This window comes from Emys orbicularis, chromosome 11, assembly GCF_028017835.1.
Source record: "Emys orbicularis isolate rEmyOrb1 chromosome 11, rEmyOrb1.hap1, whole genome shotgun sequence".
In the NCBI taxonomy this organism is placed as follows: Eukaryota; Metazoa; Chordata; order Testudines; family Emydidae; genus Emys; species Emys orbicularis.
The window spans coordinates 80,838,358-80,908,452 of record NC_088693.1 but is presented as its reverse complement, the minus strand read 5'-3'; the positions used below and the strand labels follow the sequence as shown (position 1 = coordinate 80,908,452).

Below are 70,095 nucleotides of genomic sequence, written 5' to 3'. Positions count from 1 at the left end.
TTGCTTGACTAATAACCCCTATTCCATGATGAAAGGGCTGCCAGGTGTCACTGCAGATACTTGCAGAGGGGCATTGGTCCCTGTAGAGTGCGCAAGCCTCTGTCGAGGAGCCTGTCTCAGTTGGACTCACTGGGCAGAGCTCCTGGTATGAAATGGGAGTGCTGGAGCCAGAAATGGAGTCTCAGAGGCAGTGAAGCCGTGTGATCGACCCTCCAGGAAGAGTGAGACCCCCTGGGGGTCTGCCACACAGAAGGGGCTCCTGTGGGGGCACAGCACAGATCCTCTAGATCCATGACCAGGACACAGAAGGATGAGGTGACGCTGTTGTAATAGTTGGGGCCTATTAGGCTCAGAGCTGAGGTAGGCCTAACTATGGGAAAGTGGATGGAAGGTTCTGAAATGGTTTAATCACCTGCAATAATAAACACCGAAGGGAAAAGGTAACGAAAGTCCGACTCAGCCTCTAACATGAGACTGTTTATAAAAAAAACAGTAAAAGTGAAAAACAGAAAAACTAAATGAGTCTAAACAAGCAGGGCTTTTCTGATGCACCTGAAGGATGGTGTTGAGACCATCTCTGGTAAACAAAAAGAGTTGGGAACCAGAAGTTAATGGGCCAAAAATTGGAAGTGAGGCCTAATTGGTGAACAGAAGAACGAGAGGATGGACGATTCTGTCCATCACCCTCTTTCAGGGCCCTTCAAAAGATACTTTGTGGGGCAGGAACATGTGGAGGGACTGTGGGATTCCCAGAGGGGGGCAACTGTCACCGCCACCCCAGGGACTTTGTCCTTCACCCGGGGATCTCAAAAGTCATCACATCATCATGAAGCCCAGACCTCTGCACATCAGTGGGGACACCCAGCCAGCACTGCCACACCAGCAGACACACCAGCTGGAGACACGTGAGATCCTGCTCTGTCTCCCCTTCCCTTGTGTGGTCCTTCTACCCCCACTATTTGTCATCCTGTCTCTCTCCCGCGCTCTTTCCTGGCTTTCCATTTGATCCTAAGACCAGCCACCCACACGGCACCAGCACAGGAAGAGAAGACGGCCCATCCGGCTCTGCCCTGCCTAAGGGACACTGGAGAGGAGAGGGACCAGACCTGCCAGATGATGTCCCAGACCACAGACCGGAAGAGGAGTCTGAGGCCCAGGGTAATGGCTTTCATGGCTGAGCTGCCAACTCGGAGCATCCGTCTGTGACTGACCTGCCGTCGGAATCCTGAGAACATCAACAAAAGCCGTATCCCCCCCCCCCCCCCCGCTCTATTTCTCTACCAAATTACATTTGTTGTGTCCTGGATGATAACCAAGAACACAAAGAGCCCATTAAAATCAACAGTGGACACTGACAGCACATTGGCTAAGAAAAACAAACACAAAAGGATTTGGTAGAAGAGATTTTATATATAGGAAAATAGCATTTGAGGTTGGGGACCAGGTTTGTTAATTGATGTGAGAAGAAGAACAAGGAAGGGGGGGGTCATATCCTAATTACCGATTATATGTAGCTAGAAAGTTACAAATCACATGAATTAATTCTAGCAGAAGTTCTAGGAATATTATTATATAATCTTTTGTGAGTTCACTGAAATGTTTGGTTAATTAACTCTAGTCTGTGTCATCATTTTTTTCATCTACAGTAACTCCTAACTTAATGTTCCTGAAAAATGCGACTTTAAGCGAAACTATGTTAAGCTAATCCAATTTCCCCAGAAGAATTAATGTAAATGGGGGGGTTAGGTTCCAGGGAATTTTTTATTTTTTTGCCCGACAAAAGGCATTATATACATTTTAAACAATTTTAAACAAGCAATTTAATACAGGTATTAAACAGGCTGGCAGCCCCCCATCAGCTCCCTTTCGCCCCCCCCCCCAGTGCCTCCCACCCGCTGGCAGACCCCCGCAGATCAGCGCCTTCCCCCTGCCTCCTGCCCGCAGCAATCAGCTGTCTTGCAGCATTCAGGAGGCTGGGGGGAGGAGTGAGGACAAGACAGGCAGCCTCCCCCTTCCCTCCCTCCCCTGCCTCCTGAACGCTACAAGACAGCTGATTGCTGCGGGCAGGAGGTCGGGGGAGCAGGGGGAAGGCGCTGATCCGCGGGGTGTGCCAGCGGGCGGGAGGCGCTGCGGGGTGGGGGGGCATAGGTGGGCTGCCAGCCGTGGACAAAGCAGGCGGCCAAACGACGTTATAGCGAAGCATTGCACAAATTTAAACGAGCATGTTTGTAATGGAGCAGGGATGTAAGATCGAAACAACGTTAAGTGAGAGGACGTTAAGTGGGGAGTTACTGTATTACTTTTCAGAGGTGCAGTGTGAGCCCTGCAGGAGGCGGCTGCATGTGCCCTGCCTCCCAGAGGGAATCAGTCAAGACAAAAAGAAGTGAGAGAGAGAGACAGAGAGAGAGAGAGAGAGAGGAGCTGCACGTGTGTGTAGTTGTGATGTTTCTGACACGTGTACATTGTAACTGAACAACCCAGTCTGACAGTTTAATAATTACATTGTTAGGATAAATATTTTCAATTTCTTGAAATGATGCAGTTGAAATACAAATGATGCTATGTTGAGAAGATAAACTTTAATGTAGATTTGAGTGATCAAAAATAAATGTAAATAATTCCATTTCTAAAAATATGGTTAGATGCTTGTTTTTGAAATACTGTTGAAATGGAAATTAAAATATTCTTGTATTTAAATCTTGCATAATTACATTTTCTAAATTAGAACAATTTCTCATTTTTGTTTCTCTCCATATTTTCCATTGAGGTTTCACAGGGGTAGAAATTCTGACAGGAGTGACTGATCCCCGTCCGTCACCATCTGCTACCCCGGGACAGGGGATGGGGTAGTCTGAGGGGCAGCAACAACCACTAGCAGCCGGTCAGTATTTCTTACCAGTCTCGCCCTGCGCTGGGAGCCGTCTCACACTGCACAAGGGAGGAGCAAGGGAATACGGGGAGAAGCTGCCTGGGCTCCTTCCAGCAAGTGGGTTCCATACATCCAGCCTGGGCCCATCGCTCACACAGCCCTGGGGCTGGGCTCTCACTCCCCTTCCCCTGGCCCAGCCACCGAATCCCCTTCCCCAGCTCTTCCCCCCCCCGCCACGCACACACATGCACGCAGAGCGGCCCGTACAACAGAGCCCCGGCGCTCTCACTCCTGCCCCTGGGGCCGTTTCACTCCCCTCCATGGGCAGAGACTCCCCGAGGGCAGGAAATGCCGGGACCTTCCTGTCGCTCACTGGCCCCGTCGCACTCACTGGACTCCTCTTCCCCCCTCTGTCATTTCTGCCAGGGGCTCTTCCTCCTTGGGGCCTCTCTCCCCTCTCTCTTCTTGCATCCCCCCCCCCCCCCCCCCGCATCTTCCTCCGGTGATCTGGGCTCTTCCCTTCCTGACCCTCAGCATCCACCCAACATTGCACCCACCCATCCACCCCGCTGCCCCCACAGCCCAGCAGGCGGCTTCCCCCTTCTCTTCCCCTTTTGCCTCCCCCAGCTCACAGGCCTGGGGCTGGGAACTGAGAGGGGACGGGGCGGGGGGGTCAGGCAGGTGATGCCCTTTAGACCATCCCCCGGGAACAGGCCTGGGGGCTGGTCAGCGCTGGGAGGGGCCAGTCTCTGCCGCGGGGTCACTGTCAGGGACACAGATTCCCTCCAGGGTTGCCAACTTTCTGATCAAACGAAACTGAACCCCCTTCTCTGAGGTCCCGCCCCGCTCACTCCACCCCCCTCCCTCCGTCACTTGCTCTTCCCCACCCTCACTCACTCGCTCATTTTCACCGGGCTGGGGAGGGTCCCTTTTCAACCGGGTGTATGGTTCCAAACCGGACACCTGGCCACCCTAATTCCCTCTGGCCTGAGCTGAGACCGGGCAGATTATCAGGGGAGCCGCGTTTGTATCCCCAGCACTGAGCCCAGGATAGAAACAAGGGCGGAGCGTCCCGGAAAAGGAGCCAGTGAAAGTGAAGAGAAGGGACCTGTCAGTCACATTGTAAAATGAGACCTCGCCCCCCTCATAGTCAAGGAAAATCCCCACCCGCCTGGGCCTGACGCTCACGGGGAGGAGGGTTGGGGGGGCGGTACAGGCCTTGTATTCCCCACCCCTCAGCCGCACGGTCCAGTATCCATTCCCAGGTGTGAGTGGGACCTGCCCCTTCCTGCTCACAGATTCCCTACAAACCCCCAGAGTCCAGCCAGGCTTGTCTCCCACCTCCACCTCCCAGTAACGCCGCTCGCCCGGGAGCCCCTGAGCGCCCAGGACACAGGCACTATAATCAAATCTCTCAGGGTTGTGGGGCAGACCCTGGCGTGTGTCTCCAAGTCTCACACATTTTCAATCCTCAGACAGGACAAAGTGGGGATTCGCCGTGTTGGGATCCAGAGTCACGTTCACTGGGGAGAGAGTCACAGAGTCAGTGCTGGGGGCAGGGGCCGGTCACTGGGATCAAAGGGAAATGAACCTGCGTCCCCGTTAATCGCTGTGCGGGGGGGGGAGGGGGGAAAGGTGTCAGTGGGGTGGGGGAAGGGGAGGGCAGCAGAGGGGGGGAGGGGACAAAGGGATGTTAGAGAGGAAAGAGGTGGGGCAAAGGGGAGGCAGGGGGAGGGGCAGGCACAAGGGCAAGGGGGGACAAGGGAAGGGGGGGCACCAGGAGGATGGGATGGGGGAAGGGAAGAGCAGGTTGCAGGGGGTAGGGGGAGGGGTGGGTGCCAGGGCAGAAGAAGGGGGCAGACCCCAGGGGCACAGGGAAGCCAGGGAAGGGGGGACACCAGGGGCACTGTAGGGGTGTGAGGGAATGGGGGGAGCTCCAATGGGGCAGGCATTGGGAAGGCAGGGGGTACTAGGAGGGGCTGGCACCAGGGAAAAGGAGGGGCAGGGGAAGGCTCAGGTGACAAGGGGAGGGAGAGGGGTGAGGGGCAGGGCGGGTGCCAGAGGGCCATAGGGGGCGAGGGGTGGGGCAGACCCGAGGGGGCAGCAGGGGAGCGAGAGAAGGGGCAGTCATCAAGGGGGAGAGGGGCATGAGGGGTGGGTGCCAGGAGTATGGGGGGGCGGGACTGTCACCAGAAGGGATGTGGGGGCTGAGCAGTGGGGCAGATGCAAGGAAGGGAGAGTGGAGAGGGGCAGGCACCAGGGGCAGAGTGGGGGCAAGGGATCAGGTGCACACAGGGGGGTAGAAAGTAGGGTGTGGAGAAGGGCAGGCCCTAGGGGGCACCAGGGGGACAGATGGAGGAAGAGGGGAGGGGCAGGACCCAGAGGTTAGGAGAGGGGGAGAGGAGGGGTGGGCACCTGTGGGGCAGAGATGGGGTATGGGGAAGGGCTTACACCAGGATGCCCAAAATGAGGCAAGGGAAGAGACGGCACCAGGGAGGCAGAGGGGGCAATGGTAGAGATGGGCCTCAGGGGGGCAGAGGAGGAGTGAAGGGAGGGGCTGGCACCAGGACACTGGAGGGGGGTGCAGGTATCAGGGAGGCAGAGGGGGCGACAGGACGGATGGGGGGAGAAATAAGGGGAAGGTGGCGGGCGGGTGTACAAAGGAAGGGACAGGCATCAAGGGGGGGGGGAAGGGAAGGGGCTTGTGCCAGAGGGTGAGGGGGGAATGGGGCCGGGGCAGGCATTGGCAGGACAGAGTGGGGGAGAGGTGGGCTCTGGGAGGCAGGGGTGTGGCATGGGATGGGTCGGGCACCAGGGCAAATGAAGGGCGAGGGAAGGGTGGTCATCAGTGGGTGGGAGGGCAAGGGAAGGGGTGTGTGACATGGGGCTAGAGGGGCACGAGGGGAGGGGTGAAATCCAGGGGGCAGAGGGGGGCGAGCAGATGGACGGACAGCCATGGGGCAGGCGCCGGGGGACAGTGGTGCAGCGTGGAGTGGGGTTGGCGCTGTGGCCAACAAGGGGCAAGAAGAGGTATTGGGTGTAGGGGAGGGGGCAAGAGAAGAGGTGGGTGCCAGAGGGGCAGGGGGAGGGGCAGGTGCTGGGGGCAGAAGGGGAAAGGACGGGGCAGGCAAAGGGAGGGAAGGGGGTGGGGTGGGTGCTAGGAGCAGGATGGTGTGAGGGCAGGGTAGGCACCAGGAAGGCAGGGAATGGGGGAAGTCATGGGTGATGGGGGCAGAGGATGGTGGGGGCGGGGACCAGTGTGGAAGGGGGGGAGGGGAGCGGCAGGTGCCGGGGGCAGTGGCAGTGAGGGAAGGGGCAGGCACCAGGAGGGTGCAGAGGGAAAGGGCAGGTGACAGGGGGATTGAGGGGGGTGAGCAGAGGGGCAGACACAAGGAGGGCTGGGGGGAGGGGTGGGCACCAGGGGGCAGAGAGGGGCAAGGAGACACTGGGGGGGGCTTCAGCAGGAGAGATTGAGGGACCCCACGTCAGACACCTGGAGCCCAGCAGTTCCAGCCCTCACCTGGGGGGGGGAGAGACCCACCTTCCTATTCCTGCCCCACATCACACAGGGGGATTGGACCAGGGGCTCCCAGCTGAGGGCCCAGCCACTGGGATAAAGGCGAGAAGGGAAGTGGCGGCACCTTCTGTTCATTGAAACCATTCAGGAAACTCAACATGGATTCGGGAATAGTTTCTGTCGACCCAAAATACAATTTTTCTGCAAAAAAACTATTTGCACCCAAATTTCCCCCAGCTCCACTGCAAACCTGTCTGAGCAACTTAGGAGCCAAAAATCCCAGGGACTTGCAGTGATGATTGTCAACATCCCCAGCAACGCACAGTGACAGGCAGGCCGGGCTCAGGACATCAGCTATGAAACACTCCAGAAATCTGCCCTTGGTAGGAAAATTCCCCCCCCCCCCCACCCCCGATCTCACCCCACAAATCAGGCTGCAAATGGAGACTCAGCTCCAGCCTGAACTCTCTGCCCAGAGTGATTTGTCCCGTGGACTCTGCGAGCGGCACAGACCCTCTGCAGCTGCACCTGGGCATCTCCCAGCGCGGATAATGGTCACAGAGAACGTCTCAGAGCCCCAGGGGCTCAGGTGTCTCCATCTAACGACTGCACCAGCCCCCCCCTCGCTCTCATTAACCAGCCCTGGGTCAGACACTGGGAACTTTCACCCCCAGACTCTGGAGTCACTTTGGGTTCGTTTACACAGCCCGCGGCAGCGAGTCCCAGAGCCGGGGGGACGGGGCTTGCGGGCTCCCTCTCTGGCACTGACAATAGCCGTGTAGACGTTCGGGCTCAGGCTGGAGCTCGGGCTCTGAAGCCCAGGGTGGAGCCGGGTCTGCCCCTCCCAGCGCACGCGGGGACATTGTCTGTGTCCACGTCCCCTTCTCCACATTCCTGGGACGGGGAGCAGCAGCCCCAGGGCCCCTCCCTTCACCCCAGGGCAGGGGAGCGAGAGCCCTCGGCCTCCTGGGCAGTGGGGCCTCCAGCACCGATTCCTGGGTCAGCGTGAAAGTGTCTCCGCCCGGAGAGCTCTGCGCACCTGGCAAATACCCAGATGTGCCCCTGGGACCAGCGGCTGGGACTGGTACTCACCCCCTCCCACCCGAGAGGAACAGGGGTCGTGGGGCAGTGTCGGTGAGATCAGAGCTGGGGGTACGAATGGGGGTTACACCCAGCTGCTGGAGCTCTGTGTATCGAGGTACGAGGACGTCACAGCGGCCGTGTGAGCCCCGCACCGTCCTGCCGACGTGGCTCAGCCCTGAACCCTGCTGGAACCTCTCCCTGGGGAGGAACCGTCCCTGCGGCCCAGTCAGGCCTGGGCCTCCCTGCGGAGATGGCCGGGGAAGCTGCCGTTAATGTGAGTGATGATGTGACCTCCTGTGAGCCTGGGCTGGGATCAGTGACTGGGGAGTGAACGGCCCCAGCTCCCCTCACTGCCCCCCTGAGCCAGCTGGTCCCCTGCCCCCGCAGTGACCATGGCCCTCAGCCTCCCCACTGTTACTGAGCTTGTGGACAGGACCCCCTAACAGTTCCCATGTAACGGGCCCAGGCGCCCCCTCCCTGCCCGCTCTGTGCGGTAGGATACCACAGCGCTCATTGACCCCCGGGCTACTGGTGCCGCAAAGTGTGTGCAGGTCCCCTGGGCTCACTGACCCCTGCTGGAGCTGCCCCGTCTCCCCGCCTGCACCAGGGCACACAGGGCCAGGCAGCAGCCTGGGTGCGAATGACGAGCAGAGCGCAGCCACCGCTGAGAGGCAGAAACGCTGCCGCGGAGGCAGTTTTACTTGTCCGTGAGCGTCACAATCTGGTTCTAAAAACACCTACCCCTGCAGTGGGGCCAGGGCCTGCCTCACCCCAGAGCCATGGAGACACCAAACAGCTGTTAGCTCTTCCTGTTATTACAGATGGGAATTGCAGCTTTCAGACCTGTATGACATGCAACCCCTGCTGTTGGGAGGGGAGATCTGAGCAGTTTAAGGCCTATTAAGGTTAGATGAGATAATGTCTGTGAGGCACGACCCAGGTACCACCCTGGGAAGGTGAAGCCCAGGGGAAATAGTCTCTCGTTATTCAGCACTTCTCCAAAGAAAAGGAGCAGGGGGCTCCCGGGGGCGGTGGGGTTGTGACAGATCACATTTCACAGCACAGTTAGCCCGACAATATGCAGGTTTCTCCCAACCTGAAATCAAGCCAATAGAGAGAGATGAGAACGCCCCTGAACACAGACTTGCTGAATAGAAAACAATCTCTAACCACGTTTATGATAAGAGAAAAATATATTATCTACACGGTAACTGTCGATTAGGGAAATGCGCATTTATTTACCTGCGTTTAGTAGGGCGATTCTCCACTCTGCAACCAAACACAGACAGAGAGATGAGACCTCCCCTGCACACAGACACTCCGAACAGGAGACAATTTTGCAGCAAGGTTTATATTAGGAATAGAAGCCAACTTACTGAGTTCACCCTGCAGTGTCGCTAAAAGTAAAGCAAAGAGAAACACGTAAACACATATTAAAAGAAAAAGGAGGCTATTCAGTAAGATCCCACACCACACAAACCAAACTGACTCTTAAGGAACATCTGCCCTGGGGGTCTATGAACCTTGTTGTAAAGTCTGAGATTCCCCCTCCCCTCCCAATGCAATGAACAGAGGGAGCTTACCTTTCTCTGCACGATGTGCTGCTGGAAGTGAACAACAAGAGAGGGGTGTTACAAGGCAGAAGATTTAACTTCAATTGTTGCAAACTCATAGGAGTCAATTTTCTACTGGTAGGAAGTAGAAAAAACACAGGGGCGCTCTGCCGAGCTATTCCCACTGCTAGCGTTATACTGGGGACACTAGGGTTACCATACGTCCAGATATCCCCGGACATGTCCGGCTTTTTGGTCCTCAAATCCCCGTCCAGGGGGAATTCACAAAAAGCCGAACATGTCCGGGAAAATAGGGAGGCAGCATAAGCCAGGGTCCGCCCGGCCTCAGCACGACCCGCCGGGTCCGCAGCGCAGCCCGGCTACATTGTAGCGAGCTCGGGCGGGGGGGGGGGGGGGCGCAGCTGCAGAAGGCGGTGGAGGGGCCGCTGCTGCCCCCGCAGGCCGGGAGGACTGCGCGCCCCAGCCGAGCCCGCAGGACCACGGGGAGGCCGGGCCTAGCCAGCAGCTTGGGCTTCCCTCGCGGGCGGGGACCCCCCGGCCACTGGGGGACCCTTCCTGCGGCCCCGTCACCTTGCACGGCTTGGAACCCGGCGCCGCGGGAGCTGTTTCCAGCGGGTACAGACAGGCTGGGGAACGTGCTCGGCGGCGGCAGGAAGGAGGCTGTGGCCGGGGCTGCAGGGACCCGTGCCGCCCCGGTCGCTGCTGAGCGTTCGATGCCCCCGCCAGGCACAGGCTGCTGGGTGAGCGAGGGAGCAGGGCAGGCAGGGGCACAGAGGCTGCAGGGGCGGGGGGGTGCAGGGGCAGAGCAGGCGGGGGGCGCAGAGGCTGCAGTGCGAGTGGGGAGGAGGGGTCGCAGGGGCTGCAGGGGCGGGGGGTGCAGGGGCTGCAGGGCGAGTGGGGGTCACAGAGGCTGCAGGGCAGTGGGGGGGTGCAGAGGCTGCAGGGCGAGTGGGGAGCAGGGGTCACAGAGGCTGCAGGGGCGGGGGGTGCAGGGGCTGCAGGGCGAGTGGGGGTCACAGAGGCTGCAGGGGCGGGGGGTGCAGGGGCTGCAGGGCGAGTGGGGGTCACAGAGGCTGCAGGGGCAGGGGGTGCAGAGGCTGCCGGGCGAATGGGGAGCAGGGGTCACAGAGGCTGCAGGGCAATGGGGGGGTGCAGGGGCTGCAGGGCGAATGGGGAGCGGGGGTCTCAGAGGCTGCAGGGGCGGGGGGTGCAGAGGCTGCAGGGTGAGTGGGGGTCACAGAGGCTGCAGGGGCGGGGGGTGCAGGGGCTGCAGGGCGAGTGGGGGTCACAGAGGCTGCAGGGGCGGGGGGTGCAGGGGCTGCAGGGCGAGTGGGGGTCACAGAGGCTGCAGGGGCAGGGGGTGCAGAGGCTGCCGGGCGAATGGGGAGCAGGGGTCACAGAGGCTTCAGGGCAATGGGGGGGTGCAGGGGCTGCAGGGCGAATGGGGAGCGGGGGTCTCAGAGGCTGCAGGGGCGGGGGGTGCAGAGGCTGCAGGGTGAGTGGGGGTCACAGAGGCTGCAGGGCAATGGGGGGTTGCAAAGGCTGCAGGGGCGGGGGGGTGCAGAGGCTGCAGGGCGAGTGGGGAGCAGGGGTCACAGAGGCTGCAGGGGCGGGGGGGTGCAGAGGCTGCAGGGTGAGGAGGAGCAGGGCAGGCAGGGGCATAGGGGCTGCGGGGCGAGTGGGGAGCGGGGAAGCACTTAGCAACCCCCAACCAAGATCAGAGCGGGAGGGAGGAGGGGGAATGCGGGGTGCTCAGAGGAGGGGGCAGAGTTGGGGCAGGGACTTTGGGGAAGGGGTTGGAATGGGGGCGGAGTTGGGGCAGGGCCAGGGCCCCCGTGGAGTGTCCTTTTTTTCAGTGTTGAAATATGGTAACCCTAGGGGACACACAAATGCTGAATAAGTGGCTGTCTCCTTTCCCTTTTGGCTGAGTGAAGCGAGGCCTCAAATCAGCAAAGTGCTACCCTCTCATTAATGATTTGCCACATAATTGTTGTGCTCCATGATCTAAACTCTCAGGGTGAGATTCTGTGCTCAGAACCTGCAGCCCAGGGGCACATGGGGCTCAGGCAGCTTTAAGGGCCCCCCCCCCCATATCCTCCTGATCCTGGGTGCTCTGGATGCCAAATCAGCCCCCGCTGTAACACAGGGCTCGTCTGTATGAGAAGGTTACACCAGGAAAAGGTAAGGTGGGAATTTAAATTGCTCTTGTTACATCTGTATAAGGCTCCATGTCAACACACACATTCCGTACTAAGAGTGAGTTTTTCTGGCCTAGTTTATGCAGTGTCAGAAACTGCTCCTGATTGCCAGGGGAGCACTGAAAACTCAGGGGCGATGTCTGTGGGGGGGCGGGGGGAGGGGGCAGATTTCTCCCTGCTTCCTCCTGGCAGAGGAATCTGTGTATGTGTGTGGGGGGGGGGGGGAGCAGTGACCTGGATGCAGGAAGCCCTGATGTCACTTCTCGCTCCCCCCTCACAGCCCCTAGGGGTGCACAGAGGAGCAGTATTCGAGGGGGGGAGCGAGCAGCAATGCCAGATGCTCCATGCATTCAGGTCAGTTTCCCCACGTGGACACAGGAGGGGGGTGCAGGGGTAGAGACAAAGGGGGCACAGTGCAGGGGTTAGGGACACAGGAGGTAGGGAGTGAGGGGATTAGGGACATGGGGGCAGGGATTGGGGCGAAGGGGGCACAGTGCAGGGGTTGGGGTGAAGGGGGGATGAGGAGCCCGGGGAGCCCATGGGGGCCAGGAGCAATGGGGGGCACCCACAGGGACCAAGGCGTATGGGGGGAGCACTGTGCCCATGGGGGTCAGGGGCACTAAAATACAAGTTCATCCAGGGCGCCATTTTCCTTGCGCTGTGGTCTGGCCCTGACACACCCCTCGTGTTCCCAGTCCCATCTCCCAGACACCCCTACAATAGGGCTTGTGAGGGGGCCCTCAAAGGGCAGCCTGCAGCTGTTCTCTGCCCAGCCTGCAGTGGAGGAATCTGCCCCAGCTGGATCCAGACTCCTGGTGCCCTGTTACTCTGCTCTGGGCCTTTTAATGACATAACGGGGTTGAAGTGGAAGTGAAAAATCTCATGTATTAAATGTATTAAATGTGTCCAGCCTTTCTGGGTGTGGAGGTGTTGGTGTCATTAGGCATAACCCTAGGTAACTCGGGAGAGTGGAAGACCACGAGTGTCGATGAAGCCTTCCTGCACTAGGCCTAAATGAACCAAACTCCTTCCATGTTTAAACTCTAATCGACCTCAAAAGCCAGATGCAGAAATTGGAATGTGTAACAGTTTATCAGGTGCAGCACCGCTCATACCGGTACCAAGCGGTAAGAATGAGGCCTGCATACTTCTGGCTGAAAGGCAAGATAACAAATCAAAGGAAAGGGACAAGATAATAATTCAAGGAGAAGTTACTAACAAGCTGGACTTATAGCCGCCAAGATGACTTAACTGCTTAAATGTAATTGCTTGCTACTTGCTTAATGTAAACTATTATAGGAGGAAGGGAGGGGGAAGGGAAAAGCCTAGCTGCAAAAAGAATAAAAAGGGAAAACTGCTTGTCTCAGGGTGCTTGATCTGAGATGTGCCAGTCTCCTTGCACCGCTTTGAGATCTCAAATAAACTTTGATTGCTTCTCCACCCTGGTGTGTTCACTGGCGTGAAGCACACCGGGCAATGAACCCCGCTGTTGCTTTCCATGGGCACTCTGTGCCGGCAACAGAGGGGACATTGAGCAAGTGACCTGGCTGTGACCAGTGCACCAGCCCAGGGAGATCTGCCTGAGTCTGCAGGCAGCGCTGTTGGCTGCTCACACTCAGCACAGTGGGGCTGGGATGCTGACACTAAAGCCTGGTTGACCATTAAATGGTCACCATTTGCAGTTACCTCTCTGCTGATCATTTCAGCAGAAACACCCAACTCGTGAGCTTCTCCCTCACAGCTGGATAAGGACAGGTACTGGTGAGGGGGGCAGTGGGGCAAGGGCAGATATTGGTGGGGAAGGGGGCGGGGGCAGTGGGGCAGCTACTTGTCATCAAAGATTGCTGGGGTGAGGAACAGTGAATTCAGCCCCTCCTTCTTCCATCCAAATACAGTGTGATCTCTGGTCATGCTAAAACAGGGAGGGGAGAGAGAGGGAGATACATTCTCCCTCCTTTCCCCAAGTACCAAATGCCTCCTGGTCCTGGATACCACACGTGTACACACATGTACACACACACACCCGCACTGGTCACCGAGGGTGAAATCCTGCCGCTTCCCTCTTTACATGGCTGTGGAAGGGGGGATCCCATGTGAGGGATCCTGTGAGACAGTGTTTAACAATCCCCAGGAATGACCCTGGCCCGGCCGGGCTAGGGCTACTCAGGCCTGGGCTCAGGGTTCTAGGTCTGTAATTTCCATGGGGTTTCTTAGGACAAATGGCCCCTCCCCCTTCAGAGCCCGTCTGGGTCAGTGCGAGCAGCCCTGAGCTCACTGCTGGGGCTCTGGTGCTGTTACGGAGACATTCCCCCTCACCCGTTCAAACACTAGCACCTTCTTTGTAATAGTTCCACCGCACGGGTGTTTTACACTTTCTCCAGCATACACATTTACTCTCCCTCTCCCCTCTCTCCCCATCGGAATCATTTCTGTGCAAATCCCTTCCCACCACAATGCCAGCTGAAATGGGGGGGGGGGCTCTGCTCATTTCCCACCCATCACCGCCCCCATTACTCTGCAGTGTCCCTGCTGCAGCCCACGCAGCTCCCATAGCCGAAGCCGGAGCCATCTCTTCCCACTGGCCCTCCAGGCACAGCCATGTCCCCAGGGTGAGGGAGGGAATCCTTGTCCTGTGACGATCTTTGCACTGAGTCCCAGCCTCCCTTTGGCTTCATTCCAAATGTCCCCCCGCCTGGCAATCTCTAGTTTACTGATCCACCACATTTTGGGGAAACATTCTCATATAAACATTATCCCACCCCATTGGCCCCACACACTGACCTTGCTCATTTTCCAGTGCAGATCGCAGCGTCTCTGGGGGAGAAAAGGGGGAAAGATGAGATTTCACACTGTTGTGTTTATGGGAACAACCCTAATGTCAGTTAGTGTAACTGGCCCAGTCACTGACCTTTCTCGCTCTCCAGTTCAGATCGCAGCGTCTCTGGGGGGAGAAAAGGGGGAGAACACACGTTAATGGTAAAGTTCCTATTGTTTAAGGCAGCTCTGCTGTAGGAGGTCCCTGCACTCCCATCCCAGGCCAGCTTCTAATCTTGTGGGACAGTGACACATGGGAACAGCTCCCCCTGGGGCCTGGGTAGATGGGGGTTCCCCAGCTAAGAATGGGGTGGAGCTGGGTGCTCAGGTCAGCAGGAGCCAGGGAGGGGGATGTGGATAGGCCTCTCCAGGCATCACCTCTAAGATCAGCTCTGTCCCGCTGGGAGCTCGTCCCCTTGGTGTGTCAGCCCTGGGGTACCAGCACTGCTGGAAATGGAGGTAGCGTCATGTCTGCCAGTCACTGCTGAGCACAGCCTGAGCGAGACCATCTTGTGCCCGGTGTGAGCAGCGTCTCAGACCAGCCGTGCAAGTCCTGAGTGCGTTTGTGTTATTACAGCAGCCTAGCCACACAGCTCACCAGTGCACTCTCTGCAAGGCCCAGGGAACAAGACACTGACAGTTCACTGTTCTGATTGTTTAGTGTTTGGAAACGAGCCCAACCTAGCTCTCTCTGGGCACACAGACAAATTTTATACACGACTCAAAATGAGTGAATCCCTGTCACCTAAACATGGGCTCAGTTTTGCCAACTCATGATTTGGACATGAGTCTCATGGTAATGATCGTTTTCCTTAAAGCCAGGGCCGGCTCCAGGCACCAGCCCACCAAGCTTGTGCTTGGGGCGGCACCTGGAGGGGGCCGGCCGGGCTCGCCGCCCTCCCCCCAGCGCTCTGGCCGCTGGGGAGAGCGGGGCCCCGGCTGGGCTCGCCGCTCTCCCCCCGGCGCTCTGGCCGCCGGGGAGAGCGGGGCCCCGGCCGGGCTCGCCGCCCTTCCCCCCAGTGCTCTGGCCGCTGGGGAGAGCGGAGCCCCGGCCGGCTCGCCGCCCTCCTCCCGGGGCTCTGGCTGCCAGCGGAGCTGCGGCAGGCTTGCCGCCCTCCCCCCGGCACTCCGGCTGGTCGGGGAGAGCGGCCCGCAGCCGGGCTCAGCGCCCTCCCCTGCCGCGCTCCGGCGGGAGGCTTTTTTGCCTGGGGTGGCAAAAAAGCCAGAGCTGGCCCTGCTTAAAGCCCCAGCTCCTGGAGTCAGGTGGAGATGTGAGGATTTCAGGCTTCCTTCTTAAAGAAAAAGTACATTTCTAGCCCTTGTGGCTGTGGAGAAAGCTTCAAAATGTGACCCCAGTGCACCCTAAAGGCTCAAAAAGCAGAAGGCAAATAAAACGAACCCCAAAGCTGTTATTCTTACACAATCTCATGATTTCAAAAATCCGGAGATTGGCTTTAGTGAGCCTGACTCATGATTTTTGAACATTTGGGGTTGGCAATCCTATGGACTCAAGCCACATAGAGCCATGGACTGACCCAGTTCACACCTGGTGCTGACAGTGTGTGTAGGTGACAGTTCTAAAGGTGCAGCACCCAGTTCCAGCGTTCACAAGTACACAGCACAGCTCCTCTCTGCCTCTCTGAATTACCTGCTTCCATCCCCACTGGGAAATCATTGTACCAGACATTTCCCCTTCCCAGTCCTTCCGACACTGGGACATTTCTCCATACACTTCACAGCCCTTCAGGCGAGAAACCCTCCGGGTGGGACTTTCACAGCTGCCTTGGGGATTTTAAACAAACCTGAGTATTTAGACCCTTAAGGCAGCTTTGAAAACCCCAGCTTCCCTATGAAAGTACAGATCAGTGAAGGGCAGTTCTGCCTGTTGTGACTAGAGAAAAACCTACAGCTGAGCACTTATACTACACTAGAGAGTTCACTGCCCTGTTCCTGTAGCAGGATCTCAGGCTGAGCAAAGCTTAGGCCATGTCTACACGGCCACTTCCCAGCGCTGAAACTTTCTCGCTCAGGAGTGTGAAAAAACACCTCCCCCCGAGCGCTGCAAGTTTCAGCGCTGTAGAGTGGCCGTGTAGACAGTGCCCCAGCGCTGGAAGCAGCTACTCCCCTCGTGGGGGCAGGTTTGTTACAGCGCTGGGAGAGCTCTCTCCTAGCGCTGGAGCCGCAACTACTCGGCCACGTTGAAGTGCTGTTGCAGCAGCGCTTTAATGTCGGCAGTGAAGACATACATTAGCTATGCTCAGGGTAACCGCTAACATTTCCATTTGCACAACCTCTATTTCACCCATCCACAGTTCCTGCTCACCTAGGTGGAGGGATGGGAGGTGGGAGCAGTTCATGCACAGACTGAAGGGCAGAATTGGGCCATAAGTACCCCCAGCCTCGGCTGTGTGTTCTGGTTTTCCTGCAAGCAGCCAAGTTACGTATGTCGGAGCTCTCAGCCCTGCTCACTGAGCCCCACATGGGTGTTTCCATCTGAGCCAGGCTGATCCCCATGGAACAGTTCAGAGTCACATTCACCTGGGATCCCTGAGTGAGAGCTGAAGGGGGGGGACCACTTGACACTTCTCAGTTCACATGTGAAGTCATAATTTATCCAGCTCTCCCTTCACCCTCAGCCTGGCTCCCACTGCCTGAAACGCCTCCGAACATTTATCCCTGTATCTCTCTCGCTCTCTCATCAAGTTCCCCCTACCCCTCTCCTTACTTTACCTTTCGCTCTGTGTTGCCTCCAGAAGCAGTAACCGGCCAGGGCAACGAGAACAGCCAGGAGAGGCAGGATCACCCCCAGAGCCACCCTCCAGCGACTGACCCTCGGGCAAAACAGCTCTGCAAGAGAAAGTGCCATTGAGTTGGGAGCAAACATGCGTAGAACGAAGGCAGGACACTGTGACAATGGTGACACCATGACTAGTTAAAAGACTCTCACAGGGAAATACACAGGGAGATGTGGCTCCTGGGCGCTTTATTATTAAGCCAATGAAACTCCAACCTTTAGCCTGGTTACTGAACATGGTTAATTAATGGGAGGGGGAAAGGGAGAGGACTCTGCTATGCTACACCTACCTCCCACTGGCATAATTTCAAGCATTCCCTAGGCCGGGGTAGTCAGTAGATGGACTGCGGGACAAATCTAGACTGCTGGAGGCTTTTAAATGGACCCCAAAATCTTTTTATTTACTTATTATTGTCAATGTTGTTGTTTTTTATTTTATTTTCTCTGGAGTCTGGACCTTGACCAAAAAATTTGGACCTTGGCAAAAAATAATCGATTACCTCTGCCCTAGGCTGCTCTAAGTGATCCCAGGGCTGCAGGCAGCGCAGCCTGGCCCTCAGAATCAGAGAGCTGTGACCAGCTGCCTGACCCCCCCAACTCCCCTGTGCTCACTGGGGCTCAGGTTCATCGGAGAGTCTGGCCCAAAATACATTCATGCAGGATTTTAATACAAACAGAAGTTGAGACTGGAGATTCAGAGTAAAAATTCCTCCAGAGTCCTCTTCCCTGGCCCTGGGGCAATGGCTGACTAGAGGGTCCTTTGCTAAGTGATTAGTGGGGTGTATTGAAAACTGTAAAAATTACATGCTGACACTTGAAATCCTGAGGGATTTCTTGGTGCTGTTTGCAGGCTAAAGGGCTGTGTAGGAAGCGTGCATCTGGGTCCTCTGCAGTCAGTCTGCAAAGAGCCAGCCTAGAGCAGGCTGGGGTGAGTTCTGGTTCTCTGCCTTAGGGAGCAGCCTGCTTTGTCTCTCTCTGTATTTGGCTGTGGTGTGTTACAGTTCTGGATTCTTAGAAATAAAGCAGGGTGACAGTGCAACCTTTCAGGAAGAGTGTTTATGTTTTGTCGTCAACTCTCGGTGTGTGTGCCATGGACACAACAATCAGGTAATACTGCGCATAGCGTAGACTAACCAGCAGTGCAGCACTTTGAGACCTCAGATGAATAGTGCTTTACAAATGCAACGTTCTTATTATTATAGAGTGATGAAATATCCATTGTGTATTAACCAAGTTATGTGGTAGGTAATAGTACATAAAATCTGAACCTTTTTCCCCCCCTAACAATTAAGAAGTTCTTGGGTAAGATTTTGTTTTTCCATACTTTGGGCCTGAACTTCCATTGCTGGTATTTTCAGGTGTAATCTAAATAGCGATGCTCAGGCCATATCCAGGGCTCTCTTGTTCTAGTCAGGAAAAATGACTTCATTAGCCAGATGTCCATAAATACTCAGCACCCAGCACCTCTCACTGAGAGCAGAGAATTCCCTTCCCCACCCCATTGAGAACCGCGATGGTCACAGCACACAGAGAGCAGTGAGACACAAACATAAATGCTCTGTCTGGAAGGCTGCAGCGTAACTCGACTTTATGTCTTAGAATCCAGAACCTTAACCCACAAGAACCCACAACAGAGAGGGGCAGCTCCCTAAGGCAGCAGGCACAACTCACCTCACCTTGCTTTACGTTGGCTTGTCTATGGGAACAGTTAGTGCGCGTCAGGCTGGGGTGTCAATCTACCTTGCATGCACTAGTCTGCTACACACTAACTGGCTGGGTGCACCCTGCTGCTGTACATGGAAAGTTCCCTGGTGCACGTTGCTTTGTTCCTGTTTCAAAGCAGGGGAGATCAAAGCGCACTATGGAATTGTTAGTGTGTGTAGCAGGGTCCACACAGACAGTTAGTGTGCGGCAAGCTAGTGAGAGGCAGACTGACACCCCAGCCTGCTGTGAACTAACAAGCCCTGATTCTGCTCACACACTTTGCTACGGAGACCTCTACCCTGCAAACAGGACCTGGAACACCCCCCCACCCCCCCACATCTTAAAGTGACAGCCTGCAATTCCAACATAGTCCTCACTACAGCACAGCAAAGGAGAATTCCCTCCCCCAGGCCCACTGAGAAGAGTGGTGATTGCTGGGTACTGAGCTGTTACGAAAATCTGGCCAATGGCGGCCCCCGCCTGCAAGGTGCTAAACACCTCAGTTCCTACTGGAGTTGAAGGTACGTCTGCACTGTAATTAGTACCAGCAGCTGGCCCGTGCCAATTGACTCAGCCTCACTGGGCTCGGGCGAAGGGGCTGTTTAATTGCAATGGAGACGTTCGGGCTCAGGATGAAGCTCGGACTCTGGGACTCTCCCACCTCACAGGGTCGTAGAGCCTGGTCTCCAGCCCAAGCGCAAATATCTACATCGCAATTCAACAGCCCCTCAGCCTGAGTCAGCTGGCACAGGCCACCAGTGGGTTTTCAATCGCAGTGTAGACATAACCAAAGACAACTGAGGTTGCTCAGGACTTTTCAAGACGTGCTCAGCACCATGAAGGCCCAGGCCCATACATAGGAGACACAATGATAAATACTCTCCGCCCACGTCTGCAGCATCTCAGCCCATCCATGTGCGGCACGGACGGGCACTGACCTGCTATGGAAATCGCTGACTCTCTCTCCTGGTCGAGTCGGGGGCTCCTGACACAGCAGGACACTTTCTGGTTGGACTCTTCTGTTAGAACAATAGCAATCTCTGCTTGAAACAGGCCATCGGCCTCTCGGGATATGTTTTCAGAGGCTGATGGTAAGAGCTGCCCCTGGAGATCTCTCCACTGAGCCTTGGGCTGTGGGTACCATCCGGATGATTGACACACCACCCGGACCCCTCTGTCCTGATGTCCCTCCACAGAGATGGCAGGAGCAGAGCCCAAACCTACAGAAAAAATAAATGTACTTGTGATAATCCTACAGTGCCCAGTAATGACCCAAAAGCTTTATTGCAGCGTTATCAAAAGCCATTTCCTATTAAACTAATAATCAAATGTGAGTCCATGAGTGTGACTGGTCAGTTAATCTGGTCAGATTCCTATTTAATATACAGCAGGTAAAGTTAATGTCAGGACTTTTCTATGCACCAACTTGCTCCAATTTAGCTAAACTGATTTAGTTAATCAAGGGCAAATTCCTGGTGTGGACACTCTGAAATCAGGAAGGAATTGACTCAAGCTAAATCAGTATAAGCCATTTCCAAACCCATGTAAGTGTCCACACAGAAGTTTGCACTAGTTCATTGAAACCAGTGCACATGTACGTGTAGACAAGCCCTAAATTAATTCGCTAATAAAAAACCTTGTTACAGGGGAGTTCGGGTTGCCTTGACAGGGCCTTGTACCCTTGCAGAATGCAGACGTGAGTAGCAGAAAACTGGTACCTCCATAAGAGCTGGGACTGGTGGTGCTGCTGCATCCCTGGCTGGAAGTGGGTCCATCACCTCCAGGTTTTACAGTTTAGTTCAATGGCTCTCAGCACCCCCCACTATACACATTGTTCCAGCTCCCTTGAGTACCTCTGAAAGCCGGGAAACACGCTCAGCAAAACAGAAACCCAAACACTCAACAAGGAACTGCAGGGTTAAGGTCACACACCTCCCCCACCAGATCACACGTGGGGGGTTATTACTGACAAGCTAAACTGAAACCAAATTATCTTAACTGACACAAGAGTCTTGTACCTTAGCCAAAGGTGCGAATTCAAACGGATTTTATATTGCGGGGTCAGTCTGTGGGCAGAGAGGCCCTTAGGCTGTTTGGAAATTTCACAGATCAGCCTAGAGAGGGGAAAGAACCAAGGAGAGACAGAGACGGGACGAGTGTCTGGAGCCTTCCCCGAGTGGGATTCTTGACCAGAAGAGCACAGGCTACGAGTCCTCTCCCAGCAGGGGTGTGACTCACAGGGCTTTGGTCCGACAGACTCACGGGAAATGCCCAAGAGCCACGGACAGGAACTGAGGTTAAAGGTCTAAGGTGAAAATTATATGTAATTCCCCACCCCACCCCCCGTGCTTCTCTTGCTGTTCCTTTTAAACGGAGAATAACAGAGTTCTCACTTTTTGTTTGGGTACAGCAAATCAGATACTTTATTTTCTTTCTCTCTATCAATTGCATAGAGGGAGAGAGCTAAGCAGGTCTCTCAACAGGTAAACAATTACAGCAAGCATTTATACCTTTTGTTACAGACAATAATGAGCAACAGCTGCATTTTGTTTATACCTAGGTCATTCTGATATCTTGTTTTGCTCACTAATGTAGACTCTTAGTCTACATTCCATATTATCTACACAAGGTCACAACAACTTCTCACACAGTTCTTTCCCACTCGCCTCACACATTCCTCGCTTCTACAAATCTCGCGTTATTAGGGTTACAGTTAGCCTAACTCTTGCTAACGAACTGTCATGCATTGCATCCCCTTCCTGTCAGTTCTTTCTCTGCTTCCACACAGTACTAGCCAGTTTTGGTTTGGTTCCTGCCAGAAGGGTGGAGCAGCTGTCCACTGACTCCAGCTAGTTGGGGACTAGCCGGTAAACAAAGGAAAAAGTCCATGAGCCCTTGCAGCATGTTCAGTGGGGCATCTCCAAGGGTGGGGCCAATTCCACGGCCAAGTACAAAGAAAACAGGTGCCAAACTCTTCAGTTCGGGCTAGTCTACACTAGAAGCACGACAACGGCATGGCTGGGCTGATGCAGCTGCACCACTGTAGGGTGTCAGGTGAAGACGCCCTATGCCGGTGGGAGAGAGCTCTGCCGCCAGCATAATAACGCCACCTCCATGAGAGGCAGGAGCAGCTCTCCCGCTGACACAGTGCTGTCTTACATCACTCAGGGGTGTGGGTTATTTACCCCTGAGTGACATAAGTTATAGTTTTCAGAGTGGTAGCCGTGTTAGTCTGTATCAGCAAAAACAAGGAGGAGCCCTTGTGGCACCTTAGAGACTAACAAATTTATTTGGGCATAAGCTTTCGTGGGCTAGAATCCACTTGGTCAGATGCATGGAGTGGAAAATACAGTAGGAAGATCTATAGAGCAGTACATGAAAAGATGGGAGTTGCCTTACCAAGTGGGGAGGTCTAGACAAATCAATTAAAGTGGGTTATCATCAACAGGATGAAAAATCACTTTTGTAGTGGTAATCAGGGTGGCTCATGTCAAACAGTTGACAAGAAGGTGTGAGTAACAGTAGGGGCAAATTAGGATGGGGAAATTCGTTTTTTTTTTAGTTCTTGTAGTGACTCATCCACTCCCAGTCTTCATTCAGGCCTAATGTGATGGTGTCCAGTTTGCAAATGAATTCCAGTTCTGCCGTTTCTCGCTGGAGTCTGTTTTTGAAGTTTTTTTGTTGAAGAATTGCCACTTTAAATCTTTTATTGAGTGTCCAGGGAGGTTGAAGTGCTCTCTGACTGTTTTTTGAATGTTATGATTCCTGATGTCAGATTTGTGTCCATTTATTCTTTTGCAGAGAGACTGTCCGGTTTGGCCGATGTACATGGCAGAGGGGCATTGCTGGCACATAATGGCATATATCACATTTATAAAAACTATTCACAGTGCTCCTCAGTTTCCCCATCACTCCACCCCCCCTCACAGCTTGGACAATGAGGGCTGGAGCTCCACACAGTTGTGAGGTTTTACCCTTTTTAACAATAAATAAATAAATAAAGGCAAAGGTTTCTAATGGGACAATGTTTTTATTCTGTGTAACTTTGCGAGTAACTGTACTGCCATGTGCAATGTCCTCACGACAGCTAACAGCGCATAGGAGAGAAGTGCGGGATCCATCCTCTCTCACTGCAGATGCTGTCGCGCGCTTGCAAAGACTGACAGTTGGAAAAACGGCGCAAAAGGAAGCCGGAAACCATTGGAGGGCTGGGACACAAAGAGGTGCATGACGGGACATTTTGCATGTCCCAGGATGCACTTCGCTCTGTTTCCGCCTTCCCACAACACCTAGCGACAGATGGTGTCACCAGGCACTGTGGGATACACACTCACCGTGCATTGCTCATCTTGTCGACAATGGTGCCCCGAATGTGGACACGATCTGTCGACACAGGGAGCAAATGTAAACTCACATTGGGGACATTACTTTTTGTCAATTTTTTTGTGTTGACGTTAGTTTCATCGACAAAACTTGCCAATGGAGGCAGCAGCAGCATGTAACAGGCTTGTCACTAACTCAGATCCAGGAGCCTCAGGGTTTCTAATTCCTGGTCTTTATTCTCCCCACTTCTCCCAGCACCAGCCACAACAGCTCTCAGCTGCTTCATCCCCTTCCCCTCCATCCCAACCTCAGCTGCCGCCCTCATTGGGACAGGGACTTTCTGAGGCTGGAAGGAACCAGCCCCCAGCCAGCCCCCAACTCTGCACAGACTGGCTGGGGGAGGAGCTGGTGTTAGCCCTTTGCTAGCCCTGGCTGTCTCCCCTGCCCTCCCGGGCTGTGACCAGGGCCGGCTCCAGCATTTTTGCCGCCCCAAGCAGCAAAAAAAAAAAGAAAAGAAAAGAAAAGCCGCGATCGGCGGCAGCGCTACCGCCGCCGCTTCCTTCTTCACTTCTTCGGCAGCAGGTCCTTCCCTCCGAGAGGGAGTGAGGGACCCGCCGCCGAATTGCCGCCGAAGAGCTGGACATGTCGCCCCTTTCCGTTGGCCACCCCAAGCACCTGCTTCCTGTGCTGGTGCCTGGAGCCGGCCCTGGCTGTGACATGGGGGTGACTCACCGCAGGCCCTGCTGAGAGCAGCAGGAAGGAAACACCCCAGCCCAGCCAAACAGGCTCCTCTGAGCGCAGGAAAGTGAAACTAACCCACAGCAGCTGGGTCCTGGGTGCCGAGGGGCCATGGCTGCCGGGGACCTGGCCGGGAGCTTCCAGCATGAAGTGACTTGCTCCGTCTGCCTGGAGTATTTCACAGACCCGGTGTCTATTGAGTGTGGGCACAACTTCTGCCGGGCCTGCATCAGCCAGTGCTGGGGGGAGCCGGAGCCAGACTTCTCCTGCCCCCAGTGCAGAGAAACGGCCTCACAGAGAGACCTGCGGCCCAACAGGCAGCTGGGGAACCTGGTGGAGTTAGTGAAACGCCTGAGGCTGCAGGCGGGGCCAGAACCCGAGGGGCAGAGAGTGTGTAAGAGGCACCAGGAGGCTCTGAAACTCTTCTGCGAGGAGGATCAAACCCCCATCTGCGTGGTGTGTGACAGATCCCGGGCACACCATGCTCACACGGTGGTTCCCATCGAGGAGGCTGCCCAGGAGTACAGGGTAAGGAACAGTTATCTGCATGGCTGGGACAGCTTCTCTGTAGCTACAGGTTTCAGAGTAGCAGCCGTGTTAGTCTGTATCCGCAAAAAGAACAGGAGTACTTGTGGCACCTTAGAGACTAACAAATTTATTAGAGCATAAGCTTTCGTGGGCTACAACCCACTTCTTCGGATGCATATAGAGTGAAACATATATTGAGGAGATATATATACACACATACAGAGAGCATGAACAGGTGGGAGTTGTCTTACCAAGTCTGAGAGGCCAATTAAGTAAGAGAAAAAAAACTTTTGAAGTGATAATCAAGATAGCCCAGTACAGACAGTTTGATAAGAAGCAAGTGTGAGAATACTTACAAGGGGAGATAGATTCAATGTTTGTAATGGCTCAGTCATTCCCAATCCCTATTTAGCCCTGAGTTGATTGTGTCTAGTTTGCATATCAATTCCAGCTCAGCAGTCTCTCGTTGGAGTCTGTTTTGAAGTTTTTCTGTTTTAAGATAGCCACCCGCAGGTCTGTCAAAGAATGGCCAGACAGGTTAAAGTGTTCTCCCACTGGTTTTTGAGTATTATGATTCCTGATGTCAGATTTGTGTCCATTAATTCTTTTGCGTAGAGACTGTCCGGTTTGGCCAATGTACATGGCAGAGGGGCATTGCTGGCACATGATGGCATATATCACATTGGTAGATGTGCAGGTGAACGAGCCCCTGATGGTATGGCTGATGTGATTAGGCCCTAAGATGGTGTCACTTGAATAGATATGTGGACAGAGTTGGCATCGGGCTTTGTTACAAGGATTGGTTCCTGGGTCAGTGTTTTTGTTCAGTGATGTGTGGTTGCTGGTGAGTATTTGCTTTAGGTTGGGGGGTTGTCTGTAAGCGAGGACAGGTCTGTCTCCCAAGATCTGTGAGAGTAAAGGATCATCTTTCAGGACGTGTGTCTGACCAGCCCTGGGTTAGAGACAGGGAACTGCCTGATAATGGGATTGTTGTGCTGTGGGAATTTTTCATAATATTTTGGATGAATAGTATGTGCACCTCAGTGTCCCCTATGTGGTGCATGTTTAATACCAACAGACCCCAGTTGTCATCAGCGGGGATCAAAGCTGGGGACCTGTGGAGCTTAATGCACGAGCTAATGCACTGTTTCTCTTCTCCACGGCTGTAGGAGGCTAATACATCTTTAGCTGGTCTAGGTGCCACTAAAGGGGGACAGAGCGCCACACCAAGCAGGCATGGGTTACACATGATTAAGGCTATGAGTTTTTCACAGAGGTTGCAGAAGCCACGGAATCCGTGACTTCCAGAGACCTCCATGACTTCAGCTCGCAGCGGCTGGGAGCTGCAAACAGCTGGGGAGCTCCTGGCTGCCATGGGCGGTGTGGGCCCTCGGAGCAACCAGCGAGCCCCCACAGCTGCCCAGCCGCTGCGAGCGGTGTGGGGACCCCGCAGCTGAGCTCCCCATTTTGTCAGGGATATTTTTAGTAAAAGTCATGGACAGATCATGGGCTTCCGTGAATTTTTCTTTATTCCCCGTGACCTGCCATGACTTTTACTAAAAATATCCCTGACAAAATCTTAGCCTTACCCATGGTTAACTAGGTGAGGGGAGGGGGGAAGGGTGTTTCCTGGTAGAGACCCAGAGATTCAGGCATGCGGGACAGCTGGCTGCCTGGGGCCCCATGCCCATGGAGTGTCCCAGAAGACAGTGGCCTGGACGTTTGGCCCCAAACAAATGACCGTGGATGGCCTGTCCTCCAGTGTGCCCAGCTGGAGGACAAAGGACGGGGGTGGGGTTCTATGTGTGGGCTGCTGGAGGCAGGAGAGCAGCTTCTGCACTGGGACTACAACAACTCTCACAGAGGGGTCAGAGGGCTCTGGGACTGACCCAGATGGACCTTTCCGTTCTCTGTGTTAACTAACAACTGTCTGCGCTGTGTTCCAGACATGTAAAAACCAGGGAGAGTCCATTATTTTTTATTAAGGTCCAAATTTCTTGGTCAAGGCATAGTCAAGGTCCAGACTTCAGAGAAAATAATAAAAAATAACAACAATCATGATAATAAATAAACAAACATATTTCAGGATCTGCTCAAAAGCATCAGTTGGTCCAGATGTAGCCCACGGTCCGCCTGTTGCCTGCCCCGGTAATAAACCCCTCTGCTTTTGCAATGCTGGTTGAGTCACTCCAGAGTAAGGAAGTGGGGTACATGGCTCCCTTGGGGCATACAAGTCTCCCTTGGGTGTCCAGCTCAGGTGGACTTGCTGATGTGAAGCAGGGGTGCTGAAGGCTCTGAGATTCAGAGTCAGGAGGCGGTGAAGCCAAGTGGCTTTTCTCATTGGAAAAAGTGTGACCCTAAGGGGGTTGCCACACTAAAGAGCTCCTCCCAGGGCTGTTCCAGAGCCCCGGACTATGGCAGGGAAACAGCCTGGAGATGATGGTGCTGGGGAGGGACTGGGCCAGGCCAAGGCCCAGCAGCTCTGCCCGGGGAGTTATTTTGGAGCTGGGGTCACTTTTTCAGCGGGCTGGGGAAGGGGGACCTGCTCCCACCGCCTTACTCTGCTCGGTGACGATGTTGTTGCTGGGCACAAACCAGTGACCCCAAACCAGCCCCCAGAACCATCGTCTGTTTGCAGGAGCAAATCCTGAGCCGCCTGCAGCGTCTGCGGGAGGAGAGAGAAGAGCTCCTGGGACTGAAATCCGACTGGGACAAGAAGAGTGAGAGGCTCCTGGTAAGTGCCCTACCCTGCCCAGCCGGTTTGCACAGGGGTGTCAGTGAGAGCAATGGGGGATCTCTGCTGGTTGGGGTCTGGGCGGTGCAGAAGGTTAAAGGTTTCCAGAGTCGATGCAGGGAGACGGTTCAGGGTCATTTTAACCAGTGCGGGGCAGCGTCTGCTCTCAGGTGCCTGGTGTACATCAGAAGTGACCCCACCGAAGTCAGTGGGGTCAGGGTCAGATTCCTCTGGGACCCTGGGGTTAGTTCCCACTGGAGTAAAAGGGTTCACCCCAGGGTAGCTGGGAGCAGTCTCTGGCTCTCTAGTGCTGGGGGGTGGGGGGTGGGGGGGTAGCAGGAGAGGCCAGTAAAACGGCTGAGCAGGCAGGGATGTGGCAGGGGTCAGGGCGGAGCAGGGGGAGATTTGTGCTGATCCCAGGGTTTGAGTGTCAGACGTTCCAGTGAGGCCATTGGGCGGTTTGGGCAGCACCATTTGCCAAGGCCTGGTCTGCATTTCAACCTGTTGCTGGTACAGCGATGGGGTGGGGTGGGGGGTGATTGATTGTAGGGGGGTTGGTGATTTTTGGTGACATTTTCATACTAGCAAAAGGCCTAGTGCAGACACAGTTACACTGGCAAAGGTATCGAATGAAACGCTCTGTGCAGCCCAGACAAGGCCCTGTACCATTTCCCATGACCCCCACTCACCCCGTGTCCCTGCCCTGCCCCTGCGTCTCTCTGCGCACCCCAGAGGCAGACGGAAGTGGAGCGGCAGCTGGTGGTGTCCGAGTGCGAGCGGCTGCGCCAGTTCCTGGCTGAACAAGAGCGCCTCCTGCTGGCCCGGCTGGCAGAGCTGGATGAGGAGATGGGGAGGAGGAGGGAGGAAAACACCACCCACCTGGGTGAGGAGATTTCCCGGCTCAGCGCCCTGATCACGGAGCTGGAGGGGAAGTGTCAGCAGCCGGCGCCGGAATTGCTGCAGGTGAGACTGTGTCAGATGCACCCAGAGCCCAGTGTCGGGAGGGGATGGCCCCCGAGACCCTGTAAAGCTCACTGCCGAGCGTGCGGACGGGATATCTGCAGGGCCACGGGCTGCAGAGAGAGAGGAGCTCGGACTCTCGGGGAGGTGGGGGGAGGCTGGTGAAAGGCTGTTCCAGCCCCAGGGCTCAGCGCAGGAGGCCCGGCCGTCCCTGGAGGGCAGCTCTGCTCCCCCTAACCCACAGCCCTTTAGTGCCGCCACCCCACTGGGGGAGCAGCCCGTGGGGCCGGGGCTGGGAGAGCAGAGTGACCCGGCTGAGCCATGGGCACTGACTCTCTGCTCTGTCTCTCCTTCCCCTCTAGGGTGTCAGAAGCGCCGTGAGCAGGTACGTCCGGGCTCCGTCTGCCCCTCACGCTCCATTGGGCTGGGAAGAGACTCAGAGCCCAGGCTGCAGACCCAGCGCCCCAACCGTGGGAGGGTCTCACCCTCTGGATCCAGCCCCCTTCTGTCCCCATTGCCCTGGGGCTGCAGCCGCTGTGTCTGTGTGACCCACCCTGGGGAGGGGATTGCCCCACTGCTTTGGCTGGAGACCCCTCCCTGGGACCAGGCTGGCTTGGGGGATTATTCATGGGGCTGGGGCCTGTCACCCTGAGGGCCCAGCTGGGACCTGGCCCCAGCTCTGTCATGGCCCAAAGCCTGTCCCATGTGATGGGGCCCAGGGCCTGTGGGGAAAGAGCCGAGTGTCCCAACCCAGGCCCGAGTGGGGCAGAGTCCCCGTCCCAGAGCCCCCCACCCCATGGGGAGTGACAGGCCCCTTGGAGGCTGAGAGGAGAAGCTGAGGAGAGGCTGGGCCTGGAGAATGGGCCCCTCTCTCAGCCCTGGGATCGGCCCCTCCAGGCCCTAGTGGGGACGTGGGACTGGCCGGGTGTGAGGGGAGCTGGGGCTGGCCCTGCCCAGGCTGGGTTTTCTCTCTGGATGGAGAGTGGGCCCCAGGCCGGCCCCGGCAGATGGTGCAGGCACTAAATTCCCTGGGCAGCAGAGGTCATAGCCTCGTTAGCCCTGCCTGTGGCCCAGCTCCTACCCGCTCCCCGTCTGGCTCTGGGGGGCGGGAACATAGGGCCGAGGAGGAGGAGGAGGAATAAAAACACTCGCGTCTCTGCAGGGGCGAGAAGGCAACGTCTCCGCATCTGGCGCCCGAGTCCCCTGAGCTGGAAAAGAGAATCCGGGATTTCCCGCGAGAGAACAATCTCCAGGAGGCTGTTACGGGATTCCTGGGTAAGGGGCGCTGCTGGGGGTTTGTCTCTCGTTGTATTGGAGCAGGGCAGGGGAAGGGATTTGGCCCAGCAGGTTGGGCCCATATTACTCGTGGATCAGAGCTTAATTCAGAGCACTGTGACTGCCCAGCTCAGAGGGGCCCAGATCCTGGGAGAGCCCTGGGGGTCCCAGCTTCCCTGGCTGCTCAGAGCATTGCCCAAAGGGGAAGATTTCAGGAGAGCAGATAATTCATAATCATGAATCTGTGTGACCAGCGCTGCCTCCCGCTCTCTCCCTGGTTATCTGAGCGCAGGGACTGATGCTCTTGGTTAACGAGAGACGTTATCACAGACTCAGGGCCGGATTCCCGCCTCCCTGACTGTCACCAGCTGAGCATCAGGGCCCTCATGTTTGAGCACCTTGGGCCAGACTTTCAAAGGTATTTAGTGTCTGGTGGGAACCTCCAAAGCACCTAACTCCTATGGACTTGCCTAACCTGCTTCAGCACATTTGAAAATCCCACTCAGTGTCTACCTGCATCTTTAGGTGCCTAAATATCTAGGAGAAGCTCCCTCCTTTTGCCTTGGTCGCCAGCCTGTGCTGGGATATTGTATCAGCTTGAAAGAGCTGTGGCTCTAGTAGTGGTGAGACAGGGGTTGTGGCTAATTATTCTCTCTCTCTCTCTCTCTCCTTCCAGAGGGGCTGGCTGCAGAGAGAGGTGAGACTCCTGGGTCGCTGTGCTAGGGCAGGGCACGACAGCTGCTGGGAGCCTGTTTCCCCTGTCTGGAGCAGCCCCTGGGCTGGGCGGGTGTGACGGGATCTGCATGGGGGAGAAACCCAGCCGGGAAACATGGGACAGAAAAGCCGAGGGGGAGTTGGAGCCTGTTGAGCCCTGGTCTGTTGTGAGACGGTGCAGAGCCGGGTGTTGTGGGGAGGGGCCGTGTACGTACCTGATCCCTGCTCCGGGTGACTCTGCTGTGTGAATTCTCACCTCTTTCTCTGCTGGTTGTTCCAGGACTCAGAAGAGCCCGAGGATTCGCAGGTAACTGTGGCCAATCCTGTGTCAATGACTCCAGCCCCCTCCCTTAGAAGAGATTCACTCCCTGCAGCTGCTCCTGGCACCACCCCCCAGTAGTGCCTGCAACCTGGGCTCCCTTCTGGGCAGGGCCCCAGGTCCTGGGAGACGCGCTGGCCAGGCCCAGGGTCTGCAGCAGGGCCATTGGTGCCAGGGGCGGCTCTAGGCACCAGCAAAGCAAGCACATGCTTGGGGCAGCCCATTTGCAGGGGTGGCAGGGATCCAGCATGGGAACTGAGAACCAACAGGGGGCCCTGGGAGCTGTAGTTCCTTGGTTAGCTCCCTGCCTATAGAGCCAGCCCTGGAGCAGGGAAAGAACTACATTTCCCAGCATTCCCTTGGCCACTAGCAACAGGAAAGAGGGGGAGGGAGTGAGGAAGCTGAGACCTCATGCTGCAGCCTGCTGTGAATGGAGAGCTGCACTGGGAGTAGGGATTCCATATTTTAACATTCAAAAAATAGGACACTCCACGGGGAGGGAGGGTAGCCCCCCCCGCCCCCATCCACTCCCTCCGACTGCCCCCCACAGAAACCCCAACCCATCCAGCCCCTCTGCTCCCTGTCCCCTGATCACCCCCTCCCAGGACCCCTGCCCCAACTGCCCCCAAGGACCCCACCCCCTATCTAAGCCCCACTGATCCTTGTCCCCTGATTGCCCCCTCCCGGGACCCCACCCCCTATCTAAGCCTCCCTTCTCTTTGTCCCCAACTGCCGCCTCCTGAGACCCTCCCCCCAACTTCCCCCCTAGGACCCCACCCCCTACCTGTCCCATGACAAACCCCTGGGACTCCCATGCCTATCCAACTGCTGCCTGTCCCCTGACTGCCCCCCCGAACCCCTGACCCATCCAACCGCCTCTGCTCCCTGTCCCTTGACTGCCCCCCCCGGAACCACCTACCCCTCTCCAACCCCCTTACTGTACCACTCAGACCAGCGTGTTCCCCTGCGGAGCCACAGCCACCCCCCCACCCAGCACCTGCCTTCCAGATTTGAACACCTCAAAATTCAGGAGTGCTCAAGCTCAGTTTGGGCGGCTGTTACTTAATTTCTCCCAAATCAAATATACTGATCCACTGTAACTTGCTATAGAAAAAGTAGGATAAAATTGAGCAAGAAATGCTTCCCAGTGGTTATTAGGACTGGAATTGCTATTTTCAACAGCCATTGCCTTTTGTTTGTTTGTTTGTTTGTTTAAAAGGAAGACAGTGATATTGCATTGGCAAATTCCCCATAGAAAGAAAGAGTGGAACAAAAGAATAACAAAGGCACCTCAACTTTTCCTCATTTATGTAGGACAGTCTTATAATATGCATCCAGATATCCTCCAATCACACAAGCTGAAAATTGTTCCACTTTACTGCAGTTCTGTAACCATATGGGAACCAGTCCTGTCTGTGTTCTGTGCACATCTAAAATTCCTGCTGAATGACCTGCCCTGGGAGCGAGTTACCAGTGACCCAGGGCTGCGGATGAAGGAGGGTGCAGGTGGGGGGAAAGGGGGAAGAGCCCAGGGCTGGGGCGGCGGGGGGTGCGGCAAGGAGCCTAGAGCTGGGAGGGGGGGCAGCCAACATTTTTTTTTCTTGGGGCGGCAAAAAACCTAGAGCCGGCCCTGATTGGTGCTGGTACTGCGCTCGCTGCCAGAGCTCCCAGCCCCTGACCCAGCCCAGCCTGTTGTCCCAGCGCTGACCCCTGCCCTGCAGGTGGGGACCCTGCTGTTTGCCTGGCTGAGCCCCCCTCTCTGCCGCTGCCTCTGTCTCTGCGCTCGCAGGCTCAGCCCGTGCCAGGGCCAATGCGGCGCTGCTGGGGCTGCTCCTTCCCTCGGCAGCTGGATTCTCTGTGTCTGGGGCAAATGGCCGGGCAAGGGGGCAGGGATCTGCTCAGAGACACAAGCCCTGTGCTGCACCCAGAGGGCAGAGACCAGGCAGGGCCATGCAGCAAAGTGCCACCACGCTGGGATTAACCCTTTCCTTCCACCCACCCCACCAGCCCCCGACCGGTCAGTGCCACTCGACTGCCCGCGCTCTGATCCCTGGGACCTGCGTCCGGCAACTCGGGGGAGTCACTGGGTGAACATGTGGGGCAGTAACCAGGCCTCCCTGCACCTCAGGGTCCCCGTGTGCAATGGGGAAGGCCCCGCGCTGTCACACAGCCCTTAGGGGCTGGGCAGTGAGTGTTATTATTGGTATCACGCCCACGAGTGCGCCAGGTGCTGCAGAGACAGAACAAGGGGCTGCCGGCCCCGAAGGGCTCCCGGTCTGAGTGTGGACCAGGCCCCGCAAATGCTGAGGTGGTGCCAGGATCCCAGTGCACCCTGGGGCCTGTCTGGCTGGGTCTGAGTATTGTAGTGACCCTGCTGGTGCCGAGCTGGGCCCTGGGTCACCCCAGTTCAGCATCCAGCCATCAGGGGGCTCAGGACTCCCAGGGCAGGGCAGGGGCAGCCAGAGGGGGAGCAGGCTCAGACAGCCACAGGCTGCAGGAAAGAGGGAACCGCTGGGGAGCTGGGATGGGGAGGCCAGGAGTCAGGTGGGAGGCACCACTCTGTGCTCAGCTGCTCCAGATTCACACTCAGGGATGCAGGCTTCATTGGGCCCATGTAGACAGACCGGAGAGAGGGAGGCTTTGTCCGCATGGGGAACGGGCAGCAGTTCTGTTAAATGGGGGGCACTTGTGCAGACTCATCATGGTGTGGCACCCCCAAGCTCCCCCTCAGCTGGTTCTGGATGGCCCTGCCTCAGTTTACCCTCTTCAGCACTCCTTAAACTGCTCCACACAGTCCAAAAGCTCTGAGACAAAAGTCCCCTGCTGGGGTCCACTCTGAGTTCAATTAAACCCCAAAATAAAATCTTTTCCTTCACTCTGCTCCAGCCTCTGGCTCGAACTCAAGGCCCTCACTCTCCTTGAGTCAGGAGCCCCCAGCCCTCCTTCCCAGAGCTGGGTTCAGGTCAGACTGTACCTCTGTTCCCTGCAGCCCTCACGTGCAGGGCTCTCTCCTCATTCAGCTGCTGTTTCTATCAATATCATCTCTGGCAGCTCCTCTCTCTAGGCACACCCCTTCCAGGCTCCTTGCTCTGGGAGCTCTCCTGGGGTTCCCTCTCCTCAGCAGCTTCCTGTTTCTGGGATCCCTTCAGCTGAGCCCGGGTAACCCTTTATCAGGCTCATTAGCTATTTAGCTGCCAACCAGGCACCTAGGGATTTAATTACTTCCAGGGTGGGGCTGGATTGCCTGGTTCTTCCTTACAGGAGCCTGTCATAGGTAGGCTGGGCCCTGACTCCCCCTAAAGGGCCGGCCCCCATAACCTCCCTTCCTCCGGTCCCCCAAAGCCGACCTCTTCCTAAAGGCAGGCTTGACCGTGGCTAACACTTGGTTGTGTTCTGCAGCCAGGGGACACTTCCTGGCCGGCTGCCACAAGGAAACCTACAAGGCCCTTGGCCATATTTTCATTCTTGTCACTGAATTGTGAAAAAATGAAGAGACCAGGAGTTGTGTTCCCCACAGTCCTGTGTAGTTCATGTGGTGGGCAAAATCCCCCCTAGTCTTCAGCCTGGCGTAGTTCAGAACAGCTTGTACTCTGTAAGTCAGGCCCTCTGGCCGTAGCAGAGGTAGGCAATAGCACCCGGCTTCCCCCATTGCCCTCATCCTGCTGTGGCAGATATGCACTGGCTACAGAGCTTCCCCCTCAGCCAGATACACACCAGGTGTGTCCATCACAAGGCCCTGTAATGCTCTGCCAGGTCTGGCTGGGGTCTGTTACACACAGCGCCACCTCGTGGCTGCACAGTACAATACAGGTTAGTGTTCCCCGAGAATTGGTAACTGGCCTCAGGCTGCCACAAGGTCCCTGCAACAGCCGCCCCCAGGACACTCACCCCCCCCCCCCCAGTGACGTTTGTCTTTCACTCAGATAGCTCCTTATTAGCATCTCTAATTACTGCTGAGCACAGCTTTTATTCCTGCAGCCTTGAGTAAATGAACTCTGGGAGCCCATTTCAGATCCAATTCTGTCCACATGACAGGATGGACTTCATTTTAGCCTCGGTCTGGTTGGGGTTTGTGTTGCTCTTTCAGGTCTCTCGGGGGAAAGGTCCCCAGTCTCTTCCCTTTCTAGTTCAACTTCCTCCTGGACGTGTGTTTTTATGGTGGCTTTTCCCTCCCGCAGGTGGAATCCCCACCTCAGACAGTCCATCTTCCACACGATGGTCCTGTACCTCTGTCCTTGTCTCCAGCCGGCTGGCGTAGGTCGCTGCCCAGCGGCTCTGTTTTGTGGAGACGCTGCGCCTGCTCTCTCTGGCATAATTTCATCTCTTTCTACAAGACCTCTGGGCTCTCCTGCTTCGTATGCGTCTCAGAGCCGGGCTTCGTTCCACACTCGATCTTAAGCTGGTTCTGGAGCTCAGTCAGCTCTTTCTGCAACAACAAACACTGCTGTCCCCTGGTCACCTTCCAGTGCTGAGACGGGCCAGTTCCTGCTCCGCTGGATGGCTTGGGCTGAGATCCAGTCCCTTGTCAGCGCATCTCCTCTAGCCCCTGCCGGGGCTCAGCCTTTGGGGCTGGGGGATGTTCAGCTGTGCGAGGCCTTCTGCCCTGCTCCCCTCGGCTGCAGCAACCTTTTCTTCTCGCTCTCTCCAGGCCATTCGTGGGTGAGTTTGCTGGGTCCCTGTAGAGGACACAGCCACTAGGGCAGCTTCCCTTATAGCCAGCACCTCTGTATCTGTGCCCATCGACATCCAGCCCTTCAGTGGGTGATCAGCTTGTTCCCCTAAAAAGCCTCCCAGGACACCCCCCGCATCACTCCCCTCCCCTGTGTAAATGCAGCCTCCTGGTGATGTATTGCTGGGCTCTCTCTCTTATCGCACTCACCAGAGCCCTCAGCCTGCACCTCGGCCCCCTCCTGAGCCACCAGCTTTAGTCTGTCTAGTTCTGTAACTAGTTCCAGGAGCTGTTCCTTCTCCTGTCTTAGGAAACGTCTACATTTGAGCTAAGAGGTGCGATTCCCAGCTCGTGTAGACGTAACTGAGCCAGCTCCTAACAATAGCCGTGTGGCTAGGGCAGCGCAGGTGGCAGCTTCAGCCACTGCCTGAGTACAACACCCCCCAGCCCCCTTGGTACGTACTCAGCCAGCTGCCCTGAGCTGCCCTTCCTAGCCGGGCTACACGGCTACCTTCAGCATGCTGGCCTGAGCAGAGCTAGCGCAGGTACGTCTACATGAGCTGGGAATCGCCTCTCCCAGCTCAGATGCAGACAGACCCTCAGTTCCAGCTTCTCCAACTTTCTTCCTTCTGACCGGTGTGGCAGGATCCTGAGTCCCAGCAAACCCTTCCCTAGTTTCCCAGCCACACCACTCACATCCTGCAGCCCATTCTGGGGCCCCTCCTTCACTAGGCCTAGGGCTTGTTCAAGCCCTTCCCGTTCTGGCTCCTGGGTAACTTTCCTCTTTTGGCTCATTTTCTACCCTGGCTGCCTGCAGCTTGGCTGCCTTGAGACTGTTGCTCCCCATCTGCCTGTTGCTTTGCGCCTCCCTTGGCTGAACTATTCTGGTCTCCTCTGGGGCCAGGGCTCCTGGGCCCGGGGTACTGGCCATTCCAACTGCCGCGTCCTCCCTGCGGTCTGGTGCCTGGCACTTGGTACAGTCAGAAGCTGTGAATTTCTCCTGCAACCCTCTGCCCCCCTGGGGCCTGCCCTTCTCCTCTCTCCCTTCCTTGCATCTGCCCCTCTGCTCAACCCCCGCATCCCTCCTGGTGACTACCCCTTCCCTCACTCCCCCGTTGCCCCCTGGGGTCTACCCCACCCCTTACCCCCCTTTTACTCCCCTTGTCACCTGCACCTTCCCCCCACCCCTCCTTTTACCCTGGATGCAGCCTCTCCGTCTACTACCCCTCTGCCTCCCTAGTGCCTGCCCCTCTGTTCATCTCTTGTGTCCCCTGGTGTGAGCCCCTTCCCTCTCCCCCCTCTGTGCCCCAGTGCAGCTCGCCCCTTCCCCTGCCCCTCTTTGGCCCCTGGTGCCCACCCATCCCATGTCTCTCTCTCTCCCTTGGCACCAGTCCTGCCCCTCACTCATGCTCTACGGCCCTGGTGCCTGCCCCTCCTCTTCCTCCTTACCCCCCCTGTGCCCACCCCTCCCATCACCCCATTCAGCCCTGGCATATGCTCCTCTCCTCACCCCCCCACAGCCCCCTGGCACCTGCCGCTCCTCTTGCCCTTCTCAGCCCACTGGTGACTGCCCCTGCTCTAGCCAGCCCCTCTTCCCCAGGCTCCTGCCTCACTCTATCCCCCTGGTGCTGCCCATTCACTCCCCCCCACATTGTCTTGGCACCTGCCCCACTCCTCATCCCCCCCACCCCTAGCACCTGTCTGACCCCTTGATCCCCCCTGCCCCATTGGAGCGCCCCCATTCCCTCACACCCCTCTGCCCCCTGGTGCCCATCCCTTCCCTGGCTTCCCTGTGCCCCTGGGGTCTGTCCCCTTCTTCTCCCCTGGTGCCCACCCCTCCCCTCATCCCCCGCAGCCCCCTGGAACCTGCCCCTCCCTTCACCCCCTCTGTCCTCCTGATGCCTGCTCCTCTTGCTCCCCATTGCCCTTGTGCCTGTCCCCCCGCCCCTCCACCCCCCTCTGCCCCTGTCACCTGCCCCTCCCCTTTCCTCTCCCAGCATCAGTCTGTTCCCTCCCCTGCCCCCCCCCGACACCTTCCCACCCCTGCCCCGCTCCCCCTGCCCTTCCCCTTCATTGTCTCCTCACAGGCAGAGGGGCCCTGTCTCCCCTCAGCCAACAGCCCCCCTCCCCACTCAGCGATTAACGGGGATGCAGATTCATTTCCCTTTGATCCCAGTGACCGGCCCCTGCCCCCAGCACTGACTTTGTGACTCTCTCCCCAGTGGACGTGACTCTGGATCCAGACACGGCAAATCCCCACCTCATCCTGTCTGAGGATCGAAAACGTGTGAGATACGGAGACACATGCCAGGATCTGCCTGACAACCCTGAGAGATTTGATACATGTCCCATTGTCCTGGGTGCTGAGGGGTTTGCGGGTGGGCGTCGTTACTGGGAGGTGGAGGTGGGAGACAAGACGAGATGGGCTCTGGGGGTTTGTAGGGAATACGTGAGCAGGAAGGGGCTGGTCACAGCATCACCTGGGAATGGATACTGGGTCGTGTGGCTGAGGGATGGAGGGTACAAGACCTGTACCTCCCCCATGATCCCCCTCCCCGTGAGTGTCAGGCCCAGCCGGGTGGGGGTTTTCCTGGACTATGAAGGGGGCGAGGTCTCATTTTACAATGTGACTGACAGGTCCCTTCTCTTCATTTTCCCTGACACCTTCTCTGGGACGCTCCGTCCTTGTTTCTGTCCTGGTCTCAATGCTGAGGGTACAAACGCGGCTCCCCTGATAATCTGCCCGGTCTCAGCTCAGGCCAGAGGCAATTAGGGTGGCCAGGTGTCCGGTTTGGAACCATACACCCGGTTGAAAAGGGACCCTCCCCAGCCTGGTGAAAATGAGTGAGTGAGTGAGAGTGGGGGAGAGCAAGCGATGGAGGGAGGGGGGTGGAGTGAGCGGGGCGGGATCTCAGAGAAGGGGGTTCAGTTTCATTTGGTCAGAAAGTTGGCAACCCTGGAGGGAATCTGTGTCCCTGACAATGACCCTGCGGCAGAGATTGGCCCCTCCCAGCGCTGACCAGCCCCCAGGCCTGTTCCCGGGGGATGGTCTAAAGGGCATCACCTGCCTGACCCCCGCCCCGTCCCCTCTCAGTTCCCAGCCCCAGGCCTGTGAGCTGGGGGAGGCGAGAGGGGAGGAGAAGGGGGGAGCCACCTGCTGGGCTGTGGGGGCAGGGGGGTGGATGGGTGGGTGCAATGTCGGGTGGATGCTGAGGGTCAGGAAGGGAAGAGCCCATATCACCGGAGGAAGATGGGGGGGGGGGGTTCCAAGAAGAGGGAGGGGAGAGAGGCCCCAAGGAGGAAGAGCCCCTGGCAGAAATGACAGAGGGGGGAAGAGGAGCCCAGTGAGTGCGACGGGGCCAGTGAGCGACAGGAAGGTCCCGGCATTTCCTGCCCTCGGGGAGTCTCTGCCCACGGAGGGGAGTGAAACGGGCCCAGGGGCAGGAGTGAGAGCGCCGGGGCTCTGCTGTACGGGCCGCTCTGCGTGCATGTGTGTGTGTGGCGGGGGGGGGGGGGGAGGGGGAGAGCTGGGGAAGGGGATTCGGTGGCTGGGTCAGGGGAAGGGGAGTGAGAGCCCAGCCCCAGGGCTGTGTGAGCGAGGGGCCCAGGCTGGATGTATGGAACCCACTTGCTGGAAGGAGCCCAGGCAGCTTCTCCCCCTATTCCCTTGCTCCTCCCTTGTGCAGTGTGAGACGGCTCCCAGCGCAGGGCGAGACTGGTAAGAAATACTGACCGGCAGCTAGTGGTTGTTGCTGCCCCTCAGACTACCCCATCCCCTGTCCCGGGGTAGCAGATGGTGACGGACGGGGATCAGTCACTCCTGTCAGAATTTCTACCCCTGTGAAACCTCAATGGAAAATATGGAGAGAAACAAAAATGAGAAATTGTTCTAATTTATAAAATGTAATTATGCAAGATTTAAATACAAGAATATTTTAATTTTCATTTCAACAGTATTTCAAAAACAAACATCTAACTATATTTTTAGAAATGGAATTATTTACATTTATTTTTGATTGTTCACTCAAATCTACATTAAAGTTTATCTTCTCTATATAGCATTGCTTGTATTTCAACTGCATCATTTCAAGAAATTGAAAATATTTATCCTAACAATGTAATTATTAAACTGTCAGACTGGGTTGTTCAGTTACAATGTACATGTGTCAGAAACAGGGCCGGCTCCAGGCACCAGCTTGGCAAGCAGGTGCTTGGGGCGGCTACTCGAGAGAGGGGCGGCAGGTCCAGCTATTTGGTGGCAATTCGGCGGACGGTCCCTCACTCCCGCTCGGAGTTGCAATTGCGATCACGCCTTTTTTTTTTTTTTTTTTTGGCTGCTTGGGGCCGGCCCTGGTCAGAAACATCACAACTACACACACGTGCAGCTCCTCTCTCTCTCTCTCTCTCTCTCTCTCTCCCTTCTTTTTGTCTTGACTGATTCCCTCTGGGAGGCAGGGCACATGCATCCACCTCCTGCAGGACTCACACTGCACCTCTGAAAAGTAATACAGTAACTCCCCACTTAACATCCTCTCACTTAACGTTGTTTCGATCTTACATCCCTGCTCCATTACAGAACATGCTTTCTTAAAGTTGTGCAATGCTCCTCTATAACGTCGTTTGGCCGCCTGCTTTGTCCATGACTGGCAGCCCACCTATGGCCCCCCCACAGTGCCTCCCGCCCACTGGCAGACCCCACGGATCAGCGCCTTCCCCCTGCTCCCCCCTGCCTCCTGCCCGCAGCAATCAGCTGTCTTGTAGCGTTCAGGAGGAAGGGGAGGGAGGGAGGGGAAGGCTGCATGCCGCGTCCTCACTCCTCCCCCCAGCCTCCTGAACGCTACAAGACAGCTGATTGCTGCGGGCAGGAGGCAGGGGGAAAGCACTGATCTGCGGGGTCTGCCAGCGGGTGGGAGGCACTGGGGGGGGCGTAGGGGAGCTGATGGGGGGCTGCCAGCCTGTTTAATACCTGTATTAAATTGCTTGTTTAAAATTGTTTAAAATGTATATAATGCCTTTTGTCGGGCAAAAAAATAAAAAATTCCCTGGAACCTAAGCCCCCTATTTACATTAATTCTTATGGGAAAATTGGATTAGCTTAACATAGTTTCGCTTAAAGTCGCATTTTTCAGGAACATTAAGTTAGGAGTTACTGTAGATGAAAAAAATGATGACACAGACTAGAGTTAATTAACCAAACATTTCAGTGAACTCACAAAAGATTATATAATAATATTCCTAGAACTTCTGCTAGAATTAATTCATGTGATTTGTAACTTTCTAGCTACATATAATCGGTAATTAGGATATGACCCCCCTTCCTTGTTCTTCTTCTCACATCAATTAACAAACCTGGTCCCCAACCTCAAATGCTATTTTCCTATATATAGAAATCTCTTCTACCAAATCCTTTTGTGTTTGTTTTTCTTAGCCAATGTGCTGTCAGTGTCCACTGTTGATTTTAATGGACTCTTTGTGTTCTTGGTTATCAGGACACAACAAATGTAATTTGGTAAAGAAATAGAGAAGGTGTGTGTATGTGTGTGGGGGGGAAATACGTCTTTTGTTGATATTCTCAGGATTCTGGCGGCAGGTCAGTCACAGACGGATGCTCTGGGTTGGCAGGTAAGCCATGAAAGCCATTACCCGGGGCTCAGGCTCCTCTGTGGCTGGGACGTCATCTGACTTTTCTGGTGCATCGCCTCTCCTGTCTCCCTCAGGCTGGGCAGAGTCAGATGGGCCGTCTTCTCTTACTGTGCTGGTGCCGTGTGGGCGGCTGATCTTAGGATCAAATGGAAAGCCAGGAGAGAGCGCGGGAGAGAGACAGGATGACAAAGAGTGAGGGTAGAAGGAACACACAAGGGAAGGGGAGACAGAGCAGGATCTCACGTGTCTCCAGCTGGTGTGTCTGCTGGTCTGGCAGTGCTGGCTGGGTGTCCCCACTGATGTGCAGAGGTCTGGGCTTCATGATGATGTGATGACTTTTGAGATCCCCGGGTGAAGGACAAAGTCCCTGGGGTGGCGGTGACAGTTGCCCCCCTCTGGGAATCCCACAGTCCCTCCACATGTTCCTGCCCCACAAAGTATCTTTTGAAGGGCCCTGAAAGAGGGTGATGGACAGAATCGTCCATCCTCTCGTTCTTCTGTTCACCAATTAGGCCTCACTTCCAATTTTTGGCCCTTTAACTTCTGGTTCCCAACTCTTTTTGTTTACCAGAGATGGTCTCAACACCATCCTTCAGCTGCATCAGAAAAGCCCTGCTTGTTTAGACTCATTTAGTTTTTCTGTTTTTCACTTTTACTGTGTTTTTTATAAACAGTCTCATGTTAGAGGCTGAGTTGGACTTTCGTTACCTTTTCCCTTCGGTGTTTATTATTGCAGGTGATTAAACCATTTCAGAACCTTCCATCCACTTTCCCATAGTTAGGCCTACCTCAGCTCTGAGCCTAATAGGCCCCAACTATTACAACAGCGTCACCTCATCCTTCTGTGTCCTGGTCATGGATCTAGAGGATCTGTGCTGTGCCCCCACAGGAGCCCCTTCTGTGTGGCAGACCCCCAGGGGGTCTCACTCTTCCTGGAGGGTCGATCACACGGCCTCACTGCCTCTGAGACTCCATTTCTGGCTCCAGCCCTCCCATTTCATACCAGCAGCTCTGCCCAGTGAGTCCAACTGAGACAGGCTCCTCGTCAGAGGCTTGCGCACTCTACAGGGACCAATGCCCCTCTGCAAGTATCTGCAGTGACACCTGGCAGCCCTTTCATCATGGAATAGGGGTTATTAGTCAAGCAAAGACAGCAGCAGGATTCCTTAGGTTGGCAGAGAGAAATAAAGGTTCAGAGACGTCGTCCACCTGGCCAAGCCAGTGCAATCACCAGCCAAGCTGCTATGGCCGCCATTGGCTCTGTCTCTGTCAGACCAAGGTAAGAGCCCTGTGTCTCTCCAGAGGCCAGCACTTAACCCCTCACCTGACACCTTTTCCTTTGTTCTCAGGCTGGGGCTTTGCTCTGCTTCTCTGCAGACAGGTGGGGAAAAAATCTCCTTCCTCTTGGTCACTGATTGCCAGGTGTGAATGATCTGGCCTCTGTGGTTTTCACTGCCTCTCCGGATTCTCCATGGGCGTGGTTGGCCTTGGCCAGCCCTTCATTGACCCATTCAGTCCGCTCCAGACACCTAGTGACACCCCCCAACCCCCATGTCTCCTGTGCTGCTCCAGTCAATCAGGTATTAACGTGCCATCGCGGGTAAAATGAGGGTCCGGCTGTAGAATCTTGCCTGTATGCTCGGGGTTCTACTGATCGCCATATTTGGGGTCGGGAAGGAATTTTCCTCCAGGGTAGATTGGCAGAGGCCCTGGAGGTTTTTCGCCTTCCTCCGCAGCATAGGGCAGGGGTCGCAGGCTGGAAGATTCTGTTGTGGGTGGGTCAGCTTTTGTGGCCTGCATCATGCGGGAGGTCAGACTAGATGACCATATTGGTCCCTTCTGACCTTAAAGTCTATGAGTCTATGAGTCTATGAGGAGCAGGTTAACCCTTCGCCCCCCACTGGGCAGCAATGCAAAGTACAGAGGGAAACTGAGACATACATGGGCTTTATAAAAAGATTACAGACAATGCCCATGTTGCCACAGACAGTCCTATCCCTCCCTTCATCCCTCTCCCAGCAGCCAGGGAAGCAGAGATTGCAGCCCGCCCCAGCCCTGCTCTGCCCCAGGGAGACTGGCCTGTCCACACGAAGGGTTCAGCAGGAGGTAAGTGTCAGGAGGTGCTTTTGGGGGGGCAGCTCAGTGTCTCTAGGGCTCCCAGAGTTTCCTTCTATGGCTAACGGGGCCAATACGGAGGGGCTGATTCTCTGGGGAATGGCCCAAGCAGGTGGGGAATCGGGGCCAATTCCCAGACAGTGCTGGGGAGTGGTTGTGACACTGGGGAATTGGGAGGGTTTCCCTGGTTCCTGTGGGGTTTCCCCCTTTTCTATCCCCTGCAGAGGGACATCCTCATCTGTGGTTTCACTCTCTAGTCACAATGTGCTGAACAGGGGGATCAGGCCAACATCAGCCCCACGAGGAGGCAGCAGCCCAGGGACTCTGTGCAGCTGCCTTAAACAGCAATGGAGATGCCTGGGCAGGGCTGGGGGTTTAACCCCCGAGTTGGCAGGAGGCTGGGGGCTGCCTCGATTCCTGCTGAGTCTGCAGGGGGCAGGAACAGGCTCGGGCCCCAGAGCATCCACTCGCAGGAGAGTTACCCAGCAGTCAAGGGAGGCGCCAGGGGGTTGCTCCACCAAGTGCAATTGATGCATTGGAGGTGGGGGAGCAAACTGGAAATGCTCTGCCTGGGAACAGACAGAACCTCCCGTCACTTCTCCTCTAAGCTAAGCCCAGCTGGTGGGCCATGTGAACTCCCTCCTCCCACCCCCACCCCCGCACTCGTGTTAATGACGAGGCTCAGGGCTGGGGGAGTTCGTTTGCTGGTGCTGACCGTTCTCTGCAAGGCCAGGTGCCCTGAGCAGCAGCCTCTGGCGAGTCGCACTGGAGAGGCTGGTGCAAAGGGCAGGAGTCTCATAAGAGATTCTGGGGGAAGCAAGAGAAATTGTGGAGAGCGAGACCTTAAAGTGCCAGCGCTCGGCCGTTCCAGCTGCGCAGCCTGTGGCTGGTTTGCTGCGGGAGAGACCAGGTGCCACGGCTGGGGTGAACCCCTGCTCCATCTCCAGGAGGAACTCACCTGCCCAGTCTATTTACTGGCTCCTGTCACTATAAATTGTGGGCACAGTTCCTGCTGGGATCTTTCATCACTGGCTGCTGGGGGGACTTAGGGGGCAACTTCCCTTGTCCCCAGTGCAGGAAAAGGTCCTGGGACAGGGACTGCCAGCGCAACAGGCAGCAGGGGACTATGGGAAAAATAACAAAACAACTCAGGTTGGGGCATCCAGGGCCCAGGTGTGGACAGCTTGTGTGAGAAACACTACGAGAGATTACAGCCCTTCTGTAGAGACGATCAACCCCATCTGTGTGGTCTGCAGGCAGTGCCAGGATCTCAGAGCTCACACTGCAGCTCCCATCCAAGCGGCTGCCTAGAGGCCAAGGTGAGAGGCCCTGTTCTCTCAGTATTTATCAAGGATCATTGAATCCTGCAGGTCTCTTTTGCCGTCTCCTCCCTTATTTATTGGTGTGAAATCCCCATGGGGATATTTTGCTTGCCCATGTAAGCTGCAGGAACACTTTGCTGATATTTTTGCTTGCAGATGAAACTCCAAGAAGCCCTGAAACTTCTCAAGCAGGATGTGACGGAGTCTCTGAAGCTGCGTGTGGTGAGAGGATGACAAACAATCCAGAGTCGCAGGCGGGCGTCTCGCTTTTATCTGGCAAAAAACCCTGGGCTCTGCATAGTCAAGGGTGAAGCCAGATTCCCAGTATGGGCCTGACTTTCTGTGTGTCTCTCCCACTGCCCCAACATCAAACTTCTCCACTAGTAATTTCACACACAGGATCTTGGGCAGGATGTTTCTGGGAAGTTTGGGGCAAATCAAACAAGACACAATGGAGAAATAATGGGTCAGATATTGAGTGGGCATCACTTCTGGGACACTTTCCTGACATTATTTTGGCTCACGTTGCAAAACTTGTCTGCACTAGAAACACCAAAGGAATTTTAAAAGAGTTTTAAAGATTGAACTGTGCAATTTTTTGCAGTTAATGGTTGGGAAAGTTTTCTTTCTGCTGGTTTTATAACACAGGAATGGCAGGTCGCGTCTGTGACGGGTTGGATCACAGAAAACTCCCTTGGGGCTGCCAACTGCTGTGCTGAGACTATTTCTGCCCCTGCCTTCCCTGCCAGCCTGGGACTCCAGAAACCTGCCTGGTTGTTCCAGACATGCCTGCCGGCTACAAACCCAGATCCAGGTCTGAACCACGTCCCACAAGCTGCAGACTTAACTGAAAGCGGCTTAAGAAGTGTTCCTGTCTCTTACACTCAGATGCCCAGGTCCCAGTGGGGTCAAAGCCCCAAATAAATCCATTTTACCCTGTATAAAGCTTATACAGGGTAAACTCATAAACTGTTCACCCTCTATAACACCGATAGAGAGATATGCACAGCTGTTTGGCCCCCCTCCCCCCGCCCCCAGGTATTAGTACATATGCTGGGTTAATTAATAAGTGAAAAGTGATTTTATTAAATACAAAAAGTAGGATTTAATTGGTTCCAAGTAATAACAGACAGAACAAAGTGAATTACCAAACAAAATAAAATAAAACACGCAAGTCTAAGCCTAATACAGTAAGAAAACTGAATACAGATAAAACCTCAGCCTCAGATGTTTCAATAAGCTTCTATCACAGACTGGACACCTTCCTAGTCTGGGCCCAATCCTTTCGCCTGGTACAGCCCTTGTTCCAGCTCAGGTGGTAGCTAGGGGATTTCTCATGACTGCCGCCCCCTTTGTTCTGTTCCACCCCCTTTTATAGCTTTAGCACAAGGCGGGAATCTTTTGTCTCTCTGGGTCTCCCCCCCCTGCTTCTAAATGGAAAAGCACCAGGTTTAAGATGGATTTCAGTACCAGGTGACATGGTCACATGTCCTGTGAGACCCCAAGCCTTCATTCCTCCCAGCCTGACTCACAGGAAGGCCTGCCTGCAAACAGAGCCATCCACAGTCAATTGTCCTGGTTGATGGGAGCCATCAAGATTCCCAACCACCATTAATGGCCCACACTTTGCATAATTGCAATAGGCCCTCAGAGTTATATTTCATATTTCTAGTTTCAGATGCAAGAGTGATACATTTATACAAATAGGATGATCACACTCAGTAGATTATAAGCTTTGTAATGATACCTTACAAAAGACCTTTTGCATGAAGAATATTCCACTTACATTATATTCACACTCATTAGCATATTTTCATAAAATCATATAGAGTGCAAAGTCACACCCTCCTCCTGAACTTACTGCCAGAGACTTGGACACTGACCATGGCGGAGGCAGTATACCTAAAATTCCATTTTGGGCTCCCCTCTGGGGCAGACGCTCCTGTGTCCCCCCAAAAAGGAAAGAGACCCTGATCCAGCTGTGGGCTCACAGCTACCAGCTATGACAGACCCTTCACTGGCCAGCAAAATCCCCCCCCCCTTTACTCAGGTTGGGCTTGCTTCCAGCTAGAGAGTCCTTGGGGTCTGTTCCCACCGCAGCAGTCACCAGGACCCCAACTTCCAGCTCCAGATACATGTCTCTGTGCCCCTCTTCCAATTAATTACAGCCAGTTCATGCTACTGGGTCTCAATTTGCTTTGTCTTTTAAGGCCAGGGTTTGCTGGTGGGCAGCCTTTTCTTCTTCCAGGGCAGCCTTTTCTCAGGCAAATTGCACATCAATTTCCATTTGTCTTCCCTTGAGACTGTCACTCGATGAGCTGGGGTACCACAGAGAACCCCTCCTGCCAGAACAGGCACCCCTCCACTCCTGTCTTGCTAGGTTAGACACTCCAGTCAGCTTCAGCACAGACACAGAGGTTGGGCCACACCCATCTGCAGTTCACTGAAACTGAGATGCCCTCAGCTCAGGGGCTTCTTAGTTAACAGAGACTTTCCCAGCGCCCAGTGTTCAGCCTTTCTGGGCAATTTGCAACTTGTGTAGTTATAGCTTCTTCTGATCTTCACTCTTACTTATTTTCCTTCCTTTTTTGTCCTGATTTCCCTTCCCTGAAATAAGCAAACAGAAAATAACAAACCAGTAACCACTTTGTCTGTTCTTCAGCCACCACACCCCAAACTCACTTAAAATAACTACCAGTATCTCAAAGCAATCAGCTGTGCACAGACCCTGCTCGACTACGCCACTGTGACGGGTTGGATCACAGAAACCCCCTTGGGGCTGCCAACTGATGTGCTCAGACTACTTCTAACCCGTTTTCCCTGCCAGCTCGGGACTCCATAAACTTGCCTTGTTTGAGCCCGACACGCTTGCCTGCTGCAAACCCAGACCCATCCACAGTCAATTGTCCTGGTTGGTGGGAGCCATCAAGATTCCCAACCACCATTAATGGCCCACACTTTGCATAATTACAATAGGCCCTCAGAGTTATATTTCATATTGCTAGTACCAGATACAAGAGTGATACATTTATACAAATAGGATGACCACAGTCAGTAGATTATAAGCTTTGTAATGATACCTTACAAGAGACCTTTTGCATGAAGCATATTCCACTTACATTATATTCACACTCATTAGCATATTTTCACAAAATTATATCGAGTGCAACGTCACAACACAGATCTAGCTGGTGGGGAGTGACCTTTGCAATGGCTTCCCTGAGCGTCAGAAAGAGGACACACCTGTGTGTAACTTTCTCTGACTGTCTTGGATCTGTTTGCTCTCTGTGTACTTGGAGTCTGGGAGTGGGAAGATAATGTGTTAGTTTTGCAGACGTTTATGGGGAGCTTGTCCCAGGCATAAGGGGCAGCACAGGAGAAAGCAGGAAGGAGATTGTCTGAATATTTAACAAGAAGTCAATGGAGGCTGGGATCGTGGGCTGACTGGAGGCAGGAGTCGACTTTTTGATACTGAATGGGAGATGAAAGGTAGGGTGGGGACAGGGCATACGGGGCTTTGAACATGAAGACAAGTAGCTTATGTGGCTACAGTACAGGTGGGAGAGCCAGTGAAGGGAGCCCAAGAGAGGGGTGACATGGTCAGGGCAATTGGCTTGGGTGGGGGGACAGGGCGGGGGCGGGGACACTGGCCGGGGGCTGCTCTCTCCCCAGGCAGGTGGAGGGGCCCAGGCTCCCCACAGCTGCCTGGGTTCCCCAGGCTGAGCTCCAGCTTCTGGCCTGGCCAGGGGGCGGGGCTTCAGGGGGGAGAGGAGGGGCAGGGGGCACGAAGGGGGTGGAGCTTTATGCCCCCCCCACACACACTCTTAGGCAGAATATGTCACCCCTGCTATAGAGTGACACTTTTCTCTTCCCAGACAGATCTCTAGCAGGGGTTACACAGATTCCTTTGCCCCAGTACAGCACACAGCCCCACCCTCTCTCTCTCTCTCTCTCTCACACACATACACACACACACAACACACAATGCCAGTCTACGCACACTCAAACTCTCTGCCCCACCCTCTCTCTCTCTCTCTCTCACACCCACACAAACACACACACAAACTCCCTGCCCCACAGTAATGCAATCCTTTCCTCCCTTTGGGTCAGCCCAGTCTGTCTGGGTGCTCTGCTCTGATGCTCTCAGGCCGTGTGAGCTCAGGATGGTGGGTCCGGTTATGTGGGCTCAGCTGAGTGTCAGCTCCAGGTTGTGCATTTATAAGAGTCTCCTTTGCCAGCAGCGGCTCTCCTCCAACAGCTCCCAGTTCAGTCTCGCCCGCCCTCTGTCTGTCTTGCTGAACCTGCTTCTTTTTCACTCTCAGAGCCTTCCCGGGCTGCTGCCCTCTCCTGCCCCCATATGCGCATTGCCTCAAACCCTCCCAGGGTCAGAGTTAATTCATTCCCGCCAGCCAATCAGAGCTGTGCAGAATAACAGGGCGGGGGGCAGGGGAGGAGGTTCTGTCCAGCTACACAGTACACACATTGAAATTAGAAAACAAACATAAAAGGTTCTTGCCAGAAGGTTACAACATAATATGACTTTAATTGCTAGAATTCCGAATGATAACTCACAAGCAGGAACAGAGAGAACCAAAGCCGGCTGCTCTCTAAGGCAGAGGGACACAACTCACCCCACCCGCCTCTGGGTCGGCTGTCTGCTGACTGACGGCTATAGGAACAGAGCCCAGTAGCCTGCCCGCAGGATTGGAGACCCCCATCCCCTGTTCTTAACATAATAGCCTGCGATTCCAACACAGCCCTCAGCACATCACAACTGCCTCAATTTTGGAAGAGTTGCCAAGTGGAAAAAGGAAAACAGGAGAAAGTACCGGAAAAAAAACCATTCCTGGATATGATTCATTTTATGGCACTGTTTATTGTCACCCCGTAGTTCTCTGGAGACTTAAAATCCCCACTGAGCACAGTGCCCTGGGGCCCCAATTTCTAGGCCCCCTTCTCTTCCCATGCTGTGACTGGTTGCGGCAGGTGGACCACTGAACTGGGGACAGGGCCTTCTCCATAGCAGGTGCCCAGCTGTGTAACCCCCTCCCCCCGCAACGGTCTCACAGAAGGTGCGTGGACCTAGCCATTGTCAGAGCAAACTGCCTGGCCCGGCTCTGCACAGCAGCTCTCCACAGCGACCCCGAGGGAAAGGGCCGTCCGTGTGCGCTGGTGGACAGGACCCAGCACTGACATCAGGTGTCCTGGGCTCTGTCCCCAGCCCTGGCACTGATGGGGTAAGTCACTGCCCCTCCATGCGCTCTTATATAGAGATTGGGGATACAGCCCTGAGCACAGGGGGGCCCTGGGCTGAGCTGGGGTCTCTGGGTGCTCTGTAATACAGTGATAACGGAGGGGAGGCAGAGGGAGGGGAGATTGGTGCTCACACGTCTCAGCACCTGGTGGGACGAGGGGAGAATCCTGAGCCGCAGACTGAGCGGGTGCTTAGTGACGTCGCAGTCCAGACACTGCGGTGATGGGCACTAGAGCCCCGTAGCTAGACAGACACGGGAGGTGTGTGCCGGGATAGCCAGGCGGGTGTGTGAGGGATACGATACCGACATGCACCGTTGTTCCCTGTACCGCGTCCTCACTGAGACCAGCTGGAGGGACTGGCTGGAGCTGAGGAGAGGCCAAGCTGCAGGAACTGGCAGACATGCGGATGGGACATGGCTCCTTGTCCCTAACGACTCTTCCCAACTCACCCCGGAGCAGGAGGCAGCTGGCAGAAGGGAAATCGCAGGTCGCTGTTACGGTGGCACATTTCTAGGAACAGGAAATTGAAACTAAACCTGTTACTCCTGGTTCACAGGGGGCAAGCAGGAGAATCGGGCCAAGTGAACATGAGGGAGCTGCCAAATGGCCTGTGTCATCTGACAAGTCCCAGCAGCTGCTCCGTGCAGAGCAGGGTGGCGAGGACACACCCTGACCAAGCCGGGCTGTTGTGGCTGGGGCCGGTCTCTCTCCCCAGGCCCAAGGGAGATTGGCACCTTTGGGTGGAGCTGACACAGGGCTGCTTGCTCCAGGGCACGCAGAGAGGCACCGAGCTCAGGGGAGAGCCAGGGGGTCTGGCAGCTCCCAGGGACAGCCAGAGCCTGCGGAGACACCGAGCCCAGAGACGGAGGGTAAGGACTGACCGGCCCCACCCCCACCAGCTCTTCATTCAGGCCCTGAGCCGGGACAGAGCCCCAGGGAGACAGATTCAGGGTCCCACGTGTCTCTGACTCTACCCAGGATAAAGAGCAATTTGTCTCTGTGCAGCTGGGCCAGGGCTGATGGGGGATCCCACTGCTGCCTGCACGCCCCGGAGGGGAGGGATCTCTGCTCTGGGGTTGGGAGGGGGGACAGCTGGACTCACCAGCCCCCAGGGCCAGGGTAGGACAGCAGCTGGGCCGGGCCCCTCAGTAACTGGGGGCTGCACGTGGCTCAGGCTCAAGGATTGTTTGGGGCCACCAGGGTTTGTCTACCCTGGGTGAAGGGTTTGTACAGACGGGGCTTCCCCTCTAGGGAACAGAACCCCCCAAACCGTCTCATGCCTGGGGCATCTTCGCAGAGGGACTGGAAACCTCCCTCCCCTCCCCCATCACATCGCCTGTGGATCCAGGCAGATCTGGGAGCTGGGAACATCCCTCCTAACGTATGGCTCCTGCTGCCCTTTTCAGTCCCCCCCTTCCCCTGTTCCCCTCTGGGCATTCGCCCTCCCAGACACTCAGCGGAGCAGAGCCGGGGCGGGGGGGGGCAGTGAGGGCAGCAGCTCTGGGACTCGCAGACCCCCCGGTAACAGTGATTGTGTAATGCGGGTCTGTTTGTGCAGAGTCACTTTCCTGCCTGGCCCCAGCCCTTCCCCCGGGGCTCCCCTCCCCTGCAGACTGCGGTGCGGGGCTGGTGCGGGCAGAGCCCGGAGATGGGTCTCCCCTTGGGCGCAATTCTAAGTTGAAGTAGAAGGTCCAGGGAGGCTCAGGGCTGGGGCTGAAGGCGTCTGTTGTGGGCTGAGAGAAGGAGGCAGCAGGATCCACTCAGTGTTGTCCTCAGGGCAGCAACAGCAGCAGCCGCGAGAAGGGGACCCTGCCCCCACCCGAGCAGGGATTGGGGTGTCCTTGGGATCCCTGGGGCTGGGCCAACGGGCTGGATCACATCTCTCACTCAGACTGTGTCTACACTACACACTCTCTGCTGGCACAGACCCCTCGTGTAGATGCAGCTGCACCAACTGAAGGAGTTTTTCCATAGGTGTAGAAACAGCACCTCACTGAATGACACTGGCTGCACCAACAGACATCCTCCTCCGGCCTTTACCCTCTATTATCCAACAGGGCCAGTTCTCCACAGAGCTGGGGGCTGTGGCCCAGAGCCACAAGGGGACTTAGGTATTGCAATGCCTACTTTTTAGACACGTAGAAAATCACTGGAACAACACTGTGCTCCATAAGGCCTGAGTTAGGTGCCTGGGCTCCCCATACAATGCATAGGGAGAGAGAGACACCTAAGAACAAGGAGGAGTCCTGTGGCACCTTAAAGACTAACAAATTGATTTGGGCATAAACTTTCATGGGCTACAACCCACTTCTTCCGATGCGTATCAGATGGGTTATAGCCCACGAAAGCTTATGCCCAAATAAATTTGTTTGTCTTTAAGGTGCCACAGGATTCCTCGTTGTTTTTGCTGAAACAGACTAACACGGCTCCCCCTCGGAAACTTGACACCTAAGGACGGGCTCCACAAAAACCAGCATGCTAGGCCAGGAGCCTTCAGTGGCAAAGTGGAAATTTTCTGTAATATTTTTCTGAAGCTCCCCCCAGCCATTGCCTTTGTGGGGTGGAGACCCACGTCTAGGGTGACCAGACAGTAAGTGTAAAAAATCAGGACAAGGGGTGGGGGGTAATAGGAGCCTATATAAGAAAAAGCCCCCAAAATCAGGACTGTCCCTATAAAATTGGGACATCTGGTCACCCTACCCACGTCCCTCTTCCTTCTGATTAGGGTGTGTCTAGGCTGCAGAACTCCCGGCCCTCACTGTCATTCCCAGCACAGACAGACTGTCCTAGGACACCTGCTTGCTTTCACTTCTGAGATGGGTACAGAATAATTGATACAGGGGTAACGTTACCACTCAGCTCTTTCTAAGCAAGCCTACATCATCCGTAAGGTAAAAAGATGACATAGTAAAAGCAATACAAGAACCTACACACCTGTTAATTGGCTTACCAGGCAGCCCCCCACTCTAGGGGCTTCAGCTCCAACCAAGGACACAGTCTTACGAGGCCTCAGCAGGCCAAGTCCTTCCACTCCTCCCCTAAGGATTGGGGCCCTTAGGGGACCAGGGTCCTGTCCATTTGCCAGACCAGGAAGAAGGCCCTGAGTCATTTTAACCTTTCGGGTGTAAACTTGAAACCTGGTTCTCCCTCTGGAGCACTGACGGGGAAAAGCTCAATAACTCCTCCTCCGCCCTCCCAGAGCTTCTGGAGCACTGCAAACAGCTGATTTGTGGTGTTCAAGCTCAGGGAGGGAGGGGGAGGAGCAGGGACTGGGGGACGCTTGGGGGAAGATGCGGGACAGCTGTGGAGCCCTGTGGCCGCGGGCCAGGAACGCAGCCCAGACAGAGCCGTCCCTACCGATGGTGGTGCCCTACGCAGCCTGCGCACCTGCACCCCCCCTGCAGGGGGCATGGCCGCTCCGCTGGGTGGCTGGCTCCTCCGTGGGGGAGTGGGGAAATGCGCTCAAGGGCTGCAGGGCCACGGGGACAGGAGCTGTGGGGGGCAGCAGCAGGGCAGGGAGGCCCTGGGCAGTGCGGGGCATTAGTGGGGGGCCTGGTGCCGGCAGCAGGGGTCGGGCCCAGCCCCCCCGCACTGCAGCCTGCTTTGAATGGAGAGCTGCACTGTGAGTAGGGAGACCATATTTTAACATTCAAAAAATAGGACACTCCATGGGGAGGGAGGGTAGCCCCACCCTGCCCCCATCCACTCCCTCCGACTGCCCCCCACAGAAACCCCAACCCATCCAACCCCCCTGCTCCCTGTCCCCTGACTGCCCCCTCCAAATGCCTGACCCATCTAACCTCCCCTTCTCCTTGTCCCTTGACTGCCCCCCCGGAACCCCCTACCCCTTCTCCAACCCCCCAGCCCCCTTACCGTGCCACTCAGACCAGCGTGTCTGGCTTCGCGCAGTGCCAGACACGCTGCTGCATACATGCTGCCGTGCTCCCCTGCGGAGCCACAGCCCCCCGTCCCCCCCCCCAGCACCTGCCTTCCAGATTTGAACACCTCAAAATTCAGGAGTGCTCAAGCTCAGTTTGGGCGGCTGTTACTTCATTTCTCCCAAATCAAATATACTAATCCACTGTAACTTGCTGTAGAAAAAGTAGGATAAAATTGAGCAAGAAATGCTTCCCAGTGGTTATTAGGACTGGAATTGCTATTTTCAACAGCCATTCCCTTTTGTTTGTTTGTTTGTTTAAAAGGAAGACAGTGATATTGCATTGGCAAATTCCCCATAGAAACAAAGAGTGGAACAAAAGAATAATAAAGGCACCTCAACTTTTCCTCATTTATGTAGGACAGTCTTATAATATGCATCCAGATAGCCTTCAATCACACATGCTGAAAATTGTTCCACTTTACTGCAGTTCTGTAACCATATGGGAACCAGTCCTGTCTGTGTTCTGTGCACATCCAAAATTCCTACTGAATGACCCGCCCTGGGAGCGAGTTACCAGTGACCCAGGGCTGCGGCAGAAGGAGGGTGCAGGGCGGGGTGGGGAGAGCCCAGGGCTGGGGTGGCAGGAGGTGTGTGTGTGGGGGCAAGTGTGGGGGGATAGGGGGGAGCTCAGAGCTGGGGCGGCAGGGTGTGTGTGTGGGGGCAAGTGTGGGGGGATAGGGGGGAGCTCAGAGCTGGGTGGCAAAAAACCTAGAGCCGGCCCTGGGTCCCGGAAAACTCTCGCGGGGCCTGGGCCCCCGGAGCTTCTTCCACTCCGGGTCTTCGGCGGCAGTTCGGCGGCAGGGGGTCCTTCCACTCTGGGACCCGCCACCGAAATGCCCTGAAGACCCGTGGCGGGGGGTCCTCCCACCCTGGGACCCGCCGCCGAAGACCCCAGACCCCCTGAATCCTTGGGCAGCCCTGCTAATGACTCTTCCCAACTCTGCCCACAGCAGCAGGGAGTTGGCAGAAGGGAAATGGCTGGTTGCTGTCAGAGCAGCACATTTCTAGAAACAGGAAAGTGAAACTAAACCTTTTACTCCTGGATCACTTGGGGACAAGCCAGAGAATGGGGCCAAGTGAATATGAGGGAGCTGCCAAATGGTCTGTGTCATGGCAAGTCATGAGTGGATATGTGGGGGGGGGGACACACACCCTGACAGGGTCGGGTTCTTGTGATGCGTGTGTGTGTAGGAGAGTGTTTCTATCCGCAGGCCCCAAGGGAGATTGGCACCTTTGGGCGGAGCTGACACAGGGCTGCTTGCTCCGGGGCACGCAGAGAGGCACCAAGCTCAGGGGAAGCACAGAAGAACTGCCAGCTCCCAGGGACAGCCAGAGCCTGGGGCGACACCGAGCCCAGAGATGAAGGGTAAGGACTGACTGGCCCCACCCCCACCAGCTCTTTATTCAGGCCCTGAGTCGGGACAGAGCCCCAGCCCCAGGGAGACAGATTCAGGATCCCACGTGTCACTGACTCTCCCCCAGATAAAGAGCAATTTGTCTCCATGCATCTGGGCCAGGGCTGCTGGGGGATCCCACTTCTGCCTGCACACCCCGGAGGGGAGGGATCTCTGCTCTGGGGCTGGGAGGGGGGACAGCTGGGCTCAGCAGCCCCCAGGCCCAGGGTAGGACAGCAGCCGGGCAGGGCCCCTCAGTAACTGGGGGCTGCACGTGGCTCAGGCTCAGGGCTTGTTTGGGGCCATGAGGGTTTTTATCCCCTGGGTGAGGGGTTTGTGTAGATGGGGTCCAAGGGGTGAGGTCCCCTTTAGGGAAGGAGCCCCCCAAACTTTCTCATGCCTGAGACATCTGCATAGAAGGACTCTAAACCTCCCCCCCATCTCATCCCCATGGAACCGGGCAGGGCTGGGAGCTGGGACCCTCCCTCCCCACTTACTGCTCCTGCTGCCCCTTCCAGTCTCTCCCTCCTGCTCCCTCTTCACTCCCCTCTGGCTGGGAGCCTTTGTCCCTACCCCGGCCTGGGGCGGTCGCTCTCCCGGACCTGGCTCGGCTCCTGCAGGCACTGTGGGGAGCAGAGCCTGGTGGGGGGGGATCTGGGAGGGCAGCAGCTCTGAGACTCGCAGCCCCCCCCCAGGAACAGAGCTGGGGCGGGGCCGCTGGTGCAGAGTCACTTCCCTGCCCATCCCCAGCCCTTTCCCCAGGGTCTCTCCCCTCCCCTGCAGGCTCCAGGTGCGGGCCGAGCCTGGGGCTGCCTCCGGGGCTGGGTCCAGCTGCCGCAGAAAGCCCCCCGAATGGCAGGGAGTTCTAATGACCAACTCTGTGTTTCAGGGAAAGCTCGGGGGGTGGGGGGTGACTCAGGGCTGGTGCTGAAGGTGGCTACTGGGGGCTGAGGAGGGACAGCAGGGTCCCATCACTGTTGTGCTGTTTGGGCAGCAGCAGCCCTGACAGGGGGACCCTACACCCCAGAGCAGGGTTCGAGGGGAGAGCATTCCCTGGTGCCGAGTTTGCCATTGTGTGAAGAAATACTTCCTGTTTTTTGTTTCAAACCTGCTGCCTATTAACTTCATTGGATGCCCCCAGGTTCTTGTGTTATGTGAAGGGGTAAATAACACTTCCTCGTTCACTTTTTCCACCCCATTTATGAGTTGACAGCTCTGTATCATAGCTCCGCTTAGTCATCCCTTTCCTAAGATGAAGAGTCCCAGTCTTTTAATCGCTTCTTGCATGGAAGCTGTTTCATACCCTTAACCATTTTAGTTGCCCTTCTCTTTACTTTTCCCAATTCTAATATATCTTTTTTTGAGATGGGATGATCAGAACTGCACAAAGTATTCAAAATGTGGACGTACCATGGATTTATGTAGTGGCATTATGATATTTTTTGTCGTCTTATCTATCCCTTTCCCAATCATTCCTACCATTCTGTTTGCTTTTTTGACTGCTTCTGCACATTGAGCAGATGTTTTCAGAGAACTATCCATGACTCCAAGATCTCTTTCTTGAGTGGTAACAGCTAATTTAGATGCCCATAATTTTGTATATATAGTTGTGATTATTTTTTACCAGTGTGCATTATCAGCACTGAATTTCATCTGCCATTTTTTTGCCCAGTCAGCCAGCCACTGGCTACAGGGATATAGTCTGCCCTCAGTGCCATGAGCCCCACTCTTTTCCTCTATTTGCAGCCCCCCTTTTTTACACTTGAATTCCCAGTCCCTGGTCTTCTGGACATCTGCAATGTAAGCCAGTCCGTTGCCTCCATAGAAGCAGTGCCTCCCAGTTTACTGGTTTTACCTTAATTTAACTCTCTGCCTAGCACAAGTTTACTATAGACACGCCTAAGTAAAACAAACTGAAGTTTATTTAACAGAGCTTGAGATAGAGATTCTCATGAAAGTTGGTATAAGGATTTGGAAACATACAGTTACAGGTTAAAGAAAAACATAAGAGACAGTCTACAGGCTGTACTCATTTACAAGTTACTTTCCTGTCTAAAAGTATTTCTCATCCAACGGTGTACCTGTCCAGTTTCAAAAGCTGGGATCCTCTTTTCATGAGATACTTCCGCTGACAGTTTCTCTCCTCCATAATGGATAACATCTTGTGTCCTTTCCTATTCTGTTATACAGGCAGGCCTCGACTTTACGACGTTCGAGTTACGACGAACGGCACTCACGCCGTTTAAAAAACTGACACCCTGTTTCGATTTTCCAACGTCAGTTTTGACTTTCCAGCACTTGAGAGGACGCAACACCAGTGAACAAGTTCATAGGTGCACAACGAAATTTGGTGCCGCCCATCTCCCTAACTCAAGGTGCTCAGTTGCTGTTCTGACCCCATTTTTACGTGGTGGATCTTTGCACTTCCAAACTTTTTCTTAAAATTTAGTGTTTCTTTGCTCATAATAATGTCAGAAAAGCAAAAATCTGGTGCAAGTGGCGTTTCTAAGAAACGTAGAAGAAGTTTGAGTACAAAAATTAAAATAATTGAGGAGTTTGAAAGAGGTGAGACGCCAACTAAAATTGGTAAAGCTTTGGATATCCCCCGATCGACTGTTTCAACCATCCTGCAAAACAAGGAACGGATTCAGGAACGTGTTAAGGGTTTGGCTCCTATGCAATCAACTGTGACAACTAAGCAGCATGTTGGACTTATTGACCAGGTTGAGAAACTGTTAATCATTTGGCTGGAGGATCAAAATCAACGCTGTGCTCTGGTGAGTTCAGGCAGAATTCAGGAGAAGGCCTGGAGCCTTTATGATGATCTAAAGAAACAACAGGGGGAAAGTTCTAACACTGAGCCTTTTAATGCAAATAGGGAATGGTTTATGCAGTTTAAAGCCAGGGCCAATTTGCATAACTTGAAGGTCTCAGATGAAGCTGCCTGTGCTGATGAGGAGGCAGCTCGTGTTTTTCCTGAGAGACTGGCTAAAATAATTGAAAAGGGAGGGTATTGTGCTCAACAAGTTTTTAATGTTGCCGAAACTAGGCTCTTTTGGAAAAAAATGCCATTGAGAACCGAGATTGCCAAAGAGGAGAAATCCATGCCAGGGTACAAAGCTGCTAAAGATAGGATCACTCTTTTGCTTGGTGCAAATGCTGCAGGTGACTTTAAACTTAAACCTGTGCTTGTGTACCGTTCAGAAACTCCCAGGGCTTTCCAGGGATATTCCAAGGCATTTCTCCCAGTGATATGGAAATCCCATCCTAAGGCATGGGTCAATAAAAACATTTTTGAGGATTGGTTTAATTATCATTTTGTGCCAAGTGTCAGGGATTATTGCAGCAAAAATAATCTTGCATTTAAAGCATTGTTAATCCTCGACAATGCTCCTGGTCATCCACCCAGCCTTGACGACATGCATCCTGAGATACAAGTGGTGTTTCTGCCCCCAAACACCACTTCATTGTTGCAACCCATGGACCAGGGGGTAATTGCATCCTTCAAGGTCCACTATCTCAGGAGCACATTTGCTCAGGCCATCAGGGAAACTGAGAAGCAAGGTGGACCAACCCTGAAGGAATTCTGGAAGAGCTTCAACATTTGCCATGCAGTTAAAAACATTGATGAGGCATGGAATGAAGTCAAACACCCCAATTTGAATGGCGTTTGGAAAAAATTGTGCCCTGATTTTGTGTCTGACTTCCAAAGCTTTACTGACACTGTTGAGGAGGTGACCAAAAATGTTGTTGAAATGGGCAAAGAACTTAAGTTGGACATTGCACCAGAGGATGTTGATGAGTTGCTGGCATCACATTCTGAAGAATTAACTAATGAGGACCTCATTGAATGGGAACAGCAAAAAGTGGCAGAGGAAGAAGAAGATGCACCCACTGTTGAAGAGACTCCTCCTCGTAACGTCTTGACAATAAAAGTGTTGGCTGAGGCATTTCAACATTTGGAAGCTGCCACGTCCCTGTTTGAGGAACATGACCCCAACATTGGACGCAGTGCATCTGTGAATAGGGACTTATACAACACATACAGCTGCTACAGAGAAATTTACAAGGAAAAGAAAACATCTGTCCAAACTCCTTCGGACACTTCCTTATCTCCTTCCAATTCACCTCCAAATACCCCTGAAACCCCCATCCAATTAGACCCACCTGTGAGCTCAGACGAAAGTGTCCCATCTCCTTCTTCATCCCTTCAGTCGGTTTCTTAGATCATCAATGCCCAGGAATGATGAAGACAAGTTATGTTAAGAAAATTGTAAGGCTTTAAAATTTGTCTATGCTTTTTAGATTATTTGTAGGTAGGGGTAATGCACAGTGTACAATACTGTACAGGTACTATATTTCTTTATGTATTTTTAGTGTCTGTGATTCTTTTGTCAACATGATTGCTATTTTCAATATGAATACATTAATGGAGCTATATTACTCGTCTATAATTGTTTGAGTACAAAAATCTGGGTGGAAATAGTGTATCGGGCCTCTGTTTAGAAACCAATCCCCCATTTATAACATTGTTCCTATGGGAAAATTGGTTGTGAGTATCACAGTGCCCCCCATAAGGCTTTATGGAAATATGCTTATGAATATATATATGACATAACTGGAATATGTTTTATGCTACATATGCCATGTAACATATCTCTGTGAAGGTTATGATCTACTGAGTCTATTCATCCTATTCGTATGCATGTATCATTTTTGTATTCGAAGTTATGAATATTGGCTGTATACTTGCTTGATTTTTGAGTAGCCTTTGTAAAGCATTTGGTCAGCTTCTGGATAAAGGAATCTGCAAATTAAGTGCCCAGTCAAGAACCACTTAAGCCAACAATGAACTTGAAGACACCAATCCACATCTGGGCTTTCCCAGGTATGTGGCTTGGCTGGTAAGAAACTCAGTCATGCATGGACATGTGACTGGCCCATGTGACTCCAAAACTCCATTTTGTAGCTAGATTCTACACAGGGGGAGGGAGGGGTGTCCACCCACAAGAGAAAGTCTATTTCAACCCTTGGGAGACCCCTCCATTTGGTCTTCAGCTGGCTCAAGCGATAGCCTGTCCACCCCCAAAGGATACCTGAAAGGAACTGGAAACAAAGGACAGTAACTACAGGGGGTGTGAGTGATTGCTGGACCCAGACTAGAAGGAGATTAGTCTGTAAAAGGGAGCTTACTGGGTGAGGTTTTTATCTGTATTCAGTTTTCTTAGACATAGACATAGACATAGACATAGACTAGTTCTATTTTATTTTGCTTGGTAATTCACTTTGTTCTGTCTGTTACTACCTGGAACCACTTAAATCCTACTTTCTGTATTTAATAAAATCGCTTTTTACTTATTAATTAACCCAGAGTACGTATTAATACCTGGGGGTGGGGGCAAACAGCTGTGCAGATCTCTCGATCACTGTTATAGAGGGCGAACAATTTATGAGTTTACCCTGTATGAGCTTTATACAGGGTAAAACGGATTTATTTGGGGTTTGGACCCCACTGGGAGTTAGGCATCTGAGTGCTAAGGACAGGGACACTTTTTAAGTTCCTTTCAGTTAAGTCTGCAGCTTTGGGGCACGTGGTTCAGACCTGGGTCTGGGTTTGCAGCAGGCTAGCGGGTCTCATTCAAACCAGGCAGGGCACTGCAGTCCTAAGCTGCCGGGGCAGGAAAGCAGGAGCAGAAGTAGTCTTGGCACATCAGGTGGCAGCCCCAAGGGGGTTTCTGTGATCCAACCCGTCACACTGAGTTATGACATTTCAAATTAAGATGTGATTTTCAGGAATCAATTGTGTCATAAGTCCGAGGACTACAGTTACAGTCTATTGTCTCTTACCCCGGGGTGCCCCATTCAGAGACTTTTCTTGGGGTTCTTTTGTCTTTGTACATGCTCAAGCCTGCTTCTGGTCCAGACAGTAAACGCAGGGCTTGGGCTGGGTTCCGGACGTCCATGGTTCTCAATGTTGAGGGATGCCCATTCTGGCAGGGGGGTGATTCTCAGTGGTGTGCCAGCACATTAAGTAACAGTCTCAAGGGGGTTTCTGTGACCAAACGCATCACAACCTTGAAAAAGTCACCTCTTGATTTTCTTGTTGGTAAATTTAACATGTTACGCTCATTAAGTCTCTCACGATCAGCCTTTTCTCGAGCACTTGAATCATTTATGTGGCTCTTTTCTGCACCAAGTTTTTCAACATCCTTTTTAAAATGTGGACACCAGAGCCACATGCAGTATTCCAGTACTGGTCTCACCAACACCATATTCAGTGGTGGAATCACCACCTTACTCCTGCTCACTTCTCCCCCGTCTATACACCCACGGAGGACATCAGCCCTTTTACCCACAGCATCACCCCGGGAGCTGAGTTGTTTGCACACTGAGACCCTTAAATCCTTTTCAGAGTCACTGGTTTCCAGGATACGGCCTTTCTCCCGTCTGTTGGTACGACCCACACCCCTCGTCCCTAGATGTGGAAATTTCCATTTGGCTGCATGTAGTGGGGTAGTTACCCCGCTCCTGCCCTGAAGGGCTTAAAACAGCCCTGGAGAGGGCTGTAGCAGGGGAAAGGCCGGGCTGATTGGAAAGCTGTGATTGGCTTAAAGAGGGCCCAGCTGGCCCTTATAAGAGGACTGTGAGCCAGGGGCTGAAAGGAGTCTCTCTCCAGGCTGGGAGAGAGCAGGGCCGGGCTGCCTGCAGAAAGGGGACTGGGCGTGAAGCAGGGCTGGGGAGAGCCAGAGGGGCTGGGGAGCTCCAGGCTGGCAACTCCCCAGGCTGCAGGGCCTGGTCCAAGGCCCATAGAGGTACTGGGAGGCAGAGGAAGGCAGCAGGTCTGAACCTCTTGCCTATGAGGAGTGGCTTTTACACTGCAGTCTGCCCCAGGGAGCAGAGGCTTGGTGAGGACTGGCAGTAGCCCAGACTGAGGCAAGGTGGGGATTAGAGGGTTGGGGGTTTCCCAGAGAGGGGAGACACAGAGACTGGTGGGGGTGTTGCCAGGGGGCAGCCCCAGGGTAAAGGGACACCGGAGTCCGGGAAGGACACGGGGGCCAGTGGCAGTAGGACACCGGCCTGCAGTGGATGCTCCGGAGGCTGGAAAGAGCTAATTCCCTGAGATGACCAGCAGAAGGCACCACAGGGGTGAGTCCCGCACCTTTACACTGCATTAAAACACATTTTGTTGGTGGGGGATGTTTGGAAGGACTTGCCCTTCTGGGGGAGTGTGAGCCCCCTCTCCCTGAAGCCCTGAGCATGTGTCAGGATCTGGGGGCCCCCAATCCCTCTTTTCTCTGCCTTGCATGTTTACTGGGTTGTGGGGAGCCCTGCCCCTCGAGATGGTATCTGAGCCCCTCTCCCTGCTACACCTCAGGGAAGCCAAGAATTGAGGGGGTATGCCCCCCCGGTGATGTCTGCAGCCAGGTCTGTACTGTGCTCCACTTACAACTAAGTCAAGTATCAGGGGGTAGCCGTGTTAGTCTGGATCTGTAAAAAGCAACAGAGAGTCCTGTGGCATCTTTAAGACTAACAGATGTATTGGAGCATAAGCTTTCGTGGGTGAATGCCCACTTCGTCTGATGCTTATGCTCCAATACATCTGTTAGTCTTAAAGGTGCCACAGGACTCTCTGTTGCTTTTAACTAAATCAAGAATTGCCTCTCCCCTTGTGGATTCCAGAACTAACTGCTCCAAGAAGCAGCCATTAATTATGGTGTCTAGAAACTTTCTCTCTGCACTCTGTCCTGAGGCGACATGTACCCAGTCAGCATGGGGATAGTCCCCCGTTATTATTGAATGTTCTATTTTTGTAGCCTCTCTAATCTCCCAGAGCATTTCACAGTCACACATTCGGCTTCCCCCCAGCCCTTAGTTTAACAACTTTGCTACAACCTTTTTAGTTTTCCATGCCAGCACTCTGGTTCCTGTTTGGTTTAAGCAGAGCCCAGCATCCTTCCTATACAGACTCCTCCTTTCCCACGAAACCCAGAACCCTTCTTTCAACACCATTGTCTCATCCACGCACTGAGAGCCTGCAGTTCTGCCTGTCTAACTGCCCCCCCTGCATGTGGAACTGGAAGAGAATGCTACCATGGAGGTCCTGGACTTCAATCTCTTACCTAGCAGCCTAACTTTGGCCTCCAGGACCTCCCTTCTACCTTTCCCTGTGACTGGAACAAAGAATAAATGTTCTGGCTCAAAAAGAGCTAGGTGGTAACTGGCAACCGCTGGCACGACACTGTTCATAGCCCTCGGAGAAAGCAGTGCACAGGTGCTGGCTGTTTGGCAGACTGGCCTGCTGCAATATCGCAGTGTCTGGCTGGGCAGTCTTAATGCCCCCTGGTCAGAAGGGAGCAGGACAAGGGTCCTGAGACAGGTGATGACTGGAGACCTGAGACCTGACTGGGCACTGCTGGAGTGGGTGGGGGTGGGGGTGAGGCAGGACCGGATTAACTTTTTTTGGGCCCGGTGTCAAACATATTTGTGGGCCCCCCTGGGGAATGATTGTAAAAGGGGCTGGGGGTAAAAGCACAGTGGGGCAGGAGCTAGGGTTGGTCTCTGGAGCAAGGGAGGGGTCAGGGGTAAACTGCAAGCGCAGCAGGGCTGGGGAGGGGGTAAACAGGATCCCCCCCCCGCCCCTGCCCACATAGAGCGGGTACCTACCTGGTTCTAGCCCATTCTCTTCCTCTCTCTCTGCACTGAGCTGCCCCTCCTCCCACAGCAGCAGGACAGGTTCTCTTCCAGCCCTCGGGGGTGGGTGTTGGGAGTGGGAGGAGCGGAGGCTAATCTGGTTACTCCTATAACCAGACATTTAGTTTCCAGTCAGCACTGCTAACCGGACACTCAGGTCCCATTTTCTACTGGAGTTTCCAGTCTAAAACTGGATACCTGGCAACAGGGCTGCCAGAAAAGCCTGAGGGGGGGAGAGGGGCAAGCAATCATTTTTAAAAGTAAGAGGGCTAAGCCTTAAGGGGGGGGGGGGCAAGTGGTGGGTGGACTAGGGAGTGGAGAGGAGCTAATGGGCAGGGCCATGTCTGCTGTACTGCCCAGGTAGGTTGGAGACTGTGGGGATCAGCTGACACAGTATCCAGGGCCGGTGCAAGGATATTTTGCACCCTAGGCGAAACTTCCACCTTCGCCCCCCACCTCCCCCGGAGCATCGCTTATTATAAATTTTCAAAAATGACTACAGTGGAGTCACATCTTACGCGGGGGTTAGGTTCTAAGGTCAGCGCGTAAGAGGAAAATTGCGTATAGTGAAAATTACCATAAAGTACAGTATACACTAGAACAGGGGACCTCAACCTAAGGTGGCACGCAAGCCGACTTTTTTTTACTGGCAGGCTGCGGGTCGCGGCTGCTGCTGAGCCTGCTGCCGGTCTGAGGTTCCGTTCACCCAGGCCGGCAGGAGCCTGAGCGGGGCCGGCGGCCGGGACCCCGACTGGCAAGGGGCTGGCAGCCGGAACCCCAGACCAGCAGCAGGCTGAGCGGGGCCGGCGGCCGGGACCCCGACTGGCAAGGGGCTGGCAGCCGGAACCCCAGACCGGCAGCAGGCTGAGCGGGGCCGGCGGCCGGGACCCCGACTGGCAAGGGGCTGGCAGCCGGAACCCCAGACCAGCAGCGGGCTGAGCGGGGCCGGCGGCTGGGACCCCGACTGGCAAGGGGCTGGCAGCCGGAACCCCAGACCAGCAGCGGGCTGAGCGGGGCCGGCGGCTGGGACCCCGACTGGCAAGGGGCTGGCAGCCGGAACCCCAGACCAGCAGCAGGCTGAGCGGGGCCGGCGGCTGGGACCCCGACTGGCAAGGGGCTGGCAGCCGGAACCCCAGACCAGCAGCGGGCTGAGCGGGGCCGGCGGCTGGGACCCCGACTGGCAAGGGGCTGGCAGCCGGAACCCCAGACCAGCAGCGGGCTGAGCGGGGCCGGCGGCTGGGACCCCGACTGGCAAGGGGCTGGCAGCCGGAACCCCAGACCAGCAGCAGGCTGAGCGGGGCCGGCGGCTGGGACCCCGACTGGCAAGGGGCTGGCAGCCGGAACCCCAGACCAGCAGCGGGCTGAGCGGGGCCGGCGGCTGGGACCCCGACTGGCAAGGGGCTGGCAGCCGGAACCCCAGACCAGCAGCGGGCTGAGCGGGGCCGGCGGCCGGGACCCCGACTGGCAAGGGGCCGGCCGCCAGAACCCCAGACAGCAGGTGAATGGGGCCGGCGGCTGGGACCCTGGCTGGCAAGAGCTGGCGGACAGACCCCCAGACCGGGCACCGCTGAGCCCGCTGCTGGCTGAGTGAAAGGAACCCCAGACCGGCAGCAGACTCAGCGGCAGCTGGGACCCGCAGCCTGCCATTAAAAAAAAATCAGCTTGCGTGCCACCTTTGGCATGCGTGCCGTAGGTTGAGGATCCCTGTTCTAGTGTATACAGTGTATACTGTATATAGTGTGTGTACTGTACTTTATGGTAATTTTCACTATATGCGATTTTCCTCTCACGCGCTGACGTTAGAACCTAACCCCCACGTAAGATGTGACTCCACTGTAGTCATTTTTGAAAATTTATAATAAGCGATGCTCCGGGGGAGGTGGGGGGCGCAAGGTGGAAGTTTCGCCTAGGGCGCAAAATATCCTTGCACCGGCCCTGCCTCTGGCCCATGTCCTATTTTGGCAACCACAGCCGATGGCTCATCCCATTGTGGGAACTCGTAGCCCCTCTGCCCAGGGCCAGCTCCAGGCACCAGCCTGGCAAGCAGGTGCTTGGGGCAGCCACTCTGGAGAGGGGCGGCACGTCCGGCTATTCTGCGGCAATTCGGCGGCGAGTCCCTCACTCCCGCTCGGAGCGAAGGACCTTCCGCCAAATTGCCACCGATCGCGGCTTTTTTTTTTTTTTTTTGGCTGCTTGGGGCGGCAAAAACCCTGGAGCCTGCCTCTGCCCCTCCCTATCCCGGGGTTTCCCCCTCTGCCCCTGTCTGGCAGCATATCTCACCCTACCCCAACCTGGGTTCCTGCATCTTCTCCCTGATTCTCTCCCAGCTCCCCCCTTCCCCTGCCACCACCAACTGTTCCACCCGACTCTGGCCACGTTTTGGTCCCTGCACAGATTCTCCCTATTCCTCCCCCTGTGCCCCTCAGCTGGGAGATGGCAAGTGAGAGCAGTGGCGTCAGCAGCTGTTACCGGGCATGGCCAGCTCGCTTTAGCCTGCGCAGTGAGAGCCCAGCGGTGCGGGAAACCTTCTGCAGGGTCTCCTGTCCCTTCCCTCCAGGGGCTGAGCTGCCTGGGTTAAAGGCTGCTGCTGCCACCTCCATTGTGAGCTGGGAGCCTGGGCCAAGCCGCTGCTGCTCCCCAGTGGGGTCTGTCCAAGCCCCCGTCTGTGCCCACCCCAGGTGGGGCAGCCCCGGGCTCTGCCCGCACCAGCCCCGGAGCTGCAGGTGAGGGGACCCCGGGGAAAGGTCTGGGGCTGGGTAGGAAAGTGACTATGCCCCAACGGCCCCTCCAGGAGCCGATCCAGCTAGGAGAGCGAACACCCCCAGGGACCGACTCCTGGGCAGAGGGGGAGGGAGATGGAAGGGGAGAAAAGAAACAGGCAGAAAAGGGGCAGGAGGAGCAATGGTGGGGAGAGAGGTTCCAGGCTCCCAGCCCTGCCCAGACCCATTCCCTGCAGCCCCCCCCCCCCCCCCCCCGGGGCAGACTGACTCTCCTGGGGAGAAGGTGAGGAGAAGGGAGAGGAAAAGCCAGTTGCTGCCTCTGCCTGGTCCCTGCGCTGCTGGGGGAATGTGCTGCCTTGGGACAGTGTCGGGGGGATCCCCCAAACCGGCTCCTTTGATTCTGCTCTTTTCTAAGGCCTGGTCTGCACTAGACAATTAGGTCAGTATTGCTCAGCGACACGGTGAAACCAGCCTAGCCCCCAGTGCAGACAGGGCTGAACTGACGGGAGAATTCTCCCATGGGCCTCTTGGGGAGGGGGCTCCTACGCCAACAGGAGACCTGCCCGGAGATTTCCTTCAGGAACTTCTAAGACTGTCTCAGTGGGTTTAGTCCTGGTGGGACGCGCTGGGGCTGCGCTGCAATACAGGGACCAAGTGTTTTCCCAGCCTGGCAGAATCTAGGATCTGGCTTCAGGTAAAGAGCCCAGGAGACACTGGGGTGTGAAATGGACTAAACCATTTTCTGGAGCCTGCCCAATTGCCCTTCTCGCCTTGACAGGCTGCAGAATGACACCCACGTCTTGCTCCAGGGCGTCCCATCCTCCCAGGGGCCAGGGAAGGGACATGGCTGCAGTGGTGCTGGCTCAGGTACGTGACTGGCAAGGCGCGGGGGGGGGAGGTTGGTCTGGGCGTGCGGGAGGGACAGTAAATACGGGAGGAAAGTTGAATGGGAAATAACAAATCTTCCGATGTGTCCTTTGCTCTTCACACGACAAACACAATATGGAGAAGCTGCAGGGGCACAACTGGGTCCCAAGTAACCATGGTTACTAACTAGAGACAGACATGACAGGCCTAGCCACAGATTTACACACTGCTTAGATTAGTCCTTGGAAGTTTCAGGGGTGGGCAAACTACGGGCTGTGGGCTGCATCCAGCCTGTCAGACCTTTAACTTCAGCTGCCCCGCTCCACGCAGCTCCTGGAAGCAGAGGCAGCCAAAGGACTTCCGCATCTTCAACTCCTCATTGCTGGCCCCACCCCAGAGCCTGCACCCCCAGCCGGAGCCCTCATCCCCTCCCACACCCCAACCCCCAATTTCGTGAGCATTTATGGCCCCCCATATAATTTCCATATCGAGATGTGGCCCTCAGGCCAAAAAGTTTGCCCACCCCTGTAAATCTAAACCACAGAACATAGCGAGCCACCAGACAACTGACAAACTGCTTCAAGGGATGTCATGGAGTTTTATAGGTCGCTGTATCTCCAAGGGCAGCTAATCATCAACAGGCGCCCTCACCTGTTACCCCTCTGCTTCAGCCGCAGTGGGTTTCAACCACCTGGGGTCTCAGCTTCTAACTGGAGGTGCCCCCACCCGACTGTTTAAGGGAGTCAGGAACGTACCCTACCCCCCAATGATAGCTGACCTGGTCCTTACCCCTAGGACTAGCCTGATGCCTCGTACATACACTCTTCTGCCCCCTCCGTAATGGATGAACCAACACTCAATGTACACTTTATTTACAAGGGGAAATAAACAGGAAGCCTATAAAGGCAAGTGACACAACCCCTAGGGTGGATTGCCCTGGATTCACGAGTCCAGTTTATTCCACACAGTGGACTCCGTAATGTGGGGGAACCCCTGTACGGGGATGAGATGTTGCAGGCCTGAAGCTGCTTGAGTGCAGTGAGGTGATGAAAGTGCCAATTCGCCCAGGGATCTAACCTCTCTGAGGCAGCAATAGGCATTACTCATGGTGGAAAAAGTCCCCACAGTGTAGGGAGGCTCTTTGACATTTCCCAGGCCAATTGCTCTCTGCCAGAGTAGTTCGGCCAAGCCCTTTGATGGCAAAAGTGGCAACACACCAGGCAGGGGCAGATAGTTGTGGGATCACCCACGCTCCCCTCAGGAACATAGGGACAGTCAGGGGATCGCCCGCGCTCTCCTCAGGCAGGGGGAGACAGTAAGGAGATTGCCTGCGCTCCTTCAGATGGATAGAACAACGTTCTACGTTCCTTTGGCTAGGTCGGGTGGGGCTTAGTCAATGCCTGCCAAACATATTTTATCTTCATATTTCAGCACACATTTATAATTTGTCATACAGCACCTCTACATACATGACAGAATTATATTAATGACCAGCGTGTTACTGGGGAAATACTGCACCAAAAGATTAAAAATTCTGCACACAATATTTTAAAATTCTGCATATTTTATTTGTCAAAATAACATAATATAATCATGCTGGTTTCAATTATTTGGTAATTTATTTCAAAATACCTGTCAACAAGTATGTCTGTAACAATACAAATAAAAAGATTCAGCAATTTTTTATTGACTAATAGATTCTTTACTCGGCATATTAGTACAGAGCTTTGAGTGCTAATTCATTTAAACTACAGTACAGAAACGTATTTCCCGCACCCCTGAGAAGCCATACAAAGGCTTGGGGGAGTCGGGGTAACGGACGAGCTGAGGGAGAGGGAAGAAGCCTGGGAGTGAATCTGGAGGGTTGTTGAGTGTGGGTGGGAGATGCATGGAACAGTTTCTCTTGGGGGAGAGGGATTGTTCGGGAGATGGGGAACCTCCCCCATGCAGACCCTGGCTGACCCTGAGCCTCTCCCATTCAGTCAGACACATCTGCCCTGTCCCTGCACCCTGCTCCCCATCCCCATGTGTCCCTTCACTCACCCTACCCCCCATCCCCATGTGGAGCCCCCACCCACTCAGACCCTAGCTCAACGCTGTCATCCTACTAGCTCCGAGCCCGCGCCCCAGTCTGTCCCTGCAACTAGCCCTTTCGAGCCCTCAGTCTGTGGCCCCTCAGCAGCCCTGTGTGGCCCCCCTGCCACCTAACCGGGCTCTACCAGAGGCTGCGGTGGTGAAAGCAGCCGGCTGGGCTGGTGCCACCTCGGCCTCTGGTGGGCGAAAGGAAGAACTGCAGCACTTCTTCGGCAGAATGTTTTTCTGCAGGAAAAGAAACCTGCATCTGACAAGAATTCTGTGCATGTGCCGGGGTGCAGAATTCCCTCGGGAGTATTGTGTGTAGCTAGAGAGTTAAAAATCACATGAAGTCTAGCAGAAGTTCAAGGAATATTATTTTATACTCTTGTAGGAGTGAACTGAAATAATATTTTGCATCGTTAGTTCCGTGGCATCAATTTTCCATCTATTACTTTTGAAAGGTGCAGTGCAAGTCCTGAAAGACCTGAACGTGTGTGTAGTTGTGATGTTTATAACCCGTGAACATTGTGCTGTACATAGAATTGAATAAACTGGTCTAACAGTTTTATAATTATTTTGTAACGATAAATATTTGGGATTTCTTGAAATAACAGTTAAAACAACAACAAAAATAAGGTATTTAGAGAAGTTAAATTTGAATGTACATGTCAATGAACATTCAAACAATACATGTTAATTCCATTTCTAAGAGTATGTTTCTGAAATATTGTTGAAATGTAAATTAAAATATTCTTGTATTCACACCTTGTTACAATCGTAGCATTTTCTAAATTAGAAAAATCTCTTTTTGTCTGTCTCTCAGTATTTAAAATTGAGATGTTACATGGGTAGAAATTCTGACAGGAGTGAATGATTCCCGTCCATCACAATCTGCAACCCCGGGGCAAGAGGATAGGTAAAGGGGGGAAGCAAACTGTGATGGGGCAGTGTAGCGGGGTGGTCACCCGCTCTTGCCTGGGAAGGGTTAAAGCCAGCCCTGCAGAGGGCTGGGGCGTTGGAAGGAAAGACCTGGGCTGATTGGGGGAAGCAGCTGTAGCTGGGCCATGCCCCAATCAGGCCCCAGCTGGCCTGTATAAAGGCTTGAGCCAGGAGTAAGGAGATGGTCACTCTCTGCATTCAGAGGGAGATGGGCCTGGCTGCAGGAAGCTAGAGACAGGGTACCTGAGTGGAGCAGGGCTGGGGAAAGGCAGAGGAGCTGGGGAGCTCCAGCCTACCTCTGGGCTGCCCTCTGCGACCC

At 54.8% G+C, this 70,095-nt stretch overlaps 1 protein-coding gene and 1 long non-coding RNA gene across 2 annotated transcripts; one reads left to right on the top strand and one right to left on the bottom strand.

The window, feature by feature from the left end:
- Window positions 1-8,280: 8,280 nt before the first annotated feature.
- On the bottom strand, window positions 8,281-9,327 carry LOC135885413 (uncharacterized). The gene is made up of 4 exons (XR_010561753.1): window positions 9,053-9,327; window positions 8,846-8,866; window positions 8,712-8,738; window positions 8,281-8,565 (listed from the first exon to the last, which is right to left on the bottom strand). It is a non-coding gene; the product is annotated as an uncharacterized LOC135885413 (long non-coding RNA).
- Window positions 9,328-23,719: 14,392 nt separating this feature from the next.
- LOC135885407 (zinc finger protein RFP-like) lies at window positions 23,720-37,586 on the top strand. Its single transcript, XM_065413089.1, has 8 exons — window positions 23,720-24,142; window positions 26,781-26,876; window positions 27,609-27,839; window positions 28,199-28,221; window positions 28,999-29,111; window positions 29,788-29,808; window positions 30,106-30,132; window positions 37,036-37,586. Exons 1-8 carry the CDS (start codon window positions 23,726-23,728, stop codon window positions 37,584-37,586), a joined length of 1,479 nt encoding a protein of 492 aa, XP_065269161.1. The 5' UTR covers window positions 23,720-23,725.
- Window positions 37,587-70,095: the final 32,509 nt, after the last annotated feature.

Excerpts from the sequence above, each read along its gene's own strand:
- LOC135885407 (XM_065413089.1), top strand. The coding sequence starts at position 23,726 with ATGGCTGCCGGGGACCTGGCCGGGAGCTTCCAGCATGAAGTGACTTGC. Across the intron at positions 26,877-27,608 it reads AGAAGAGTGAGAGGCTCCTG|AGGCAGACGGAAGTGGAGCG; the intron begins GTAAGTGCCCTA and ends TGCGCACCCCAG. Across the intron at positions 27,840-28,198 it reads CGGCGCCGGAATTGCTGCAG|GGTGTCAGAAGCGCCGTGAG; the intron begins GTGAGACTGTGT and ends CTTCCCCTCTAG.